The sequence below is a fragment of the Diadema antillarum genome, unplaced genomic scaffold (assembly GCF_040938485.1).
Source record: "Diadema antillarum isolate AM-2024a unplaced genomic scaffold, OU_Dant_1.0 seq00002068_RagTag, whole genome shotgun sequence".
NCBI classification, from domain to species: Eukaryota; Metazoa; Echinodermata; class Echinoidea; order Diadematoida; family Diadematidae; genus Diadema; species Diadema antillarum.
Window position 1 is genome coordinate 229 of NW_027272715.1, and position 72,089 is coordinate 72,317.

Sequence of the window (72,089 nt, forward strand, 5' to 3'; positions counted from 1 at the left end):
CTTTCACTGTCAGATTTGTGGATTCATACCCTCTCAATCATATCGACTTGTAAATTGTGTGTAGATGCTCTTCTTTACCAAGTAGATGGCGAAAATTTCAATAATAAATTTTTCCATAATTCCTTTTTTTTTTTTTTTTTTTTGTTATAGAGCTTTATGAGAGCTTTGCACATCCATCTACATTATAGGTACAAACCTGAGAAAGCCAGCTGCATAGTAAGCAGCATGTGCCATTCTACACAACCTTGCCAAAGACATGAGGATTCCACTCATTGCCGAGGACATCCAGGGATATGATCAACCCGATCAGGAACTACATCAAGGAATGAATCACAACGTTCCACGGGCCTACAGACGTCACATAGTAGAATCCCACTTTTAGTTAGAATGCACACAATTATGGAATAATTATGTGGATGGATACATCTATGTGGCTGGATAATTTCGTAAAAAGATATATCCTTTTGCAGGCTCTAAATTAATGTTGATCACGCCTCCTCGTGAAGTATGTAATTATCACTCACAATCTAATACCATGATGAACGTATTGTACAATCCTTGTTACCTAGGCAACTGTTAAACTATTACTTGCAGCTGAAAAGTATAAGAATACAAGTGAAATAGACACAACAGTTAGCTCATTTGTACCGAAAAGATCACTGTATCGCCAATGGTATGCTGTACTGTTATGTCTAAAATTTTGAGGGGCAGAGTTTTGAATTTTCTTTTGTTTAGTCACATTGCAAGTTGATAGCATGTTATATATTTGAATGATTTTACTGGTACAGTTGTTACACTGTTATCAGAACGAGCTAAGGAAATATTCATCATTTGACATCATGAAGGAAAGCTCCCCATCAAAACCCAAAGCCATGATTATTTCACCCATTTTCTATATTGGTACTTGCATCTCAAAAACAAGGAGTATTCTGTGTTCTTACTAAGATAATTTGCAAGTACAATTATAGAATATGCTGTTGTAATTATCAGCAGGCATTGTATATAATATTGTATACCAAATTGTAATACAGTTTATCATTACAAGCATGCATAAATACCTGCTGACAAGACGCAAATATACAGAATTGTGAAAGATTGCGAGCGGCACAAGCAAATTTATAAAATTTTAAAGTTTTTAAACTACCAAAGAGGAAAATTTTTCGATAATTTTCTTGGTTACTTTTAATACTATTTCGTCCTTACATTGGCTCTATATGTCGGTTCGCATGTAACAATAAAACACAGAAAAAAACATTATGGGGGGGGGGGAGGTAAGGGTTAATTTTCCTTTTGGCCCCCCTTTGGCTACCCTCTTTATATCATGTAGTCAATAGATATATTCAACAATATTAATACTTATGAAATCGTATACCAGTTTTAAATTCTTTCCAAAGAGAAGGATAAAAATGCGACTATTTCTTCTGCTCATGAACAATCCCTGAAATTTATCAAAGAATCTGAAAAAAATTACTTTGTGTGTCTGTGATAAATTGACATGGGTTGCCATTATGCGTCATTTACCACAGGTAAACCCCATTACATCAAGGTCATTGGGACTGCCAATTTTTCCTTGTTACAACCTGTACCTCGTTATAAACATTATATGCATCTTTTTTAACATTTCAATATGTCCAATTGAAAATTGGACTGGTAAAATATCCTCGTTAAAGACGGTATCTCGTTATATCGCACCTCATTATTACGGGGTTTTCCTGTACATGTAATTATTGCTAAATTCCATTTCATTGGAAACTCGTTATAGGGAGGTCATTGGAACCTAAAATTTTTACGCGCTATTTTCCATTGTATCTCGTAAAAAATAACAATTATTAATAAACAAGACAATGCAAAGCAAATATTGTCAGTGGGACCTGAACAATTACGTTGTTACAGAAGACTCATATTATCACGAAGTCCTTCGGGACCGGCACTTTTATTGTTAAAAATAATTTTTGTTATAACTGGGAATATTTGCTTTTCTCTTATCTGTTGGGATGGGAATGGCTACGTTTGAACTGAAATCTGGTTATACACGTACCTGTGTTTGTTATAACGCGAGTCCCCTGTATATGGGTATTCATTCATATTAGATCTCCTTATATCGAGTTTCCAATGTATTTTCATTACTATTGTTATTATCATTATTACATATACTATTGTCACTGTAATCATTATCATTATTATTGTCATCATTATTATTACCTTCATTATTATCATTATTATCATCCCCATCACTGAAGGTTAGATTTCACTTTAAGGGGAAACTTAATTAAACCGAACAATGGACTTTAATCCATCAACCTAGAAATCTGTTTAAGGGGAAAATGCCCTACAATATGCTGAAAGTTGTGCTCCCATGGACAATGATAGAAGACAGAAACTTTCCCCTTAACACTGGAAATAGAGTTGTTGTTGTTGTTATACAGGGCGTGTTTCAATAAATTATCTTCCCTAACAAGTCATAACCAACATATTTCAAAAATTTTCTTGCAAACGATGTAAGTTCTCACTTTAGGGAAGTATCACAGCTGCTACTTGATTTAACATGCAGTCCTGGCAACAAATAATTTCATTAGAATAATGGAACCTTTCAGAATATTCCTGAATATACTCAAATATTAGGGAATGTGCATTTGGAAAATGGTATGCTGAATCGATGTTATTTCATGATCTGTATTATACGTAATTGATTGAATAGAATATGAACATAAAAGGTGAAATAAGGTTATTTTTGTTGACTCCATCTGACATGATCATTTCTTGTAGCCTGCGACAAATTTAGAAAAAATTACTTTTGGGAGATGCTCTTACATTTTACAAAACACATGCATGCTCTCACTATGCATACAGAAGAATGTAAGCTAATACAGTGGAAACTCAATATAACGAGATGGTCGGGACCGAGTCATTTTCCTCGTTACAGCCGATATCTCGTTATATCAGTAGGCATAAAAGAAAGCATAACATAAAGACATTAATTTGCACATGTGGGACTACCCATCATATTTCAATCAATACTAATAACTTGATATTGTTTGTGAGGGAATTACTCACCTTTATGGGTAAGAAGATGTTTTTTGCCAAGGAAATCCAATATCAATAATGTGTTTCTTAATTATAGATGTTTGAATTTGTAAATTTGTATAGCTTGCGATTGTATCATGCAAGATCGTCTGTGGATTGGTATGTGGTTATAGTATGGGTGTGTGTTGTATGGAAAGCTTGAATATGGTCTAAACAATGCTGTGTGTTTGTGTGACACATTCTGTATACGTACATTATGACTGCGTGTGTGTGAAGATGGGGAATTCCCCACGTAGAAAGCCAATCACAGCATCAGATTTCCTCACACCTGCTAAACGTCATGATGATGTGATGTATACATATGGCTGTCCCACCACATTTTTTGCATGCATCAGTGTGCGCGCACACACACACTTACACGTACAACATGCAGTGCTAGCTGGAGTGCACTGAAGGAAAATAATGATGTGTGTACAAGACAGTTTTCGGCACATCAAGCTTTACAATCTCGGAAGATGATAGCACAGGCGAAGTAAAGCTTTACTGAAGACATTTTGCTTTAACTCGCTATAGCAGGTTTGATTGGCTTTGTTTTTCTTTGTTTGGAAGTCAGAAATTTATCTCATTATAGCAGTTATTTCGTTATAGCCGATCTCGCTATAAGAGTAGCATTTTACATAGACTTGTGTGGAGGAAATTTGGGATCGGGAAAATTTCTTCATTATAACCGATATCTCGTTATAGCAGTGTTCGTTATACCGAGTTTCCCCTGTAGCTACCTACTCCAGGATCAAAAATGAGAGGCACATTTGCCATAAAATTCAATCCAAAAAGGAGTTGGTTTCAATCACATTCTTAAATACATTCTAGTTACATTCAATTACATTTTCAATGACATTCCAGGATTAGCCAGAGCAATTCTTAAAGGTACATGCAGGGGATCCCATTTGCAACTTGCAAGCCACTGAAAATCTTTCCCAAATTTCTTCTACAGATGGCTTCTGACCCCAGAACAACATCTGTGAAGTTTAAACTAACAATATTTCATAGAACAGGAATAGGAAGCAAAAATATATCCTAGATTTTCCTTAATTGTCCCCGCCGAACGAGTTCGAGCAGGGCTCCGTACGTGTGTGTGTCCGTCCGTCCGTCTGTCCGTCCGTCCGTCCGTCTGTGCGTCCGTGTGTGATCAAACTGTTCAATTTGCTACTTCTCTGTCATTTATGAGCCAATTTTGATTCTGTTTGCTTTATGTGATAGCACTACATGGGAGCTTTGAAACTTCTACACAAAATTTCAGTTGTGACCTTTGACCTTGACCATTGACCTATATTGTACATTTTGCTTCAAAATGCTACTCCTTCGCCATTTCTAACCCGATTTTGATTCCGTTTGCTTTATGTGATGGCACTAGGTGAGGGCTTCAAAACTTCTACATAGAATTTTGACCTTTGACTTCTTTGACGTTTGACCTTGGTTTTTTACCTATATTGTACATTGAATACAAAATGCTACTCCTTCGCCATTTCTAACCCGATTTCGATTCCGTTTGCTTGGTGATGGCACTAGGTGAGGGCTTCAAAACTTCTACACAGAATTTTGACCTTTGACTTCTTTGACCTTGATTTTTTACCTATATTGTACATTTTGCCACTAAATGCTACTTCCGGCGGGGACATATGTTACGCATCGCGTAATTTCTACTTTTCCTTGTTTTGAATTCGGAGTTAACCCCACATGAAATTAAATATCAATCAATTATCATAAATTACATTATTATTACAATAACTTACATTAAATGTATGATGGTTCTCTATCGATATTTACTTTAAAATGGCACTAAGTTTGCAAATTATCAGGCTTTAAACCTGCAAATGGGATCCTCTACCATTAACAGGACAATAGGTTACAATGTAGCTTTGCTTTGGCAGGATATTGTAATGACTATTAGTCTTTTAAGTCCTTGAATCATCTCTGGAATGTAATCAGAAATGTAACTTGAATGTAATTGAGCCCACCCATGATCCCAAAGGATATAAATCAACAATTTTGAAACATGCCCAGGTGTGGTGGAAGAGGGAGCATACTTACATACACATCTTTCAACATGAGAGTACATATGCAAAACCATAAATGAGACTGGGCTCATACATTCTAGATTTCAATAGTGACACCCCTGCCAGGCCAAGGTACAGAGGTCATTTATTTAATGATGACCAAATGAACAAGATATATCAATTGGCAGTAGGTGATACACATTTCAAGCGTCTACGCAAAAGGCCACCCCCCAAAAAAATATGTTTGCTTGACCTTATTAAAAAGTACAAATTACCAAAATCCAAGAGGGTAGGTATTTTGTTGTTTTCTTTCATCTGTTTTTCTTTAGGTATTTATGTTTTTAAACACATTTTTCATTTTGCGTTAAAAATAGATCACAAATTTGTAGAAGATGAAAACTGTGGGAAAAAAAATTGAAATAGTATAAAATAAATAAATAAAAAACCCGAGCCAAAATTTCCAGGATTTTCTGTTGGTCGCAAAGGGCATACAATTTTTTTTTTTTTTTTTTTTTTTTGGGGGGGGGGGGGGGGGGGGGGGGCCTAACCATAGACTGCCACACCCTTGGCATCCTTACTGTTCAGTAAGAGACCGGAGAAAGTGTTCTCCATCAATGTCCATCTTCACCTTTTTTATTTTCAAGGTGAGCAGCTCCTTCTCTAGCTCCAACTTCGCCTGCTCCGCTTGAAGTTTCTTGAATTTCTCCTGAGAGCACTTTATCTCCCATTCCAGGTATGTGTTGTAGAGTTGGCCCTCTGACTTACGCCTCTTGTTTGACTTCCCAGGCAGTGAGGCAACAGCTGCTGCCGGTTGCAAGGGGTCTCTAGCTGCTGATGGTTGTGGTGGGGCTCCAGCTGCTGCCAGTGGCAGGGGGGCTCTAGCTGCTGCCAGTTGTGGTGGGGCTCCAGCTGCTGCTGGTGGAAGGGGGGCTCTACCTGCTGCCCGTTGCAAGGAGGCACCAGGTACTGTAGGTGGCAGGGGGGCTCTAGCTGCTGATGGTTGTGGTGGGGCTCCAGCTGCTGCCGCCAGTGGCAGGGGGGCTCTTGCTGCTGCCGGTTGTGGTGGGGCTCCAGCTGCTGCTGGTGGCAGGGGGGCTCTTGCTGCTGCTCGTTGTAAGGAGGCTCCAGGTACTGTCGGTGGCAGGGGGGCTCTAGCTGTGAGAGGTTGCGTAGGGACTCCAGCTGCTGGTGGTGGCAAGGGGGCTCTAGCTGCAGCTGCCGGTTGCGGGGGGGCCCCAGCTGCTACCGGTGGCAGGGGGGCTCCAGCTTGTGGTAGTGGTGGTGGTGATGGTGGTGGGGCTCCAGCTGCTGGTGATGGGGCTCTCCTATGTGGTGGTGGGACTTCAGCTGATGATGCAGCTTGTCGGACTGGTATCAGTCCACGCCTGCAAGAAAAGTGAGAAATCACAAAATTGTTTTAATAATATTGCCATATTTCCACAAACAGTAAACTGTACAAGTTGTAGCTCTGAGAGCTTTTACAAGATTTGAATAATATAATGCCTATTTTGGGCGAATTGAGGGAAATTTAAAATGATTATTAATAAAAATACATAATTTTGAAAATTTACGTGGGGGGGGGGGAATGCCCCCCCCCCCTTCCCCTGCTGCATACAGCCATGCTTTAATAGCGTGTACCTGATTCATAACTACACATATCCCATTGTTTATGTCATACGTCCCATTCAAGTTGTATGATCAAGGGAGCGGTGGTTATTGTTTCGGTTCTACATTCATTTTATTAATCATTTGACACAATTTTCAGGATTTCCACTTAATAATAGTAGTATTGACTGGCCTTCAAACAGCCAGACTATATCTTTACCCTCTCTGAAATCAAATTTTGCCCACAAATATTGCTTGGGCAATATTTGATTTCAAATCGGGCAATATAGTCTCCTATCTCTTACAGGCCAGTCAATATTATCATTAAAAAGGTACCATTAACAAGTCATTTTTTAAAAAGAAATTTCCCTTTATACAATAGGCCAACTATGACAAAAATCAAATCAATAAACTAGTACGGATATTTTTTAATTTCACATTTCATTAAATTTTATTAAAATACAATGATAGTTTTATTAAATTGGATATAATTTTTAAAAAGAAAATTAGATATTTGATGATTATAAAGGCAATTCATCAAGGAGTCATGATTTGCTTTGATACTGCTATTTTGTATCTAAAATGATTTAATTTTTATTTTTTTATTGTTCAGTGGGCCTTCCCCCCAAAAATGAGCGTTATCTGCACTTTGCAAGTTCTAATTATTATCAATTTGTTACATTGTAATTCTTATTTGAGTTCCAAGCGTGAAAGTTGTTACAAATATTTATTTGAAAGAGCTTTATCAAATACTGAACAAGTTTTATTTTTTTGAAGTTAACTTACCAAAACCATTTCTGTGCTTTAACCCTTCCTTATGAATATTCGAATGAGTTGGTTATATCATAGCAACACAATTTGTAATACCATCATTACAATGTGTTAGCAGGAAATGCTCCCCCCAGAATGTGACATATTAAAATTTCATTTATAAATGTTTATTAAATTTTCATACATGTATTCCCCTAAAAAAAAAATTCTGTAGATCTTATACATCTTGTACATTAAATTTTGAATCACTTTGTACTGATACAGTGCAAATTCAATAGAAAGAGATTTGACATAACAAAATATCGGATAAAGAAATATATATACACCTATATTTCTGAGATAAAAATGAAATTATTATTTTTTTTTAATTATTTCTTGAATACTGATATAATGTAAAACATGATATATTCGCGGCATGAATTTTTCGCAAATTGGAGCCGACAGCCTTTTTCATGGCATTAAATATTCTCCAAGTGCCACAGGCATTCAATGCATATAGTGTAAACAAGGACTTTCGCGTGCATTTTAATTTCGCGAATCTTGGCGCTCGTGAAATTAAAGAGCACGCGAAAATTCCTCGTTTTACAGTACACTGTAACAGAATATTAATACAATAACCCAAATTTCCTTGTTAAGAGGTCCTTGTTATAAAGACTTTACACAATATCATACTCATTGATGATTGGATTTTATTTTTTACATAACAAAACAAGAAACTCAGGTTCACTCCAAGAGATTTGGTTGAAAAATAACTTACAAGGAATTTGCTCCATTGAGGATGCCAATCAAGGCTGCTGAGTTGGCTCCAATGGCATTCTCAACTCTCTCGTCAATGTCAGTCATTACACAGACCGGTCCTCCACCACCTCAAATCAACATGAGAAAAACAGAAGACACAGGTGACGATAACTTTGTAAACATATAGTCTACGTCCTGCCGATTTCAGATGAGAATCACTTCATAACAAGCTCTTGAGCTAAGTTTGCATGTGCGTGTGTGTGTGTGTGTGTGTTTGTGCGTGTGACATTACTTTTTAGACAAGGCAGATACCTCCTCTCATTATTGCATTGGCCCCCAGGTTATAAGGAAATTTTAAAATGTCTAGTAAAATAAGCCAGTTCAGAGCTCCAGTTTGAGCATGAGCAGAAAAAGGTCATTTGTACCGAGAGACAAGCTGGTTTTTTATTTCACTGAGATAAGCAAATGTAATGTTATGATTATTCGTGGAATCCTTATAAATAGTGCCTGACAGTACATCCACCTGACAGCAAGCCTGGTATTTGGCAATGTTAACAGAAAAAGATTGTTAATGTATTCAAAACAGCACAATGAAATAGATGCTTCCCAAAGTGTTGATTGACAAACCATCCTGGTCACTTCATCTACACAGGTTCATTCTTTGTTAGAATACGAGTTCCATAAATTGCTACGTTGGGCAAGCTGCTGCATTATGTCACTTTGAATTTAGTTAAGTGCCTAACCAACTGCGAAAAATGAAAGGTCATTTGTACCCATGTGCACATGAGCTTTCTCCGAACTGGCTTATTAATTTAATGTCCTCAAATATATGTTGATCAGCTATAAATTTGACTGGCTGGAGTCTGGGCCATTATATATTATGCATGAAGATCTTTTTCCTTAACACCATACACTTGTTATTTGCAAATATTCAAATTTTTGGCCCAAGCCTATATCCAAATACTTTAAACTGACATTCTAGCTTGCGAAACAATTCATTGACGATCACATGAACCGACGAATCCATCAAAAATGGTCAACATATTGGATTTTCACTTTTTCCCATTTTTACATAGTTCAGATAAAATTGCAAGTACAATTTGGCCCTGACCGTGAATCGAAACATGTGTATGTACTATGTGCGCGTGCCTCCAAACCTGCATCATAAACATAATATACACACACATGCTCGCCCACACACACACACACGCACACACATGCATATACATTGTACGTATATTACTATATACAAACACAAACACACACTAATACACGCACAAAAACATACACATACACATACACATTCACACAACCACACATATACACACACTCAGACACACTCATACACATATATACACATACATGTATATGCACACACACATACAAACACTCGAACACACACACAAACTAAACACTAACACACACACATGTAGAACTCACCATACACACAGACACACATGTACACATACACACTGTATACGCACACGTACACATGCATAAATGCACACGCATCAGACACAAATGCACACACATACACACATGGACACAAACACACACGTATCATATACACTTGTAAGCACACTAACAGACACATACACACATACACATACTGACACACACACACACAAACACACACACACATACACTGAAACACATACACATACACACATATGCATATAAACACACAAATGTATACACTCACACGTAAACATTCACACAAACACAGAAACGCTCATAAGTATGTTAGACGAGCGATTTCACCTTTGTGACGGCACGCACTAAACTGCGATCGGGCGTCTGACGATGAGCAAGACTAAAGACTGGAAAGTAGGTTAGGGTTAATGTTACGGTTACGGTTAGGGTATAGGGTAGGGTTAGGGCACGTGTACACTGTTGGCTATTATGTACAACCATGGACCTACTATACATGGACTAGAAACGAAGGTCTTTTTTTGATCCCATCATCACCGCTGCCACCTGATTATGTGCATCTTAATGCGTACATTCAGGTGCTGGGATAATGACGCTTGTGCAATCGTGCATGGTCATTGACAAAAGAACCATTTCCCTCATTGCAGTCTTATTTTGCTGAGGTACCTTTTCTGACTCAACTGCCTTTGAATAAATACCGATGAAAGGGAGCAGCAAACCCGAAAACATGACAGTTTTCCTGCCACAAAATTGAAAATTACTGAAGTGGACACTTGTGGACAAGCATGAAACATGGCTTAATGACAAGACATACATGTCATCTACGGTTACTGTCCATGTTTACTCTGGAACAATGTGCGAAAAATGAGGGAAATTAGATTACAAATCACAATCAACCTGTCAAAATAATTGCTTTCTCTTGTAAAGTACGCGCATTTCACAAATGAAATTACTTGAGCGATAATTCCCCAATGTACACTACAACTGCACATGCATTTTTCTTGATTTAAGAGAATTACTATCTTCTGCGCATCAGTTTTTAGATTTATCAAAGCGTCGTCTTGTTTTTATCCAGGCTGGTTGTCGGCGGTGATGGTAAGATCAAAGCAGGAAAGCACGCTTAAAATGTTTTTGTGACGCTTTTGACAGAAACAGGTGCATGAATTACTTAACGAGTGATGAATGTCCATTTGTAGTAGGTCCATGGTACAACTGTGTGGTACACAGCACAGGTGGGACTGAGAAAAATGGAAAAAAACAAATCTGTGAATTCTCTCCAAGTGAAAATGCCATTGATATTTGATTTTACCAAATGAAGTTGATGTCCGAGGTACACCCAAACACTGTTATTTCTGTTCCTGCTTTTCTACTTTTATTTGACTAAAAACATACCAGTTACAAAAAATATCTGACAATACAGTCCAAAACCTTTTACAAACCAAATCATTCTTGACTTATACTGCTTCACATTTATCTTAAGTTTTATTGAAATTGAAACATTGAATATGTCAATGACTGCTTTTTTAAGGAAAAAGCAGAATTTCTTTTTCTTTTTTCATTCAGTATTAGTTCACTACAGAACTTAATGCCAAGCAGCCATAGGTGTAATGCAATTATACCTATGCCTGCAGAGGTGGGGTTAGGGATAGGGTTAGGGCTAGCATTTGCCACTTTTACATGTAGTCTCTAGTCTCGCTCATCATTTGCTATCCAATGCAATCTTAGTGATTCGACGGTTCGAAGATCATGCACATTAACTTCCCGGTCTGTAAACCATTGAATCATTACATTTACCACAGTGCATGTAACGAGGTTCACTTTACATTGCTGAAGTAATCAAATTTTTGACTGTATAAGGTTTATACTACCATCATAGTAAGCAGCAGAATTCAGGCTTTCTTACAAGGGATATTCTTTATAGCATACAGTTCATTTTATATGTACAAAACAAATACGAAACCCGCCCAAACTTTATCCTCCTTTTCCTCGAAATTGTGTTTGCGCCCAACAGGGACCAATTTGTTGGTTCGTGTGATTGTCAATGAATTAATGGTGATAAATACATACACCATTCCATGTCTATATGATGCACATCACAACACAATGTATATGTGATCCTGTCATCACTGCCACTTGAGTCTTGACCAGGGGGGTCAAGCCCTGCCATTTTGTAAAAATAAATTGAACGCACAAATAGAGGGTCACTGAATAATTCATTTTGTTAGATGATACGCGCAATAACTGTTTTAATTACTGCGACGCAATTTGAAAAACTGTTGGGTCAGCGAACTGCGAATGCTCACGTGATCACAGGTAAAGAAAATAGGTCACAGGTTTATATCGAATTTGTAAACAAATTATCATTCATGATTACAAATTACACACACACAAAACTAACCAATGTCATTACTGAATGCCTGAGCCTCGTTCTTGATACGTGCTGGTCTTATTGTTGTGCGCCACACACAACGCAGCTACATGTATGCCCGTGACGTCACCACCGTCCACTAACAATGAATTATTCAGCTATTCAGTGACCCTGTGCGTTCAATTGATTCCAGTGGGCCGGTCCGAGAACAATGCTTAACATGCTGACGTATCACAAAGCTTTCCGTCTAGTAATTTTAATTGATATGTCTATGGGCTTGACCAATAAATATGTCAGATTCGATTAGTCAGGGAACTTCACTTTTTTCATTGACATTTGTTGGTCAGGAGGGGAATTGTGAACGAGGGCTGTGGATATTTACAATCTGTATCAGTACAATTTACAAACTACAATTGTACATTGCCTCACAACGTGGAATTGGGACCTAAAGAAATGCTTCAGGGCCCTGCTGTGGTAGGAAATGAAGAACTATTGTCAATACCGGAAAAAAAAAGTGAAATTCCTCGACCAATTCGACATATTTATCGGTCAACACTGCCACGCCACTAACTTCAGGCTATACCGGCTAACCCTAAATCTAACTTAGACAGTATATTATTAAACTCTTACAAATACCGTACATCTACATGTCCCAGTTTCCGTTCAGCAGTTTGTAGTTGTAAAGTGATACATACCGAAGAAAACGTGCATAATTTAATTTGCATAATATGTGCAGTATGCGGTCAATGTGCACATACAAAAATATTTAGAAGTTCATCAATCACACATCCAAAATACTCTGTGAATCTTAAGATTGAGATCTAACGGTCACTAGTTCTAGACCTAATTCTAACTTGTTAAACTGTGATTCCTCAATTACACTGTAGAAAATACAAAAATCACATTTGTTTGAAAATGGAATCGAACAAGCTGCATTGATCATTTAGAAAGTATTCCTGAAACAGATATTCAAAAATGAATGGAAGCACCACACATTACTTCATTACCGATTACCCTTGACTTGTATTTGGCCATTTTGTGCATGCATAGGCTAACAATACTAGATCTATAGCCCGTTACATATTCAATGTTGAAAAAAAAAATCAAATGTAGAATGAAAACTTAGCTTTATTTCTTTGCTGAACGAGATCCGAAGAACCCTCAAACTAGTATCACTCAGAACAGGAGACTAGAGTCTACTAGTATGTGGGTTACATGTACTGTAGTTTAATCACAGCATGCAGCTGCACAGGAGCAACTGATGATGCATGATGCAGAGGCTTTCACCGAACACCCTATGAACCCAACTGGGGCAGCGCTGCCAGTGGCCCGCGTGCAGGATGACTGACAGAGTGATGGTTGAATTGCGCCTTGAGCCCGAGCTGTACTGACAAATCCAACAATCGAAAGATAAGCTGATACAAATCGTCCTCGCTTGCTGGAAGTTTTGACGGAGTAGTCTAGACCTAACTTGTCTTTAAAAGTAAAATTGATACTGTATGCAGCCGACAAAAACCGTGATTTGTGAGCAGTTTCACAGACAGCGCAGAGCTTCAGGTCGATCGTGAAAAGGGCTAAAATTGCTGTGCGCAAGCGCAAGATTTGACCCAATTTTGACCTTTTCTTGTTATTCTTACTGCGCCATCTACGATTTGTTCCATATGTTCCTCTCTACATTCACGTAACATATTACTTATATATCACCTCATTATTCCAATAAATCAAATAAATCAACATACCTGTCTTTGACATCTCCTGTCTTTCCTGGTAACGGTGCTCTTTCATAGTGCTGGAAAGGTTGTTCCATTTTTTTTTAATCTCGGGCACCGACCTCCTCACCCTTGATACAGCATTCACCCTGCTGGTGATTGCCGCCCAGGCCCGTTCTTTATCTTTATGTGTCACGGTCTGGCCAAGTTTAGGTTTTAGGACGGCCTCGAACTCCCTATACCCCTCCACCAGCTCATATTTCTCCACTTCACTGAAATTCTTTTTTCTTCTCTCGTCGCCTTCCATCATCTTCGATAGCTATGATCTCCGAGTAGGAATACATACGTTAGACAAGGTTTGTGCGAAAAACAATTAACACGTAATTTCCCATAGGAAATCGTCGCACAGCGCAGCGGTGATCGTCTGCCCATTTTGGCCAAGACATCGCGCAAAAATTGTGACGTCATAAGTAAAAAACTTATCTTCGGGCGATGTCATCGATCTTCGCTAAGTTTAAGCCAAATCTTTGCTCAGCATTTGAATACGACTTAAGTAAACTACTTAGCCAAGTAAAATCCTAAGCTCAATAACAGACTTAACTTAAGTATGGATTTGAATACCGGCCCAGGACCGAATGTGCATAAAAAAGGGAGCTTTACGCGCGGACGCGACGCGCGCGGATTTTCAAATGGAAACGAACAAGATGACGCACGGTTCTACGCACCGGCTCAGAACATGCCTACTGTTTTTTCCCCTCATTGAACATCCGCGCGTCGATCTAAAATCTAGTAAAGGCGCTAATTCCTGTAAACAGGTAAAGAGCTTAATTATAAGGAGTTCGTCCAACCCACCCCGCAGAAGAGGTTTAACCCGACAGGGTGGTAAATGGGACCTCCATAAACATCCCCAGGTAGTATGTGATTCCAAATTGTGGTATCAGTAGAATATTACAGGCCACTTTTCAGGATTACTGATGGAACAAACGTGAAAGAGCCTGCGCACGTCAAGACTATCACACGTACCACTAGCACTGCAACAGGCAACAGTACCACTGGTGCGTATAGTAATCTTAGCGCACGCAGACTTTTTCTTCGACAAACAAGGGTTTTGCCTGCAAACTAACTTTTCACGCCTAGCTGGAGTGGGTGTAGTGCATACTTTCTAGCCGTTATTATTTCGTCTTTATTTCTCCGACAGGAAGCAAGCCGAGTGAGAGCGCATATACCCAGTGATTGCGAGCCCCAAACCGTTTTTCTTTTTTCTGTCGCAATCACTGAGTATGTGCCCTCACTCGGCTTAGCGCAATGCAGTGGGCTTCTCCACATTACACAATCTGCAACTCAGAGACATAAAGAGGAAATAAAAACGACTAAAAATTAGACAAGGGTCAGTGACGCCTGTCGCTATTGGGGCACTAAAAATGACAAAATTATCACAGTTTTTGCAATCATTTCATGAAGACTTCATCAAAACTCCATCAAACTATGTTGCTAGAGATGTCAGAAATGCAGTGGAATATATTCTAAAGTATGATATTGTGCATGGTTACCATGGTAACCGGATGCCCACACGTGAATGGCAACCCCCAAGATGCCTCCTACTGCTGCAAACTCTGATATTTTAGATGCAATAAAACACATTCTTTTTGATTATCGTTAAAAAAAGTTTTCTCCTGCTGCCATGGCAACAAGTATTATCCAATCAGAATTCAGCTGCCAATAACCTAACAACTATTGAAAGTAACCTTGACAGATTTGACCAGATTACGTGTTATCTCTATGGGAGTGCAGTTTTTCTCCAAATGAAAATTGACATGACAATCTTTATCCAAGACTAGCTCACTTAATGCTTCGGTGAATTTCTTCCATATTTTAGTATGTTCTAGCTGAGACTTTGGGCTATCGTAAGTGTGCCCTTCGTTTTTTGATACCATGTCGGGATCACGTCAATAAACTTGGTTGAAATTAAAGATTATCTTCGATGTATTTTCATATTCGTTTCTTTTTGCAACTTTCTTTGCAATAACTCAAGAAAAACAAGCTTTATCAGCCCAATATTTTGCACATGTTTAATACATGTCACGTACATTATTTCATAAAATAACAACTACTTGATCGGACACCATCTTGGGTATGTAAATTAGGGTCAAAGGTCATAAAAGTTTTATCCTCTATCTTGGTGAATACATGTCTTATCTTTCCCATATTTTGCTCACGTAAAGACCATGTTACCAGAATTGTTTCACAAAATAACTACTTTTTGCTCAGATGCCATCTTGTCGTTGCAAAGTGGGGTGAAAGGTCATATGCACTTTTTTCTCTATCTTCGTTATGACGTGTTATCTCAATGGGAGGAAATTTTTCCAGATGAAAATTGACATGATTGTCTTTATCGAGCACTACCTCACTTACTGTTCGGTGAATTTCTCTCAGATTTTAATATATTGTAGCTGAGACTTTGGTCTATCGTTATGCGTCCTTCGTTTTTTCATAAAACGTCGAATTCATGTCGAAAAACTTCACTAAGTGCAAAGCTGAGCTTCCATGTATTGTCATATTTCTTTCTTTTGGTAACTTTCTTTGCTTTAACTCAAAAGAGACGTTCCCTATCACCCCCATATCTTGCAAATGTTTAGTTGATGCCACGTACATTATTTCATAAAATAACAACTACTTTATCGGACACCATCTTGGTTATGTAAATTAGGGTCAAAGGCGAAAAATGTTTCATCCGGTATCTTGGTGAATACATGTCCTATCTTTTCCACATTTTGCACAAGCAAAGACCATGTTACAAGAATCATTTCACAAAATAACCACTTTTTGCTCAGATGTCATCTTGGGTGTGCAGAGTGGAGTCAAAGGTCATATTATATACTTCATTATGTATCTTCATTACTGTATACGAAATTCGGTACCACAGATGGCAGACCTGACTCCCTTTTCTAAATGAGAATCCAAACGTCACACGGCCAATGTCCCCTCAACACCGATGAAACCTGTATGGTCATGCCTATTTGGATCAGGACTCAGATCATTGATTTCCAAACAGATCGGATCACCTAATTTGTCAGTGTTGACAAATTCTAAGTCTAGTTTCTCTTATTACTGAACGATTGTCTTTAATTGTAACAAATTGTCTTCTATTTCCTAAATAACTCCTGAACCACTCCAAGGCCTTCCCACGTATTCCGTAATGTGATAACTTGTGAAGTAGAATATCATGATCAACTGTGTCGAAGGCCTTGGAGAAGTCCAATAAAATAGTAATTAGGTGATCCGAGTATCCTCTCGGATCACCTATTGTATCTGTACGGATTCTTTCTTCTTCTTCTTCTTTCTTTATTTCTCCCCAAAAGTTGTGCAGAGGTTAGCTCAGAAAGTACTCTGCCTATCAATTTCAAACTTATACCATGTATGTATCGTGTCCCAAAGACGGCAATCGAACTAAAATCAAAGTGATCAGTCGACCGTGACGTCACTATGACGTCATTATATGAAAACACATTTTCAGTCATATCTCATTAATGGAATGAAGTTTTTCAATGAAATTTACGTCACATATATTTCAAGTTATGCACATTCTACTCATATTCTCAAAATTTACATTTTCTCTTAGTACGTGCGCGTACGCGCGCGTTGAAATATTTGTATGCTCAAATCGAGCTCAAATTTTTTTTTGCACACGTTTCAGACCATTTGGAGCATTTTTTGAAAAATTGAAAAAATCGGACGGACGCGTACGCGCGCGCGCATATACGCACGCACAGCTTATATGCAATAGAAATTTCCCGTTTTTTCACACGTATCGGCTGCCTGAAATGTCAAGGAATATTTCTACCAAGTTTCAAGTCAATCCGACTCAATATGACGTCATACGGGCCCGTCAAAGTTGAAATTCCGCGCGCGCGTCAATGGCGATATACAGTACAACTATGCCAAAAAACTGCCAATTTTGAATCCGATTTTACTCGTCAGGATGGACGGTGACCCCCCATTTTCTATACATATTTTGAAAACTGATGAGTTGTACATGTCATTTCATGGGTTGGCAACGCTGACAAAATGATTAAAAGATATCAAATTTCTTAATAAAGTAAAAAAAGTAAATTTTCAAAATGACGTCATCAAATTTCAAGTTCATTCGAGCGTATCTCACTAGTCCTTTGTCAATTTTCACCCAGATTTCAGTATGATGTAGCTTATTTAATGTTCTTTCAAACATAAAATTACAGTGTTCTGATTGGATAACAGTATCACCTCGTAAAAATGGATTAAAAGTAATCTTGTCAAATTTGACCAGTTTACGTGTTATCTCTATGGGAGTGCAGTTTTTCTGGAAATGAAAATTGACATGACTATCTTTATCGAGCACTAGCTCACTTAAGCTTCGGTAAATTTCTCCCAGACTTTAATATGTTGTAGCTGAGACTTTACGCTACCGTAAGTGTGCCCTTTGTTTTTTCATACGATGTCAAAATCACGTCAAAAAATTGGGTTGAAATTCAGGCTTATCTTCGATGTATTGAGATATTTCTTTCTTTCTGCAACTTTCTTTGCAATAACTCAAGAAAAACGGCCTCTATCACTTCTATATTTTGCACATGTTTAGTTCATGTCACGTGAATTATTTCATAAAATAACAGCTACTTGATCGGACACCATCTTGGGTATGTAAATTAGGGTCAAAGGTCATAGGTGTTTCACCCTGTATCTTAGTGAATACATGTCTTATCTTTCCCATATTTTGCACACGCAAAGACCATGTTACAAGGATCATTTCACAAAATAATCACTATTTACTCAGATGCCATCTTGTCTGTGCAAATTGAGGTCAAAGGTCATATGTACTTCTTTTTGTATCTTCGTTATGACGTGTTATCTCTATGGGAGGGAATTTTCTTTAATGTGAAAATTGACATGATTGTCTCTATCGAGCACTAGCTCACTTACCCTTCGGTGAATTTCTCCCAGATTTTAATATATTGTAGCTGAGACTTTGCGCTATCGTTTTATTTAATTCGTTTTTTCATACGATGTCGGAATTACGATAAAAAATTGGTTGAAATTAAAGCTTATCTTCTATGTATTGAGATATTTCTTTCTTTCTGCAACTTTCTTTGCAATAACTCAAGAAAAACACGCCCTATCACCCCCATATTTTGCACATGTTTAGTTCATGTCTCGTACATTATTTCATAAAATAACAACTACTAGATCGGACAACATCTTGGGTATGTAAATTAGGGTCAAAGGTCATAAATGTTTCATCTTGTATCTTAGTGAATACCTGTCCTATCTTTCCCATATTTTTCACACGTATAGACGATGTCGCGAGAATCATTTCACAAAATAACCACTATTTCATCAGATGTAATCTTGGGAGTGCAAAGGTGGGTCAAAGGTCATATGTATTCATTGCTGTATCTTCGTTATTCAGTGTATACAGAATTTGGTACCAAAGATGGCAGATATGACTCCCTTTTCTAAATGAGAATGCAAACATCACACGGCCAATGTCTCTAAACACAGATGAAACTTGTATGGTCATGCCTATTGCGATCAGGACTCGAATCATTGATAAAAAAAAATCGGATCACCTTAATTTGTCAGTGATGACAAATTACAATCTCTAGTTAAATGAGAGTGATTATCAATTGAGTGAGCCACTTGATCAACAAAATAAAGAGCATGAGTTGTATTATGCTTCTCTCGAAAACCAAATTGAGAATTAGTCAAAATATTATGCAACTTCAAAAAATTAATAGTTCTCTTATAAATGAGTTTCTCTAAAACTTTGGACAACGATGATAATAGTGAAATTGGACGATAATTACTGACCTCAGACTTGTCACCCTTCTTAAATAATGGAATTACTTTGGCCAGTTTCATCTTATCAGGAAACACACCATTAGAAATTGATAAATTAAAAATCTGAACAAGTGGATCAGCAACTGAAGATATAACACCTTTAAGAATACAATCATCTATATCATCATAACCAGAACTCCTCTTGTTCTTAAAGGAAGATACAATATCCATAATTTCATGCCTATTAGTTGGAGTAAAATAAACAGAATTGGGATTACACTGACCTAGATATTCAGTAAAATGATGCTCTGACCCAGGGGTATTTTAAGCGTAATTTTCACCTATCTTTGAAAAATAAGAATTGAAAACATTTGCAATGTGAACAGGGTCACTGATGATTTCATCATTCAACTTGATATTATCAATAGCTGAATGTTTACTCGAAACATTCATAGCTTGCTTTAAAACATTCCAAGTGGTTTTCATATCAAACTTATATCTTTGCAATTGCTTAAAGTAATATTTTTTTTCTTTTCGGAACGTAAAACCATAGTTAGGGTACTTTTATATGAAGTGTATTTATGTTTTGATCGCTCATTTTTTCCAATTTGTATCTATAATATAATCGATTTTTCCTGTTAATCGACCTAAGAATTGATTTTGAAATCCACGGTAACCTAGATGTCTTTTTATAATCTGGTTTCTTTTTTTGCTTTGGAATTACATTATCCAAATGAAAATTGAATGTTTCCATGAAATAATCAAAAGACAAATTGATGTCATCACTTTCAAATACTTTGGACCAGTCAGCATTTTCGAGAACCGCATCAAGACTAGCTAACTTTTCAGACAAAACTTTACGACTTAATAAAGGAGATCTAAAAAAAAATAATCATAATTGGATAATGACCAGTCATATCTGAAAGAATTATATAAGAATCAGTAAGGGGTAGGGTGTTACAAAACAAATTATCAATAAGGGTGGCGAGTGATCTGTGACACGAGTGGATTTCGAAATAAGCGGAAGAAAAGAGGACAAGAATGTCTGAAGAAACTCGTGTGCGACAGTATCATTTCCCGACTTAAGTAAGTCAATATTAAAATCGCCGAGAAAGAAATAATCCTTGTTTTTAAAAACAGGGGATTTTACCAAATCAGAAAGGTAAGTTAAAAAATCCTTGATATTGGAGTTGGGAGGTCTGTACATAATGCCTACCACAATATTTCTAATTCCTGGTATGTAAAAAAAAAAAAGGATTCAACAATATTATCCATTCTCGAAATATCATCATGAACAATGCATTCAAAAGTATGCGATATATAAAATGCAACACCTCCACCACTCTTATCGGGCCTATTATTGACAAACATTTTATAGCCGTCAATCGAAAAAAAGATTTCAGAGTTGGAATTTAACCAGGTTTCACTTAAACCAATAACAGAGAATGACTGATCAGCATCAGTCTCCAAAAATAATTTGAGCTCATCAAAATGTTTGTTCAAACTCCGAATATTTAAATGCAACAAAGAAAATGCATCATTAGAAAAGCTATTACACATATCTTTACATTGATTCCCCGTAATATAATTACACGACATATTTTCAGTTAACTCTTTACTGAAATCAGAGGGCAATTCATTTACGGAAGAATTTAAGTTCTCAGCGACAGAATTGTCATAAAACGTTGATCGTGAATAAGATACTCCACCAACTGAATCTGATTCTAACCTTATTTATTTATGGCTGCATAAATACAGAAAAGGCAGTCGGCTGGCAGTACATCTGATTTGATTCAACAAGGAAACAGGAGACCGTCAGCATAAGCATGGCTTGACAGGGCTCATGTCCTCATTAGGAATGTAGCTTTAATAGGTTTGCCTCTCACGAAAGGTTTTTTTTTTTTAACCACATTCACTGCAAAGGATCATAATAATAGCAAAGACATTTATCACACTGCATCTGGGAGTGAATGTACATGGAGGATACTACACTACTAAAAAGGTACACCTTGCTCTGTTTTTTTTAATGGAATAGTACAAGATTTCTATCGATTTGGTCAGGAGCACGCCATAATGCACAGTGTAGTCTCAGCTGTCCGTCGTATATGTGAAGCATTCTAACGTTTTTTCAAGACATTATACTTATGTTAATGAGGCAAACTCGGTTCAAAGCTTAACGCGTTAGTAGATAACTGAAGTTGATAAATTCTACAAACATCGCCTCCGCTGAAGGAGCAAATGGCACGCTTCTCATCATTAAAGGTCATTAATTACCTCGGCACTTATCCAGAACCATCCTGTGAAACGAACAGCCACTTCTAAGCTGTTTACTTATTGTAGATGTTATCGTTTTTTTTTTCTTTCGGATAAGCCATTGCTAAATCCGATGATTTATTATTTTCTTTCGTTCCTTTTCTTTTTCTTCTCCTTACAGAATCGCTTGAGAGAAAATGGCGAAAACAAAAATTTGCATGACGCGTAAGTGTACATGATACGGGTATTTTTGCCATTATCATAATCCATTATCTCATCTCTCTCCATCTCTCTCCCTCCCTCCCTCCTACTGTAAACTTTAATATTTCCCACTTAACTTCAAACGTGAAGTAAGGAATATTGGTAACCAGTCTTCGAGTCATTGCTCATTCATTGCTCACTCCAACACCTATCAAGAAGCACGTAGGAATTTGAGTTGAAATGCAAGGATGGACCTCGTCTTGAAGACTCTGGTTCTGTTACTCCTCGGATCTTTTTCATCATCAGCCCCTGTCAACGGTCGTGATTATGACGGGTAGGACTTTACTCTTCTCTGTTTTTGAATCCGTTTTGATTTAACGAAAAAACAAATACCTAAAACAGGGCTCCACACTAACGGTGGCCCGGTGGCCCGGGGCCACCAAAAATGAAAGTCGGGCCACCAAATTTAAAAAAAAGGGCAAATTTGGTGGCCCGCCTCGGGCCACCAAAATTTTTTGAAAAGTATGTCAATAAATTCGTATCTTTTTGCGCCGGAAATTAGCAGTTAAATTTGTTTAAAGGATGGAAGAAAAGGACTGAATGAGGGCCTGAGAGTGAGTGTTGGAAGTTTGTTGAAGTTTATTTATGAGAAGATAATTATGTCCAACTTCTAATTCTTACTATCATAAAACTTAAGTATTTGACTCATTAAGAAAAAAAAAAGATCTTTAATGTGTTTTATCGTTGTTTTTTCGGGACACCAAATTTTTCTCTCGGGCCACCAAAAATTTGAAATTTAGGATTTTGGTGGCCCCATCGGGCCACCAAACAAAAAAGTTAGTGTCGAGCCATGCCTAAAACCATCATGTAGGTCCTACTGTATATAAAATGTGCACCTGACTTTGAGATAGATGGAATGAATGGAGATACCATGTTTGCACGCGAATTTGTTTGCTTGGGGTATCATGTTTATGGCGTTTGAGGGATATCCTGCGTTGTTATTGTTTTGTTTTGTTTGTTTGTGTGTTTGTTTGTTGTTGTTGTTTGTTGTTTGTTTGTTTGTTTGTTTGTTGTTGCTTTTTTTTTTTACATCGGTGACATTCTGAGGTCTACCGCCCTGAGGTAAAGTGATATGGGGGAATTATTTCTATTTAAGCAAAACACCTTGTCCACAACGTTCCTACTGCCCTTTTAATCGATACAGGCCAGACGGGGAGATAATATGCTGTACGTTGTCTTTATGTTATACCTAAATCATCATATTTTATCAACCTTAATTATAAACATTATTTTCGTCATCACTACAAATATCGTTATAATTTATATCTCACATCACTGATATTCAGTAACTGCTCACAAGATCCGCATTCAGCAGTCGTACTTCTTTTCTTTTGATCTCTACATTGTGGTTTTATACCTTTCACTAAATTGTACGGAAATGAAAGCAAACAAACAACATCACACATGAACTTATAACAAGGTAAGTACAATGTAATATCTTACAAAGTGAGGTCATTTACTGTATTCTTTTTTGTTTGTTTGTTTCTTTCTTTATTTATTTATTTTTCTTCAGATACCAGGTGTGGAGAGTCATCCCATCGACGATCTACCAAGTCAAAAGTTTAATGAAGTTCGATCATGGTTTAGATGGACTGGATCTGGTGAGCTCATGTCCTAATAGAAAAAAGTACTTTAGTATGCTGACTCTATGAAAAGAAATAGTATCAAAGAAACAATATGGTTACAAAGAGCATTATTTTGTCGTGACTCTGGATATTCGTACCCGGCGGACGATCAATTATGAGTATCCGCCCCTGACTGCATCAGTTTGGCCCCTATCATCTGATACGGGCAAGGCATTATGGACTCGTTGCCGATAGTCCTGGGCAGGGAACTCATTCCGGTCGGTGACTGCCTCCAAGCACCTCTTGTTTCATTAGTTGCCAAGTAAAATGAAGCGCGAGGCAAAAAAAAAAACAAAACCAACAACTAAGTTTAATAGAAATCGGTATAAAGAAATTATGAAATCGCAATGTTTCATTTTCTTTTAAAGAAAAGTGATGTTGGTTCAGTTTGTATTATGACTTTACAAGAGGACGTGATGTCTTCACCTCAAAACCCCCCTAATTTCCATCCCAACACAATTAAACAGAAGTTCAAATCATACTAAGAATTTTAAACTCACTATTTACGACTTTGCAATTTATAGAATGATATGACGTGCAGGATATAATTGGTTCTCTTATGTAACAGAAATGAAATGTGAATTTTGTCCTTGGGCGAAATTGTCCTGTCATTAAACTTCCATATTATGAATACAATGTTAATAACTGCTTTCTGAGGAGAAAGGATACAACTTTTATTTACAACAATCATTATTTTCCTTTACTCTTTTCAAGATTTTGATTGAATTCAGCCCATGAAGTTTTATCTTGATTTACATTTTCACCTTTGGTTGCGTGTCCGTGTCCATAACATCACACATTCCTTTATCAATGATTATATAAGTTTGGATATACGACATTATTGCGTCCTCGATTTGAGGGCATGAGCAAAGTGGGATTTCTTGATCAAACGTAGAGTACCGCTATGATGGTTACAGTTCGTTATTCCAAAGGTACGTTAATTCAAAAAATGAAAGAATCGTTGAACCAAAGGTTCATTAGTACGAAAATGAGATATGGTTCATTATTCCGAAGGTTTGTTAAGCCTTATGGGTAGAATGCAGAGCATTTTTGCAGTTTTAAAGTCACATGATACAAAGGGACAACGTACACAGTATCGACACGTAAAGGTTAGCACGTTTTGAATTGTGGGGCTTATACTTGTGACAAAAGATAAAGATTTCTGCCTGGAAGTCACATTTTCAGACGACCACAACCTATTGTTAATTGCCAACAAAACAAGTTTGTATACTTCTCTGGAATATTGGAGACAAGCTCTGATTATTCACGGACAGTTATTTTTTTTTTTCTCTTTTACGATAAATTGACCCTTATCCGCACATCAGAATCTAATGCTTTCCATTTTGATATATGAAGTTACTCCCGACACACTTCCATTGCCGAGGGTTAATTCTATCTTTATCACACTCATCCACAAATAGAATTGCTCCTGTTTACCATTGAATTTCAACCTCAATGCAACATCTGTTCGTGTTTTTCGTGTGGGCTTGATCTCTCCGTGCCTTAAATGTGGCATGTTCATTGCGAACAGATACCAATATACTTCCTTTTTCCTGTGAAGAACGTACATCGTAGATAGAATTGCTTTCGTTTCAGATACTCTTCTGCCATGGTTTGTGTAAATAAAGTGTATGATCATCCTATTTCTTTTTTTACCTTTAAGACGGACAGAAATATGAAGCCTATGAACATATCGATTTTTTTTTCCATGAAAACCTGCCAAGATCGACTTTTGGCGGAAAGCAACTCCTTCGTCGGTGAACCGGCCAGTCGACATCATGGTGCCTCCTATGCTTTTCAATCACGTGCGGGATACGCTGACGTCACTCAACCTCGACATCGACGTCATAATTTCTGATGTGGGTGGTCTGATTGCCAGTCAGATGGCGGAGAATCTGGAGAGGCGCAAAGCACGCAAAGTGTCCCCGGGAGTCAGTTCGCTTGAGGACTTTGACTACACGAATTACCACACATACGATGAGGTGAGAATACAAAATATCGTCAAAGTAATATCGATATCATTATGTTTCGTTATGAAATGTTTATAATCATGAAACCGATCATGTGGTTACTGGTGTTAGATTTGATGACTGCCCTCTTTTGTCTTAATATGCCGCAAATGTATCTGGCCACGTTGCAGCTTATCTTATTGCCATGACTGATGTTCAAATCTGACAAAGTCTAAACCCGTCAATGTGCTTTGTTTCCTTTATACATCCTTGCAAAGTTTGGCAATACATGTATCTTTTTTTTCTGTAGTCCATGCCATGAAGAATGGTGATGCACGCGTCAAACCGGTCAAACTAATTATACATTATATTAGTATCTCAGATCCCATAGTATATATTCTTCCACGAGACATCGAATTTGTTTGTTTGTTTGTTTGTTTTTTATCGTTCCATATTCCACATTTCAACAAATACATAAAACATAAACATCACAATACAAAAGCCTGGATAAATTGTCACGTACAGCTTATAAGACAATAAAACATGTGAAATATGAGGAATCTACATAGAAGCATTGCTTGTAGGGTGTAGATTCCCAGATGCGGATGTGAGATTATTTCTTACTTGGGTATGTAATTAAAGGAATGACAATTTCTGAATTGGAGAAATATAAACGCCAAAAAGTAAAAAGAAAAAGAAAAAAGAAAACAATGAAAACAATGTCCGCGGCACAGACTTCTTGAGTGTTGCGTGATCACCCGAGCGAGGTACAAGTCAGATGCAGTGTACAATAGCAGAGATACCAAATGTGTACAAAGGAAGTTCAGGAGATAATACAGAAATCACGAGCGAGGCACATGTTACATAATCGATAATGTCAGTAATGTGAAGTATGAACAGAGAATATCAAGGAGGATTGAAGAATAGCTATAGATATGAATTCAGAAAAACTAGTTTAAGTTTATGTTTAAATGAATAAAGAGACTGAGATTGGATTATTTCTCTATCCAACTCATTCCAAAATTTAGGTCCTGTAGTGGTTATTGTTTTTAAAGCAGATACGGTTCGTACAGGAGAAAGATGAAAAGAATCTTTTTGTCTAGTATAGGGTAAGAATGAACTTCATTATTTTTGACAAACATCGAATTAGTGCAGTTCTTGAATTAGTGCAGTTCTTGAATTAGTGCAGTTCTTGAAATACTTGAATCTCATACAAATTCTCATAAAATGTTCTTATTTGTCTTTGCCATGCAGCTATTCGTATGCGTTGTTTCCCTTGACGCAACTTCGTCCGAGTAATGCATTTTAATGTAATCACAATACCTTCGATTATTATGTCTCTCAAATTGCTGTTATTAAATCTCAAATGCCGAATAATTGGTTTTAATGATACAGTTGTACTGATAATTATGTTTGTTTTATCGCTTACAACGGCACAGATCCAGCAATGGGTTGCCGACATCGTAGCAAAATACAGTGACATTACATCTCCTTTCGTCGTGACCCGCACCTACGAGGGCCGTGAAGTCAACAGCTTCCGGGTAAATACTATGCAAGTAACTTTGTGTATAATGATAGTGTTCATGATAGTGAAATAACGCTTCTGTGGTAGACTGTGTGAGTGAGTTTAGTTTTTCTGGGGTTTTTTATGACGATTTAGTCATCATCTTCTTCTGCTATTGTTAGTAAGTTAGTTAATTTGGTTGCTTTTTTTTTTGCTTGTTTGTTTGTTTGCTATATGTTGTTGTCACTAATGAAACGATTCTGTATCTCCACCGTAAATGCTGAGGTATTAGTTATGTTCAGACGGCAGGCCCTAACCTCGAGGTTTAGCTCTTGCCCCCTAACTACGACGTGTGTCCACACGACGAATCTTAACCTCGAGGTTACGAAACCTCGAGGTTAAGCTTCTGCCCCCCCCCCCGTAACTACGAGTGGGTCCCACTCGATGTTAAAACCACAAAACCGGAAGTTTCAGCCCACACTGCTAACAAGGCGTCTATTTATTCTATAGTCCAACCATGGTAGCTCCATGGTCCATAGCTCCATGGTCCAACCCTGTCGGACTCGCTTACACTGCAGAGATAGCACTGCACTGATGACTTTATGCCTTTATGAAGATATTCGTCGAAAACATTTTTTAGCGTCGGAGAAGAATATAGAATACAGTAGCGAGTTGTGAGACTGTGTCTATCTGGTAACTCTACCTGCTGTGATTGTTTTGATTTCCACCAGATACGAGGGAGGAACAGCCAGCCTGGCGCAACCCCGCCTCCAGCGGTCTGGTTCCAAGGCGGGATTCACGCTCGGGAATGGATTTCACCAGCTACCGTCATGTGGTTTACTGCGAAGGTAAACTACCTCATTTCGTCACTTGGGCGCCACAAGTATGACTATTACAAACAATATATTTACTGAGTGCGCAGGCGGATAGGGTCTTTTGATATTTTAAAGAGACCTTTTGTATTTTGCCAACATGGTAAATTCACGCTTGTTATCCTCTTCAAACTGTTACAGAATATAAACCAAGATCTTTAACAGACCTTAGATCTTACAGCACTGGAATGACATTTCATAACCTTTATAAAGAAGGTTGCTTCTCCGTTCTATAAAATTAGTAAACATTGACGTAATGTTCAAAACATGAATCCCAACTTCAACCAGGACTGTACAGTCCCTTTAAGCACTTGAATAGACCCTGCACTTCAGGGCATCTTTTCTTAGTTCACACTTTTCCAGAGTGTGTGCTTTCTTTCCAGCATTTAGTTAGGTTCGGGGAGTCCATTTGAATTGAGATATAGGCCTACGTCATTTTAAAGCTTAAAGTCTGATCTTTCAGAATCTGCCCTGAACTAAAAATTCATGTCTGCCGACTATTTGTTGGTTTTGTAAAGCAGGGTCACACATATTTATTTAGAGATAGAGAGAGAGAGAGAGACATAAATAATTATACGCTCATCTATTCATTCATTTCCCTTTCATTCCACATCGCAGTTACTTGAAGACTACGAAAATGGAGATGATTTGGCTGTGCAAATGTTCGATAACATGGACTGGTATATCACTCCTTCCCTAAACGCTGACGGCTACATTTACACTTGGACTCAGGCAAGTACATGATTTGTGAAGCAACATGAATAACTTATCATATTTTATGTTATTGTACTATCATGCTGTGTAATAAAGTAAACAGAATGACGTGCACTGGATAATGAGCCAGAACAGTCGACGTTTTGCTCCTTTATACTAACTTAAAGTTATTGGAGATGCGGTAATATTGCTCAACTAGTGGCAAAGGTTTTGTGACTCACACGGTTGTATATGACAACAAAGCACAAAAAGTGAAAGCATAAATAAATTATGTATTAAGGTATTATTTTGATATCAGTGTGGTTAGTTGCTTGTCTATAAACGATTTGATTAAGAGTACCTATACGAAGCCTTGTTCTGTAGATCAACATTCTTCACATAACTGAATTTTTATTACAATTCTCTCTGCTTTTCTTTGATACTACTTTTTGTTACAGGATCGTCTGTGGCGCAAGACAAGGTCTGATAATTTTGGCGACACAAACAGTGGTTGTAAGGGAGCTGATCCGAATCGCAACTGGCCGTTTGGCTTCGGTGGTAAGATTTGATCGATTTCTTTCTATTCAATTCATTTCAAATCAAATTTTATTTTCATTTTCGAAAAGAACATAGAATTTCACTTCCTTTGGTAACAGAGAATAAGGTTGCATAAGCAAAATAAAGTCGAAATTTTACCATGGTCTTATTGGAAGAAAATGCAGAAAACATTACTTCTGCTCATAACTTTCCAGCCAAACTTTGGCTGCAGCTGCAACCTTCCAACGGTTATGCAAAAGGAGAAGCGGTCAATGAACATCCGCAGAATTCGCGGCTGCTGGATGATATGAAAGGCTTTACTATTAAAGCCAAAGTTACGCCAGAGGAGCAAGGTTAAAGGGGTCCATCTTTGCACGTTCCATTACCATGCATGATCGGGCGTGGCATTTTTAAGTCGGCTTCATTCTATGTTTGTCTCAATCGCCAACGAAAAGGTAATGGCACAAGTCCGTTCCCCTGCTCCAACATCTATCATGGACCGGAAGCTCTCTCCGAAGTGGAGGTGGCAGGAGTGGTGGACTACCTTCGCAATCTGAAAGCCGGGGGACAGGATTTTCATTTATTCTTAGACTGGCACAGCTACGGCCAGTTCTTCCTCTCGCCGTGGTCCTACTCCGCCTGGGCGCCAAACCCGCCGGATTACGATGATATGGTAACAACTATTAGACAGTTAAATTTGCTTTATTTTGTTGTTGATGCTGTTCTTGTTATTGTTATTGTTGTTGTTGTTGTTGTTGTGTATGTGTGTGTGTGCGTGTGTGTGTGTGTGCGTGCGCGTGTGTCTGTGTGTATGTACATGTTCATGTAATCGTCAGTTTTATTGCAATTATTGTTGATTGTTTGCTTTAAGAGATGTAGGTAATACTAGTACATGTATGTTTATTTTTTCGTTGTCGTAGATGATCATGGCCAACGCAGCCGCTCAAGCGATATTTGACGTTCATGGAACTGTATTTCAAAGTGGGTCTTCCATTGAGCTTCTGAGTAAGTGTGACATAAGAACAATTAATGTTGATCTTCGCGCCTCCATCAATGTACAACGCAGGGGCTCTTAGAATTAAACAAGGTCTTGTAATAGGCCCTATGTATCTTTATATTACTGTCAAAAATACCAACAATAGCATTATTGTAAGCACTAGCTGTGCCTTCAATCGAAATCGAGTGTTGAATCGGACAAATCCGAAAAATGTTGATGTAGTGCAAGGGTGTAGAGACGTCACGTGGTGTCGTGGATTGCGCACTGCGCTTTCAACAATAATGTTTATGATTTTGAACGTCTTTCCTGATTAAAAAATGGTTATGTATGGAGACTGGACATATCGTTAACGAGACTACATGGATCTGGGATATATAGTTTATAGCTTGTAAACTTTTCTTGGAGTATACTGGGGACAGGCTGTAACCTCAGTAAACGGGATGACAATTTCTTGCCCATGTCTTTGACCATTTAACAAAGTGATAAGAAACGATTATCATTATGCCATAATCTTCTATCCTCATTATTATTATTGTTAAAAACACTCGTCATTCTTATCATCATTATCATCATCACTGTCATCTTTATGAGATTACAGTAGTAATCTAAATAATCTGGTAACATCTTTCAATTATCAGATGAAGCCGCAGGGTCCAGCAAGGACTGGGGCTACGTGCCTTACGACCCTTCGAACAGGTTGAGTGGCGGTCTCGGAGCAAAGTACTCCTACACCGTCGAGCTCCGCGACAGGGGCCAGTATGGATTCCTCCTCCCTGCCTCTCAGATTCAGGGGACCGGGGAAGAAATGTACGCCGGTGTGCGTGCGATGGGTGACCACATCCTCCGTGAGCTTGGGTTCATTGCCTGAGACGAGTTTGGTTTTACAATACAAGAAATAGTTTTCACAAACCTGACTGTCTCTGTTTGCATACACGTAAACGGTACTTTTCATTTCATAAATCATTTGGTTGCAAATATAGGAGAAAGAATAAGTTGTTGCCTTCAAACATATGTCCATTGCGGGATATAAGGGTCTTGAATTTGAAATAATTTTGTTTTATTTTCGTGCATGTTTGTCGGTTTTGCACACTTTCTTGTTCTAAAGTACACATTATGGATTTTGAAAAACTCAGTCAATTCAATGGATGAAGACTTACATACTGCATGTATTTCTAATTAATATAAAGCCAGCAAAAGCCTTTCCAGAAAATATAAACAAGGCATTTTGGTTTGCTCCAACATGTTTTGTTTTTTTTGTTCTCTTGATTCATTGCGACGTAATATGTCACGTTTGATTTTTCACCAAAGGAGCTGAATAACATCTAGAGTGTAAAGCAGCATTTACAAACCATTTTCCTGAATGTAGATTTGAGTGTGTATTTTGCTTGATAAGTTACCGTGTACAGCCAAATGAAATAGCCGATTTTTTCTTTTTTTTTTCTTTGCTTGCTTGATGGTGTGTCAAGGAGATTTTCAGACTCACAAACTTACAAAATGATTAGTAAATCTGTCTCAGGTGATTCAGAAAAACAAACAAACTTTCAATCGTCCATTCAAGAAGAAAACACCTCGAAAAAAAATAGCCCCTAGCAAAGCCAATCACTAGACCAGTTAAACGTATATAAAAAAAAGAGATATTTCGAAAAATAGCTATGGACTAGAAATAAAATCGAGTGTTCACAAGATGAAGTGTTCTATAAACTCGTCAAGTTGATCAAAATACAAATAGACATTGGAAATTCCTTCAGGAGGTTGTCAAGAACTCGACTTTTCTTATTTCATACATTTAAATCACTCTCTTGTGTGTGACTTCATTAGGTAACGTAGTGACGCGTCATGTATGATATATATGCATATAATATATATGAACATATCAAAATAAATACTGTGTGTATTCATATACATTTATATATATATATATATATATATATATATATATACATATATAGATACACACTTACATACATACATTTATACATATTTTTAGGGCTAGACATTAGTGGTGGCCCGAGACAATATATATATATATATATATATATATATATCGGACAATCAAATGTCCAAAAAAAAGTTAGCTCTTGGTGGCAAATTCGGGTAGCTAGAATTCAAAATGATTTTCTTTTCTTTCATTTCGGGCCACTTCATTTCTTTTTGGGGCAACCAAAATTTCAAATTCAAAGATATTAGTGCCCCAAACGGGCCACCACAGATTTGTGTGTGAGCGTGTGCGTGTATATGTGTTGAGTCCGGTGTAATATATATATATATATATATATATATATATATATATATATATTGATATTGATATTGATATAGGCACTACATGTATATGGAAAATAAAAGAGTGTACGTGTGTACGTGTTGATTGTTCTTGGGGAGGGATTACTTTCAAATATTGACTATACAAACCACGAATACCATGAATTGATTTGATGACATTTATCGAGAAAGAAACACCTGTCTTCAGGGATATGTTATATAGGTACCAATCTTGAGTTCTCTAATTGATTCAAAAATTATCCCAAGGGATCTTACGAGAAAGAAGCAAGGTCTCCATAGAATGTAGTTATATAGTTCATGTGGTTTCCTACAACACAGCTCGGATTGGGTCGTGGCCTAGCTTTGCCCTGTTAACGGATGAAGGATGATGAGTTTGACTCGAAGGCGCATTTATCTCATTCCATCATTCAGACTGCAAATACTAACAATGTTAAATCCTTCCCAGCTGCTACATAAGAGGTTCAAACTTAAATGTACAAACGAGCATTATTCACACACCAATACGATGACTACATGATTACAGCTCAGACAGGTAAAGTAGTCTTATCTATCGGTTTGCCTGTAAATGAAGAAAAAAGACAAGGAAATTGTCCTTTCATAGACCTAATGACGCATTCGGAAAGAAAATGCCCACAAGGAGGATATTGCAGCACCAAAATGTCAAGTGAAAAAAGGATTGCCTCCTGGTAAAGAGAACTAAAACTGTGTCCATGATTAACAACATGTTAGCAAAGCATTGCTCCAACTTTACTAGATTGCGGTTTTATTCAGCATTCTGCCCACGATTATTCGAGTGGAGAATGCTCTCAAAATGTCACACTTGTCTTTTAAAGCATTTACCTCTCATTTTCGAACGCTTTATACCGTATGTCCCCCCCCCCCCAAAAAAAAAAAAAATACAACTGGACCCTCTGCAACGATAACTTTAAAAAGAGTGAATCAATCCAATACAATTTCAGGATATGAAAATAGAACTTATTTCCCACATCTTGATACAGAAAACCCCACCCGATTTGCTTCAGTGGTCAAAGAGAATAAGGATCTTTGTAGAGCATGTCAGGAATCCCTTCTCTTCAAGTTTTGTTCATTATGTTCATAGTTCCAAGAGCATCCAAGTGCTGAACTTGGAAGAAACAGGCAAATGACATGCTTAACAACAATCTCCATTAACTTTCTATGTGACCGCTTAACCAAACTGAATAGGGTTTTCTGTAAAATATACGTAAGAAGTTATAGTTTTATTCCCCGAAATAGCATTTAGATTGTTCAATCATTTTGAAAACTATCAATGCGAAAATCGATTGTAATCTTTTTAGGGGACATACTGTACATATATATCTCATACACACACACACACACACACACACACATACACTCACACACTCATATATATATATATATATATATATATATATATGAGTGTGTGTGTGTGTATGTATGTGGGTGATACATACATAATTATGTTGAAATAAAAATCCTTTGTAATTGCACACAAATCGACTTGGATTTTGGATACCTAAATGCAAGGATTTATAATGTATGCCTTTTTAGTTTGTTTGTTTTTTGGGGGGCAAAATGTAGAGATTCATCTTTTTAGATTGGCCTGATTGCAAATTACATAAATAATTATGCTCCATAGAAAAAGTTTCTTGAAAGAATCTGAAACAAATTCGCTAATTCTGAAATACATAACAGTGAAATGCATAAAGACGTAAACTATGCAGATGAACAACACGGGTGGGAAGTGTCATTCCGTGCGACTTTCGCATATAAATTATGATAAGATAACCGGAATGTGAATTTGTTCATATTCTGAATCAACCCAGCGGCAGCTTTCAGACATCACTTCGTACGACACTATTTGTTTCCTTCATGTCCCCATAAATATCTCATCAAAACATGTTACACAAACAATCGTGTTTGTTGTACAAGTATAGATAAGAAATCCAATGGAGCTCAGAAAAAACCAAAAACAAACATGAAACTCCACAGCCATAAACAGATTTACAATCACGCTTAGAAACACACGTGCAGGCGCAATAAAAGTGCGAATTTAGTCGGTATTTCACGTAATCATTGGGAAATTTTAAGGTTGACTCTATCTGACGAATCATTTCCCGACATTTTGCTTTCACGAGGCCGACAATTATCGGGGCTCTTGATTACGGACCATGTATGGGAAGGATGACAAAACATACCAATTAAAATGATTATAATACTCAATTATCACAATACTCAAAGAAAGTGCGATGAAAAAACATTTATACCCGAAATATTCCAGTCAGTCTAAGCGATTGCACTCGTTATATTGTAGCATTTTCATCTTTACCTGTTTACCAGATCAAGGTTGCCAGAGGTTCGTAATCATGATCGTGGAAATTGTGGCCGTGAGTCCCGTGGTTGCTTACTTTCTAATAACAATAATAATGATAATAAATATCATCTATAAAGCGCTTATTACAATGTTTCTAAGCGCTGAGCCTCTCAAAGAAACAATTAGAATAATGCCTTCGGCACCACTTCGTGGCGGAGGCATAAAAAAGAAATTCAGTCAGGAAGTAGAAACAAACTGTAGTACGATGAAACGCAATACAAAATACATAGAATACACATTGTAAATTATAACTTATAGAACGAACGTAACATAAATACATGTAAAATAAATCCATACAAATTACATGACATGAGAGAACAGATGAATTTTCAGTAATGTTTTGAAGGAGTCTACTGCTGGAGCTTCACGGACGTGGATGGGTAAGTTGTTCCAGAGTGTAGGTGCAATTACACTGCTTCGCTTCCTTTCACCAGTCATGAACAATTAACAAATCAGTTCAAATCAAATCGAATCAAATCGATGGACTTTATAAGGCAAACTGTGCAACCGTAAGCGATGGTTCATTTCCTCATGGTACAGTTTAGAAACCTGGGATGGAACGGCTGTCTGTCGATCAGGTAGGATCATGAGTAATCCGGGATGGTTCCGCGCATGGTCCTAACCCTAGTCTCCCAGCGACGTTGTAGAACCGTTGTTTGACGTATTCGTAGAACATGTAATCATACTTCATTCGTTTCTTTAGTACAGCGTACGTTGACGGTTTCGATGTCTTTTTATAACTGGTTTTTGATCTTGCCAAGAAGCGGGCTGTGGAGAGAAGAAGCACCGCATCCGTTCAGGTAAAGCTATTGTAATAGTATACACTAAGCGAAACACCGTGAGTTACACTAACTTGAGCGTTTACTTATATTTTTCCCCCAATACGGTGTGTTCTTGTCATTATTCCATGGAAATCGAAAATATCGAGAAAAAAAAATCAAGAACAAAAGGGAAAATTATGAAATGCATGAAGATAAAGAGGGACAACGAGGAATAACAGATAAAATTATCTTATATAAGTTAAACCAATTTAGGAGTGAACGCACATTGACAGAAAAATAGATGAACAATCATTTATTGGGTAGCAGTGCTAAAACAAGTGCCTGGATCGGACAGCTCTGTAAATCAGTCGACTACACATTATCGTATAAACAAACGTACGTCAGAGTATAACTTTCTCACAGATGGCCTCTCACTTTTTCTATTTTTTTTTTCTATTTTTTTTTTAGCAGTGACCTACGTTTTAACAGTATAAGAGCATAACTTCGAATTGATCTGTACCTTTAGCGTCCGAATAAATGTTCGCTGCTTCCCCGAATGTGGCTGGCAGAAGTTTTTCGAACACTCGAAGGGTCAAGTCGTAGTCTTCTACGAGTCCTACCACAAGGAATTTTTCTATGTTGCGCTTTGCTCGCTTAAAAGCGTACTTTGGATCTTGGCTGTGGATGTAAGAAAAATGGAACAATTCGAGAAAAAAAAAAGTTGAACACGCCTATATTCTTCATTGCATAATTACGTAATCATAATGCTGACGCTAAGTAAATCTGGATCACATCCCATATAGGTTCTTGAAGGAAAATGTCCATTTTTTCTCACTCTACTGAGTAAAACCCTTAATTCAAGCTTAACCCAATCAATTAACTCGATGAATTGACTCATTGTCCAAATTCGTTAAGCTCTAAGTTTCCATCAGCAGTGAGATCCTCAATATCCGGCCTCTTCTTTAAAAAAAAAAGGAAAAAAAGAAACTTGACAAAAATTGTTTTCACATCTATAGATTTGTTTCAAATTTCAGTTTTCTTTGGAAACAGATGGAAAGAGTAGATTGTAAGAGGCTCACTAGGCAGGAGGAACTTCGTCATAACCTCTTTCCTGTTAATTCAATTCAATTCAATTCAAGTTAAATCAAATCAATTCATTTTTTTCATTTTAATAGTCCAATAAAGATATTACAGGAAATGCAATACTAGATCTTCACATATATTACTGATGGATGTCTCTTTACTGGATCTCGGTTAAGGAAAGTGTCACTATATAAGATACTGCTGCAGGTTTTGTTAAAGCCTTTCACACCTACCTAATCACACACCGAGATACTTTAACAATTTTGTCGCATATTCCTCTTTAACAGAAGAAATCTAATGCTTGTCCAGGAACGCGTTACATAGTTTCACGTAGCAAGAATCGAACACCTTTATCAAATACAGGTTCAGTTGAAAACTTTACCCTTTGGCCTTAGTTGTAACGATTTCATATTTCTTGTTTGTTTTGTGCATGTCTCTATTGTATTGTGCTAAGACAAAGTTGTACTATGTGTACCGTATCTAAATGCCTATGATTATAATAATAATAATTACAATAACAATTGTTATTGTTATCAATATTTTTACTACAACTACACTACCGCTTTTAATCATGTATATGCAACATTGCATTATGATAATGATTTATACATATATTGCAAAACATGTACATCAGTAAGAAACTCATTGGTTATACATCAAATCACCTACGCGTTAAAAAGTGGAATTCACGGGAGTAAAATAATAATAATTATTATTATAATAATAATACTGACAAAGCAATCATGATGCCTATGTATACACTATATATCCATTTAGTCATTACACTCCACGGAATTTTCTTTGAGAGATTACCTGCATTTCAGACGATATCCACAAAATGACGTCACATAGATATTCATATTCAAGAAATCGGAACAGTCGCTCCTGTTCTTCTCGACGCAATCATCCAAAGTCTGCAAAGGAAATTGAATTGAATTGAATTGAATTGAATTGAATTGAATTGAAAGTGAAAGGGGTTGGGGAATTGATGGAAGTAAGCCGATATACTTGAGAATATAATTGAGAATACAGATAGTGAGGCTATTTTATGAAAAGTTTGGCATAGAAAACTGCATTTGTTATTGTATTTCTAATTGTTATGATCATAAGATTAACAATGATTTTTCTCTTTAAGCAAAGTAAATTCTTTCGTTGGGTAATCATTTTCTCACCTACGACAACATAATGTAACTGCCATTTGTACCGCTCCTTTTCAATATTCGGTACAAAATGCTTACAATCACTACTTGTACTATCATTATCATGACTATCATTGTCATTGTTATTTTAATCATCATCATTATCATCATCATCTTTACATCTCATCATTTTGATTTCTGCGAGCATTATTCGTGTTTCGTCTTCGTCTATCGTTCTGTGAAATCATATGTAGATACGCATCATGTTTATATACCTTACCTCGTCAGGACCCGCTCTGTGTTTGCCGAGGCTGGCCAGGACTTGTTCTCGGCTCATGTCCTGGTCCCCGTGACGCATGAAGTAAAAGAAGGATTCGAAACGCCCCACGGGATCCCTGATCATGCTCATGTAAACAGGTTTCCTCTCCGGCCTGAGCAGAAAGGAATTACCACACAATGCACAAACACATTATACCCACCGTTAAATCAAGGCATAAAAAGATACCAACAAAAACAACAACAAACAAACAAGCAAACAGTAGGCCTATAGAATAACCAAGCCGGATTTTAACGACACGTATATCATCATGGTCATCCAGCATGAGTTAATTTTCACTAAACGTTCAGCTTGCATATACCCAAATCAACAACACCTGGCATCTGGCATTATAATTTGATCACCTCAAAAGATATCATTTTAAGAGAGCAGGAATATAACCTTAAAGAGGTGGTATACCAGTATTGGTTGAAGTGAGGATTCGGCATATAAATTTTTGCAAGATACTTGTTGATATATGTTAAAGGGTACACAATTATATGAGGAATTCAAAGTTCATTTGAGGAAAATCCATTTTGAAATACATGTAGTTGAGATAACCAAAAACAAAATAAATCAAAGTGAACTTTGAAAAGAAAACTTAGAAAAGGTGGGTTCCACCTTTTTTAACGATTGCTTTGTTTGGATAGCTCAGCCATTTCAAAACCAAGTTTTATAAATGAAATTTGAATTCCTCTTTTCATGCTCATAATGTTCTTGCATATTCCATGAGAGGTTTCTCGTTATCTCAAGAACAATCTTAAAAAAAAAAACGTTATAAACCTGTAGCCCCATCTCAACCAAAAGTGTAATACTACTACTACTACTAATGATAATCATTTATTCATAATGATAATGCCTTATTTATGCAGGGAAGCCTCTTTAGTGTTGCCACTGCTCTACCCGAGGACCCTGCCATTATCATCATACCATAGCGTTGTCAGGTACCCATTTATACACCTGGGTCGAGAGGGACATTGTGGCTAAAAACATCTTGTCCAAGGACGTATAAAAGCGCTGAGCGGGAGTCGAACTCGGGTTCTCCGATCGGGAGTCGGAAGTCTTATCTACTATGCCACAGCGCTCCCTTACTGTACCATCCCTTTAATCATGATTCTTAATTTTGGACCAAAGTCGATAGTTGTTGTTGATTTCAGGGTCTATTTTCATTGTCTTTGTTATCATCACTATAGCTTTCAATTTGATATCTTATGTATTGCACTGACCAATATACAGGGAAAAAACCAACCCGGCTTCCGTCATTCATAAACGTCAATGAACGTATGCAGTGTACAGCAGAGCTATGATTCTCGGCGTCATTTTTTGCTGGCGTGACTGTGATTAGCACTTACTTCCTTCTTCTTTACAAGATTAGCCAAAAACGGAGACAAAATTGTCTGAGAGACGGATTACTGGCCAACTTACCTGTAAAAAGGAATGTAGCGATAGTGTCCGTGTACAATGGCTCCGGGTGATGCCCCACGCATATAAGACAACAGCTGATTTTTCTGCAACAACAAACACAAAAACGTCAGATATTCCCCCGGGATATAGCATCTGGTAAATTCTTTTAATAACCAAAGCCAAAAGGGAAATGTAACAAGACCAATTAGTCTCAAATCAAAGAAATTAGATCGAAATAAGACAATTCCTAAGTCTGTAAACGATGTTCTTGCCTTATGCCAATTGCCATACTTGTCCCATTCATATGCCATACATTGACGCTATACAAGGTGAAAAAGAGAAACATCTGCATTACGTGGATTTTGATTTGGTTTTCTAAGAGGAAAAAAAATACACATTGAAATGAAACGTTATATTTATGTAGGTATATCTTGTCACATCGTGAAAAAAACATACTTATGCTTCATCGCAATTGTGCGCAAATATGTTGTCTCACGTGGCATCTAGGTTCAAACCCCTTATGTTTGCAATGCTTTCAAGCTGTATGAAGGTAAAGGTCAAAATGTTCAACCCCTCAAGTAGGTCACTTGCAGAAAGGGAACCCGAACCCAAAGAGAAATGTGGATTGAGTGAAAACAGCAACATTGGTAGAACACATTAGTAAAAGTTAGAGGAAAATCACACAGTCGATACAAAATATTACGAATTTTTAAGTTTTGGTGCTGGAATCGCTAGTGGATTGGGAGACTACTGGAGATTATGGCGTATGTGATGTCGACAACAATATAAAGAAAATGTAAGGGGAATTCCACTGAAATGTATTTTTCATGAAAATTACACATCCCATCAACTTAATACTGATATATGTTAAGGGTAGCAATCATTCCCCTTGCTTTCTGACAGCGGTTAGTCAACTACTCTTTCATTATGCTAGAAAAGTGAAATCTTGATGAATTCCTTTTGCTGCTTTCACTCAATCCACATTTCTCTTTGGGTTTGGGCTTCCTTTAAACTAACTCGGTTGTCTCCTGAAACGTTCACTTGCCAACGAGTGGCTGTTTCAAGAGGCTAAGGTCATACTAATCCCCCTATCGTGTACTATAGAGTGAAAAATATACAGCTGAAGCGAAGAGTGAGGAGCTTTGTTTGATTGCACTTACCATTTTATCCTCTTTATTGTTACCTAGCATGTAGTCTACATTGACCGGTGGACCGAAATAACGGATTTGGTGCAGACTAAATACCGTCCAAACGAACGTTCGGGTGCCGCACTTTGGCATGCTTAAAAATAGCACCGTTTTATTCTGCAGAAGAGACACAAATGCAAAGGAGAAAAACATGACTTGTCTAATTCTGATTCCGTCCTATAATTGTAGTCTGTTTCTTCGAATCTAATTGAATGTGATGTGCAAGTACACTACGAAAAACAGGAAAGTAGTATCTTTATCACGGTGATAGAATGCTAGAACGCCCGATGAATATGAAGAAGATGATCCTCAGTATTTGATGTCCTATCAATTCATCATCAATTTTACCATTCGAGGCAGCGAATGATAAGAAATTTATCAGGAGACTACGCTATGGCTTTCTGGATCTCCAGACACTGACCAAAAAACAAAAACAAAAAAAAACAATGATTTCTTCATTTTTCTTACTCATTATCACATCTATTTTCTTAACCTACGTTTTCGGAATTATTACATCATGCTTATACATTGTATATAATTTTCTCTGTTTATTTGATGCAAATGAAAATGAATTTGAACTTTGAACTTTGAACTTGTGAAAAACAATGTTCGCAAGGCACTCACCTTTTCGTAGACTGGCTTTCCATTCAGTGAAGTGTCGCTATTTGAGTGGTCGTTCTCATTACGACACATGATGTCGTCTTTCATCAGGTTCTCGTCTTCACATAGGCAGGCAGATCGATTGTCGCTCGAATTTGAGGGGTCTGGCGCAATTCCGCACAAGATACGACAATCATCGTGTGGAATCGCGCTACCCTTTGCCAAGCTGCTGTTCCGGTCTACTATACGAAAGGATGTGAGTGTTAATATCGAAGTTTGTAAACATCTTCTTGGGTGAAATAAGATGGTCGTTTGGTAATAGGAATCGAGAATTCTTTATTGCAATAGTCGTAATTTGATAGGACGCTAGATTAAGTGGATCAATGCACATAAACTCGACTACATGATGTTGATATCACAAACCTTTTAGCTTTTGTTTGAAATTTCAGAATTACGAAAACGAAACAAGATCGATATGAATCAGTCCATATATGCCTTTACAAAATAAGAGACCTTGGCACACTAAAAATGAAATATTCGTGACGGGTTTTTTGTTTTGTTTTGTTTGTTTGTTTCTTACCTATTAAAGGGTGTTTTTCAAATAAGCCATGGTAATCCCTGCTTGAAAAACTCTTGAAATTTCCATCAAATTAAATCAAACTGCATTCTTTTTAATCTATATAATTTTAACCTATATTAATTACTTTATTTTCTCTGTGATTTCTCAGCATTATTAAGCCTTATATTCCAGTTCAAGAGTTTACATCGCTTTTATTTTGAAGCAGTAATCTTAAATTCTTTTCAAGTTATTGCGTCGTTCGCGAAGTTATGAAATTCAACTATGAGAATGCAATATATCAAATCTATTAAAAACAGTTTGACTAAGAAAAAAAACCTAGACCTTTACGAATTAGACTACAATATGACATGAAATTAAAGTTCAGTTCATACTACAAATACATACAAAGAGAGAGGTGAAAATACGTCGAAAAGAGAAAATATTTTACAAGAGGTTATTAAATGGATCTTATAGTTTTGGTTGAAACCTGATTTTTTAGAGGAGATATTCAGAAACGTCTCATGAAATATCAAAGAGCATGTAATTCCAAGTGGGAGTCAACATTTGCTAAAAATGAGTTTTGGAATGGCTTAGATCTCAAAACCTAATAAAAGGTGGGACCCACATTTTATTAGGATTGCTTTGTGTTACATGTACTTTGATTTTTTTTTTCGATGTCACAGCCATTCTAAAACCGATTTTTCATCTCATGAACTTTGAATTCTTCTTAGAATTGTATGCGCTGTATAATACTTCAAAAGTGGTTTCTTAGTATATCGCAGAAAGTTAAAAGCCAAATCCTCATCTCTACTAATACTATAACATCCCTTTAACATTTTTTTTTTACCTTCATTCCGCTGCTCCAGTGTGGGATAATCATGATGATAACTCACTATGTAGATAAGCAAAGTCAGTGCGGACATGACAAGTAGGAGTGTGCGAACTTTGCACTGTTTCTGCACCATGGTGAGCTGAGGGGATGCGTCGCAGAACTAAAAAGTCCTTCAAAGATGCATCAGTCATAACAACGATAGTTCCGTCAGCTGTTATATTTTGTTACTGTATCGGCACAACTCCGTTCGTCAACGGTAATGCAGGAATAACAGAAGTTGAGAAATACATCTCGCTATAGAGTAGACTGATCACCATGTCAATTGCGTTGGTTTCTTGTGGCTGAGAACCTGAATCTCACAGTTTTTGCGCAGTCACGAAATTGCACCGCTATCGTGTCTGCTCCTGGGCCCAGGGGCTACATTTGACGCTGAAAGGTTTCGATGCATGGATCGCTGCACGAATCCATATTACGAAAGGTGTCACGTGTTGTATCTCCGTAGCCTTTCAGCGGGTTCACTAAATAGTCCATTGCATTGTCTCTTTTCACAAAAACAAAAGAAAAAGACAAGCAAAAGAAACTGTAAGCTATGTGCTGACATTTAAGGACAAGTTAATCACCTTCAGAGACCTGTGGACTGAGTGAATACAGCAATATCAATAGAACACATCAGCAATAGCTTGAGAAAAATCGGACCATCAATTCAAACGTTATGAATTTTTGAAGTTTCTGCTTAGTCGCTGATGGATGAGACGACTAAACACCTTGTGATGTCAAATGTGTTCAAAGACATAAAGAAAGTATTAGGAAAATTCAAGATATTTTCACTTTTCTTGCACAATAAAAGAACGCATAACTTCCCTCCTTCAGAAGGCATATCCAAATAAGGTGGTCTTGTCCTTTAAAGAAAGGTCACTTTTACGCAACTTGATAAAGAGACATGACTCAAATATTTCAATATCGATGGTCTAGGGAATGGCAGACACAAAATTACTCTTGAAGACTTGAGAAAGACACGACATACTTTTGAGATGGACGCATGGTGATGTTCTCCCTTTACGAAATGGTAGTTATGAAAGCACCACACTTGTCAGTAAAGTCTTATTGGCTTCACTAACTTTACAATAGAAACAGAATAGTCTTCTTGAAAAGCAGATCAGCCAAACTCGTCCAGATTGTGGACTGCAAGCATCTATTTAAAAAAAGGGGGGGAAGAGAAAGAGATAACCAATGGAATGAACGATACTCACTTTAACGCGACTCCGTACCTTCTGTTGAATTCGCAACTGTCCCAAACATGGCGAGAAGTTCAAAATGTGTACCACTGGTCCAAAATCCCTATCCGTACACTGACCCTGCATTTGCTTTTACGCAGTGGGAACAGCGATCATCTTGACCAGTTTGGCAAGCAGACATAAAAGGGAGTGACTCCAGGATTTTTTTTTCTTTCCTTCTCACGAATTACCGCACAATGGGAATGTTTGCAGAAGCCACCACTTAGGCACGAGTAAATCCTAACAACTGCTCCGAAGACTTGCAATGCAATGCTATAGATCGGCAAACATGGGCTTTTGAGCATAGTGTATACAGGGAGGTGGAAGAAAGAGTACGACTTCCACCTCCCTGGTGTATATCTACAGGTCGGACTAGACTGGCCTTGCTAAAGGCTCTCTTACATCCGGTCGTGCGTGCTCCTGCGAGTGGTTTGCGTGCCAAAAATGGGCCAAGTAGTGAGATGCACGCAAGTGGAAAATACTTTTTTTGGCGGTCGCAAACACGACGCATAGCACGCAGCCTGAAAACTGGCCGTCCAGTTTTTCGCTACGACCTGGCTGCGACAATTAGCACGCGTGGGGCACGCTCGGAGTACGCAAGACAAAAGTACTGAGTAAGTTCGATAGGTGTGCGTGTAACGCAGACAAAACATGCAACAATTTCGGGGGGTATCTTCCCAAGAAGGCGTACTTACCATGCAAGAGACTCTTGATTTGATTTGATTTGATTTGATTTATTCACAAAATGCATATACATACATTATTCACAAATATGCACATAGTTTGTACATGAAACATATTACACATTTTGTCTGGATCGTCATAAGCTATGAAAAGCTTGACTGGGACGCCCAGTATGGATAACGTACACATATTATGTACTTAAACATCATCAAAAAAAATGTATTATGCGCGTTCAATTTGTTCATAGATAGGAAGATGAAAGAAAGAGAGAAAAAGAAAGAAAATTGAGAGGAAAAGATGAGGAGAGGGATACTCTACATCGTGGTAGTTAAAAGTATACAAGACTGACAATTCTGGTAACAACTAACATAGAAAGACTCGCTGCTATTATGTACGTAGTGTACGTATGACAAAATAAACCTGTGAACCTGGGGTAAGACAGCAGGCAAGAACCATGCAAATAGTATTGTTTAAACATAGTTGCAAAGAAGGGTATTCTTGACTAGTCTTCTAAAAGTATGCTTTGATTGGCACCGTCGCACTTCATGAGAAAGAGAATTCCAGATGTCAGGACCGGCATGTCGTATGGATCGATGGGCAAGGGCAGTTTTTGGATTTTCTAGGTGCACGTTTGTCGAGGTTCTGGTTGAATAACTATGAATAGCCGAATTAAAACGAAACATGTTTAACAGGTTGGTGGGAAGTTCTTGCGAATGGAATCTATACATAAAACACAGCACTTTGGAGGTAATGAATGTCGTAAATGGAAAGTGTACGCAATTGAAAAAACAATGGGTTTGCATGAGACCTGTAATCCGAGTTCGTGCAAATACGAACAGCTTTTTTTCTGAAGGAGAAACAGTGAGTTGAGTTTAGTCTTCTGACAAGCCCAAACGATATTGCAGTAAGAAATATAAGACAGGATAATGGAATTAAAGGACAAGTTCACCTTCCTAAACATAAGGATTGAGAAAATGCAACAATATTAGTAGAACACATCAGTGAAAGTTTGAGGAAAATTGGACAATCGATGCAAAAGTTATGAATTTTTTAAATTTTTGTGTTGGAACCGCTGGATGAGGAGACTACTACAGCTTGTGAGTTATATGCGTACAACAGTATAAAGAAAATGTAAAAGAAAATTCAACATATTTTCACTTTTTTCGCATAATAAAAGAGCACTTGACTTGCCTCTTTCTAAAGGCAGGGGGAATGATATTACCCATAACATTTGTCGGTAACGAGTCAGGGGAATGTGTACTTTTTTCAAAAGATGAAATTTTGTGAAATTCTCTTTATATTTTCCTTATATTGTTGTACGCATGTGACATCTAAGTTATTCATACACTGCAGTAGTCTTCTCATCCAGCGGGTACTGCACAAAAACTTTAAAAATTCATAACTTTTGAACGGATTGTCTGATTTTCCTCAAACTTTCAATGATGTGTTCTACTAATATTACTACATTCTCTCAATCCCTATGTTTATGAAGGTGAACTTGTCCTTTAATGGTGAACAACGTAGAGCTTGATATGTATGGTCTGAGTTTGTACAATATTCCAACTCCGCGTGCTACAGAAGTCACAACATTGGCAATATGCAGATTCCAGTTCAACTTGTCATCTATAGTAATGTCTAAAAACTTCGTACTTTCTTTCTGTTCAATTTTCATGTCATCTATAATAATATCAAAATGAATGCCACAGTTTAGTGATCGTTGACTTTTGAACTTTATATAATTTGTCTTTTCTACATTTAATGATAACTTATTGCTTCTGAACCATTCGGAGACTTTGGGTAATTCTGTATTCATAGTGTCAATAAGACGCTCAAGATTATGATCAGAAAGAAATACATTGGTATCATCTGCAAATAGAATGAAATGAAGTAAAGAGGATGAATTACAGATATCATTGATGTATATAAGAAATAACAAAGGCCCCAGGATTGAACCTTGCGGAACCCCACATTTTACTGGTAATACATCAGAGTGAAAGTTATTATAGATGGTATATTGTTTTCGGTCACAAAGATAGTTCTTGAACCACATAAGAGGAGTTCCTCGTATACCATAAACATTCATCTTTTCTAACAATATACTATGATCAATGGTATCAAAAGCTTTACTAAGGTCCATAAATACTCCAAGTACATGTTCTTTCTTAGACAATGAAATGGAAATCTTATCACAGAGTTCAATAAGAGCTTTGTCTGTTGAGTTGTGTTTCCTAAAACCATATTGACAAGACGTGAGTAAGTTATTTTGTATCAGAAAACCGTAGAGTCTGTTATAAACAATTCTTTCAAGAACTTTTGACAAGCTAGAGAGAATAGATATAGGACGGAAATTGCTTATAAAGGAAGCATCTTCTTTCTTGTGAATGGGTATAACTTTGGCAAGTTTCATTTTACTTGGGATAACACCAGTACTTAATGATAAATTGACAATATGAGTAAGTGGAGTAACAACATTCAAAACTACTTTCTTTAAAAGATTATTACTTATATCATCATGACTCACTGAATCACTACATTTGAGCGAATTAACAACTTGAATGATTTCATTATGTGTTGCTGGAACAAAAAATATAGAAAACTCACATGGGGTTTCCAAATAATACCTAAAATCTACCTTTGTGCTTGGCACCTTTGAAGCTTGATTACGTCCAATGTTTACAAAATATGAATTAAAAACATTTGCTATATCTATTGATTTATGATATGCATGATCTCCATGTCTGAAACTATTTTGGGTTGTTGATTCTTTTGAACGACCAAGTACATCATTTATAATTTTCCATGTACCTGAAATGTTACCATTTACCTTCTCAAATTTAGAAGCGAAATATGATTTCTTAGACAAACGAATAACAGATGTTAATTTATTCCGATAAGCCTTATATCTGTTTATATTACTCACTGTGGGATTTCTAATACTCATTTTATAATACATATTCCTCTTTCTTATTGACTTCAATATTCCTTTAGTTATCCAAGGCTTAATTCTACGATTACGTTTACATTGCCTTTTAACTATGGGTATATTTTTGTCTAAATAATACTGAAAACATGTCATAAAAACATTAAAAGCTTCATCAACATTTTCTTCCATCAATACACTGTCCCAACGTTCATAGCTGAGATCAATATTCAAATCTGCTATTTTCTCAGAGGTAAATTTACGAGTCAATTGGGTTTCTGTAGTGTTGGCTTTGCTTTGCTGCTTCATCTCTGAAAAGACTGTAAATATAGGAAGGTGGTCTGATATATCAGAGTAGAGAATACCTGACGAGGAGAAAGTGCAGCGCACGTTGGTAAATATATCATCAAGAAGAGTAGATGTTTGTTGTGTAATTCTAGTCGGATTATCTATAAGTGGTTCAAAAGAATTGGAATATAAATTGTTAACTAATTGAATAGATACTCGATCATTTGATAATAAATCAATATTAAAATCACCAACAACGTGAACATTTTTATTCTCTCTACAAACACATGATAATATCGAATCAAAATCTTGTAGAAAGTTATCATTATTACTGATAGGAGGTTTATAAACTACTCCAATAATACAATTTTTACTGCTTACATGTTCAACCTCAATAAATAAAGACTCTGCATTACCCTGGGAAAAATAAATATCAGATCTCAGCTTAAATGACAGGGAATTGCGAACATATAATAAAACACCACCTCCTTTACCATGCTTTCTATCGTTACGGAGAAGTTTATAATCACTGATATCAAATAATGGAGATGAGTGTTTATGAAGCCACGTTTCAGTAATGGCAATAATTGAAAAAGAGTGTGATAAGGTGGTAAGTAACATATTCAACATTTCAAAGTTTTTCGAAAGACTACGTATGTTCAAATGTAATATACTGAAATTACAATTATTTCTGAAACATTCAGAAAATTCATTAGGTAAATAGTATTTACAGGTGTTTGCATGGTTAGCACCTTCGTTTAGATTGTCATCCATAGCCATTTGTGTTCATACACAAGGTAGGCAAGTACATATAAGCAGCGAGTCTATGGAGTACAAAAGGGTGAATTGTGTCATGATACATTGTTTTAGGTAAGTGATGTAGAGTAAATAAGATAAAAAAACCGTACAAATTACTGGTAACTTTAAAGAACCGACTACGAACTCAATAGAGTAGTCAGGTGTATGACAGAGGTTGATTACAAGGCAAGATAAACATCGACTCTCCGTGGATTGATTAGAACAGAGACAAATGAATCCCATTGGATTTCACAATAGTGGTATACACAGTTATGTACTACATAATAACACATAGCAGGCGAGAGGATTTGATGATAGTGATGCAAGAGGAGAATGAGGAGAGAGAGGGAGGGAGAGAGAGAGAAAGGAGCAAGGCATTTAAAGGCAGTTTCAAATAATTGACATAAATCGCAGAACTTTCATAACAATCGGTCATCGTTATATACTTGTACATACATTTCAATGCTCTTTAGTTTGATGACTGGAAGGTGTAGGGGACTCCAGTAGGGCTTCGCCATTTACCTGCGAAGAAGCGGAGCTTAACGTTGTTCCTGTACAGATCCTGCACAGCTTTGGACCACTTCCTCTTCTCGATGAGGTCGTCCAGTGTCAGATCGTCCGTCATATAGTACGGCTCGTCTGCTAACTTTTCACGCTGGTTCTTCATCAGGTGGGTCTTGTGACGGTACGACAGGGTCTTGAATAAGATATGCCTGGGTTTACCTTGTGTCGACTTTCCGTCGCGATGAGCTCTTTCAACTTTGACGTCGCATGCGAATTTCTCCTTGAGAATGCCTTCCAGTCTTCATCGCTGGATTCTGGTATTCCCACGATCCGGATGTTGTTGCGGCGAGAGAATCTCTCACTTTTGTTGGTGGCCGAGTTGTGCTTGGCGACTTCATACCGGAGATCTTTTACTTCCTTCTCAAGCTCTCCTACTCGCTTCTCCAGGTGTGAATTTTTCTCCTCCATCTCTGTGACTCTCCTGCTTTCAAACTCAATGGCTGATCCGAGCTTTGATTCCACCAGCTGTATGCTTTCAATAAGAGATTCCACGGCTTTTCTGATCATTGACTCAAAGTTCTTTGTCGCTTCCTGAAAGTAGCGAGCAATCCCTTCATGTGTGACCTCAATCTCTTTGTACTCTGTGCTGGCTGGAATGTCAGGGATGGGTATTGGTGTTGGATCGGTCTTCGGTCTTCGGGCGAAGACTCTTACTTTCCACTTGCTTTCAATTATGTACGTATTAGCAAAAGAAAGGTGAGGGGGGGGGGGGAAAAGCTTGCCCCCCCCCCCCACACACACACACTTTACAGGGATCAAATGTCCCACTCTTTTCCATGCAAAGTGGGAGGGAAGTGGCAGCAAAAATATGACGACTTTTTGTTCTTGTTTTTGTTTGTTTTGTTTTTTGTTGTCAGCCGACTTTCGGCGGAAAATCAGACCTTAAAAGTATGAAGACTTTTTTGTTGTTGTTTCTCTTGTCTTTTGATGTTCTTTCTTCTTGACTGACAGGTGATTTTGCCCCCCCCCCTTTCAAAAACGTACCGCAGCCCTGAATAATGCCCAAATAAATTCAATAAAATGCTAATAAGGATATCCATTTCTTGAATAACGTAGTAGATATTTTCCTGTAGCTATCAATTGAATTCTTCAATTTTCTTGATTTAAGTCAGTGAAGCAATCATCATACGGGCATCTTTCCGTTTTAATGATGGGAGGGGGGTAGGGGAGGGACTTTGAGTTTGAATATCTGTGCGAGGAAGCGGAGCGGCCTGGGGAGGGTGTAATATCCCCCTCCCACAGGAGGAAAATTTTGCATTTTCAGACCTCAAATTTAGCGATCAGGTGCACACTTTGGGTAAAATTTGGGATTTTTTTCCTATAAAAAAACAAGTAAGAAAAAGAAATATTTATAGATAATTGAATGACTACATCGTGGTATTTCAGCTCTTGCTCCGCCTGAGCAACATCACTGTGAAGGCCTACTGAATAGTGGGGCCTATCACCGGCGTAGCCAGGATTTGATCTTAGGGGGAGCGGTTAGATGCGAGGGAGAGATGTGAGCAAGGGGGCAGGGGGGGGGGGGTTCCCCTTCCCACAGTGAGAACTTTTTGCATATTGATGTTGTAAATGGTGCAATTTGAGTCATTTTTTTTTGCGTGTTCTATCGACTTGAAACAGTCCAACATGATTAAGGTAGCAGTACATTTTATGTAGATTATTATTGAACAATTTTGCCTATAAAATGGTATCATTTAGAGAAACTTCTTGTCTTAATTCTTACACTGAAGATCATGAACGCGATCATGAATTTTGACATTGTACATTCCAGAAGGGGTCATTTGTAGCTATATTTTTTTTTCGCTTTGGAAATTAAGGGGGCGCACCGGGCGCATTTGCTGGCAATTTGATACTGGCAGCAACATTAGGAGAATGACATAACGATTAAATGAGAGCGAGCGAAGCGAGCGAGCTTGAAAATTTTGACATTTTACAGTCCCAAAACTGCGTTTTGAAGCTACATTTTTTTCGCTTTGAAAATTAAGGGGTGGGGGCGCACCGGGCGCAACTGCTGGCAATTACCCGGCAGCAACATCAGGAGAATGACATAACGATTAAATGCGAGCAGGGAGGTGTTTCTCTTCCCACCTCCCTGATGCGAGCGAGCTTGAAATGTTGACATTTTACAGTCCAAAAACTGCCGTTTGTAGCTGTACTTTTTTGGCTTTGGAAATTAAGGGATGGGGGCGTACCGGGCGCAACTGCTGGCAATTACTGGCAGCAACAAATATCTCGTAAACACATTTATGATGTAATCTGGGGAAATTTCAATCCCAGAAGTGTATACCATTTTTTTAGAGGGGGATCCTCCGTTAATTGAAAGTATCTAGATATATGTTCTTCCACCGAAGGAACATTTGCATTTCTTTAAACTGAAGTAACAGACCTGGTGCACACTTTGGATGAAACATTTTGAAATCTGTTTATCTAAAGTGTATTAAGTAGAAATGATTGAACGGGGAGGGTATGGGAGGGGTTAGGCCTATCCCCCTCTTACGCGAGGGAGATTTGTATTTTCAGAATTGAAATTCAGCCATCTTTGGGTGAAATATTTAGACAGTCTTCTATCAAAAAAAAGTAAGAACATTTCCACATCTCGGGAGTTACAAGGAGGAGCAAAATGATCTGTTTGTCCCCAATACTTCTATGGGGAAACCATCCCCCTCCCCCTCCATCGACGCCTCTGCATATGAGGGAGCTTTTGTATGTGAAAGATCTGCTGCACACTCTTTGATAAATATAAGGAAATAAAACGTCAATCTCAAAAGTGCACAAAGGCTATCGAAAGGGACTCAGTAGCTTTTGCATATTATGATTGCAATTCAGCGATTCGGTGCATAATTCTGGCGGTAGTTGTCCAGTTTTCCATAAAGAAAGTTCGAGATTTGACCTCATCTCGGGAATTGCTTGGGGGACAAAATGATTTGTCTCCCCCAACTTCATCCACTGCACACGATTGAACTTTTAAAGCGCTCGGTTTCGCGCGCTTGCGCTTTTTTTTTCGGGGGGGGGGGGGATATAATGGTACTTGGCGGTTTCCACAGAAGTCGAGTTGTAGTGGCAAGGTATAGTTGACAGCTAGCTCTTCATGTAACCCGGGATAACTTGAGACATGCGACAACTAACACACTAGTTTTCCTCTGATCAAAACACTATTGAGAACAAATTGTTGGATAAAGGTGAATATAGTTTTATTCACTTGAATGAATTTATTCCGCGAGATCAGTTGTGTACATTATGTGTTAAAACCCTTAAAGGACAAGTTCACCTTCATGAACATAAGGATTGAGAGAATGTAGCAATATTAGTAGAACACATCATTGAAAGTTTGAGGAAAATCGGACAATCCGTTCAAAAGTTATGAATTTTTGAAGTTTTTGTGCAGTACCCGCTGGATGAGAAGACTACTGCAGTGTGTGAAAAACTTAGATGTCACATGCGTACAACAATATAAGGAAAATATAAAGAGAATTTCACAAAATTTCATATTATGAAAAAAGTACACATTCCCCCGACTCGTTACCGACAAATGTTATGGGTAATATTATTCCCCCTGCCTTTAGAAAGAGGCAAGTCAAGTGCTCTTTTATTATGCGAAAAAAAGTGAAAATATGTTGAATTTTCTTTATATTTTCTTTATACTGTTGTACGCATATGACTCACAAGCTGTAGTAGTCTCCTCATCCAGCGGTTCCAAAACAGAAATTTTAAAAATTCATAACTTTTGCATCGATTGTCCAATTTTCCTCAAACTTTCACTGATGTGTTCTACTAATATTGTTGCATTCTCTCAATCCTTATGTTTATGAAGGTGAACTTGTCCTTTAACATAAAATAGTAACAAAGCAAACAAGGTTAAACAAACAAGCACAGTCAATCTATTGATGTATGTTTGTTAACAGGTGAACTTTCTTGTGTTTTTTGCACATCTCCCATGAAAACAAAAAGAAATCTGGTTAATAGGTCTGAACCATTAATCTAAAGCAATGTTCATTAGATTGAAGGAGGTACTTGCAAATGGTAAAATATGGGAATCGACACCCGCTCCTTTTGTTTTTTTCTGGAGGCAAACGAATTATACTAACTGAGCAAAATCACTGCCAATATGGAGAGGGTAAATGTGTTGCAATTCCTATGACTGAAACTCGTACAAGGCTCGTTTGTTATATAGATCTTTGGGTAACTCATGCGGAGCTCGACGTGAGTCGTATCGCGCTCGGCATGGTGCACTCGTTCACGCCTACGTCCATGGCCCTACAGACTGTGTTGCATCAAGGAGGTGGAAAGAGCACCTCCCTGGTTGCATGCAGCTGGTTGCCATCTGGTTGTGTGGCTACTATAGTAGTTCAACATCCGAAGCATGCATTACGGTCGATATTGCTCTGCATGCATTGGCGTGCGAGAGAAGTACGCGAGCGCTGCTAGCACCGTTCACGCTCTCGTCACGAGGCGGGCGTGCGAACGTCATGGCTCATGCATTACAGTATGTAGCCTATAACCTAGGTGGGAATGCAGCTGGTCTGATGCGACGAGACTACGAACAGTGGATGCGCGCGAATACACCGCCCATGATCCAGTTGTTTGTCGTTGTTTTCTTTTGTTTTTTCAATCGGTGGCAGTCTTCTTACACGAAAAAAAAAAACTGCCACCGATCGTGGCGCCTAGCGGACGCAGTAGATGCGTCCACTGTTCGTAGTCTCGCCGCATCAGATGTTTCGCTTGGCAAAGACAATTACCTCGCTGCATCATACGTTTAAAATATTTCTCCGCCTAGATTATAGGCTATGCAATAATCCATCATGCTGAAATCAATATCGCCACATTTCTTTTTGTTTGTTTTTTGTTCCTACATCTTTTTCTTGGGAGAATTTCAGGGGGGATATTTGTACAGGCCATCCCCCCCCCCTCCTTCAAAAGTGGGGGGAATATATCCTCCCATCCCCCCCCCCCCGGATTTACGCCCATGTCCAAAATGCATGGCGAGTACTACTACCGTACTTGTGAAGTACGTCATACTCAGACGACGATAGACGACACTCAGCACGATAAAAAGTGCGTCAGAAGTACTATGTTGAGACATACTCAGGTGCATCGTGCTCCTATAATAATAGAAACTGATACGGACAGCATGCTTTCAGTTCCGCGTCGACATTTTCTGCAGCGAGTCCAAATGAATGATGAAAAGACTCAGTGCCCCCTTTTTTTATTGTGATAATCCGTGCGTTCTTCCAATTTGACGCACGATTGTCTTGCTTAACACTTCCGGGCTCCTTACGTTTCTCTTACGTTTCTCTTACTTCGTAAGTACGCTTCACTTGCAATTCACGTACACGTGGGTATTATCCCACTCATTGTGTGCGACAGAAGTAGAGATCTTACGTGCTCCTTACTTCTTCCTACTTCCAAAGAGGCGTACAGACCACTTGCTGGCCTCACTTTTTGAGCAAGACACACCCACTCATTTAAGTACCTACTACATACTTCCTCTCCGATTTAATTTTCACCCTGCGACAACTCCACGTTTGACAGGAACTCCGAGACCGCACGATCTCTTAACACGCACGACGGGATGTAAGAGAGGCTTTACTCTTCGTCTCGTGGTGATGGAGGATGAGAATGAGAGTGGGAGCGTTTAGAGGAGACTGGGAAGACAGAATAAGGTAGATTTCTAGCGAGGCCTTTCCTAACAGGAGAGACATGAGAAATGAAGACTTTGACTTACAAGGTTAACGTTAAAGAGGACCTGAATACACAGTTCAAGAGGGCAGTGAAAATGTCACTGATGATTGAATCTAACTAATCGTTCTTTCTTATTTTATATTGTATGATTCGTAGACGTATTTCTCTCCAATGCATTATCATATTGGATTGCTTATAATGTAATCTTTTGCGAAATGCAGGAATAAAAGCAAATCATTAAGTGGAAGAGACGTTAAGAAAGTCAACACATTTCAGTGTGTCGCTATCATGTCAAAATCACAATTACATTGAAATATAATTTTGATGACATTCCCAACAAGCCTCCAGTTTGCTTGTTTACGTAATAATTCCTAAATTATACAAGTAATAAGAAGTATAATTAGAATTCTATTAGTAATAATGAAGTATAAGTCGAAGAGGTTAGCATTTCCCAGGTGTTTAAGGCAGTGAAGTCACATAATGAAATTCAAAGTAGGTAAAAATTCCAGGCAGTCCCAGTTGGCTATAAATACCCGTATCAGTGAGCAGTAAGCATCTTTTCAAAGAGAATACGGCTTTAAATAGACAGACCAGCAACACCATGCAGTATTGGGTGCAATGCAGACAATTAGCTCACTGGTCCTTCTCATCATACAGACAAGCAATAAATAAAGCACAATCATTGCTGTTCCAAAGGCACGGAGCATTATACGTATGGACATCTCATGTCAAGCATGCAATTAAGCAGAACATCAGCATAAAGTAGGGCCCACCAGTTTTGACTTCTGTACAGTGTTGGAAAGGGAGGGTTCAGAACTGAAGAGTATCGATTAAATGAGATGCTGGGTGGGAACCTCTTCGACTTATACTTCATTATTACTAATAGAATTCTAATTATACTTCTTATTACTTGTATAATTTAGGAATTCTATTACGTAATACTCGTATAAGTCTTCAGAGGTTAGCATGTTCAAAGTTCCGTACAGAAGTCAGTCTGGTGGCATGAGTGAGGGCAAGAGGACGAGAAGGATGATGCACAGTTTTCACAACAAGGTTGAAACTTTGGTCATGACTCCTCATGCATAGAGAGTGTCTATCGATGGCGACACACATTGTCGCAAACAGGAGAAGAACTCGAGCAAAGTTTGCTTGAGAACCTACTAGTATAGGGTGCAAGGCATAGGTTTTGAGTATGATATCATTTTGATACCTTGCGTGCTTTAACTGGAGCAGGATTAAGCATGATAGCGCACATACAAATCAAATACAATGGACCTCTTGTGCCGATTTTCCAATCAAGACATAATCATAATCATGTTCCTTAATTCATGTACATTTGAAGGAAGAATTAGACATTAACCAGTTCATACTCGGCATAGTAATATTGCAGCAATAATTAGAGGCAAGTCCATTGCATTTTGGGTTGATATTAGAGTTTAAATTCATCAGTTTGGTGGACCGAATCTCCTAAACGAGTGGCCGAATAATGTGTTGCCATTTTCCAATGCACAACGTAACGTGATTTATGGTCTTGTGTCTTATCTGACTCGTATTAGGACGTTGTTCTTAATTGAGATATTAATATACAGGTATACACATACTATCACAATTTACATGTATCTTTCTAACTCAGCAGAACTGAGAATTGTTGAACTAATGTGGAATCAATTGTTAGAAGGTAGAAGGTTCAAAATGTACCAGCGTTCGTCCAGTCGGTTGTGGACAGGATTTCGTTAAGACCTTTATACTCCATGCGCGAAAGTTTAGAAGTTGCGGCGCTTCTGTAGCTATGAGCTGAGAATGTGATACCCCTTTCATATTGGCATCCTTGGATGTCTTACCAGACCAGAGTCTGGGATGAACGCGGGATGACTGTGCTCCCAAATCTTTATGTATGTGAACACGAGGTACGTCCTGTGGTACCCTTTCATACTGATCTCGAAGACAGAACAAATTCGGTACATGTTCCCATAGCAACAATACATTCATACCTAATTGTATGCAGCAGTCAGTACAGTGTACAGGGATGTAAACGTATAGCTATTGACAGTATATTAGTTATATTTTAAGTGTTTATACAAGCAGCTGCGAGGGACTGGCTTTCAGCATCCGCTCCAAGATGCTTGTCGTCACCAATTTGTTGGGATGTTTCGGAGAAATTATGAGTTTGCTTTCTGAACTTGCTCGTTGGAGATGTTCTGTGCATTTAATATACTCGTGAAGAGTTGATCGGAACACAGAGTTTAGGGTTGGAGGTAAAAGAAGGCACTTTAATTACCTGGTTAGAGATATACCTTTCATATCTCTAATGTGCAAACGTGGCCTCATCTTCCGGTAATGTCATAAGAACTGTTAGAGATGTCTCTGCATTTGTGTACGTTTTGCCGAAACAAGCTAGGAAAATTGTTTTTGGCCCAAGGCACTGAAGGAATCTATAGTTCATAGGTATCTTGAAACGATAAAAAGGCATCAAAATTCAGGGCAATAAAACTTGGCTTCCATTTGACATGAGGATCGTTGCTAATCTATATGTGGAGTTTGTGGATTATGTGGTGAAAAACATGTAAAATAGTAATTAGTTGCTCATGTCTCTGCGAGACAAGCAGAAAACTTCAGAATTATCTACATCTGTTGAGTGTGAAGCTGATATCCAATTGCTAGACACCAATTCCAATGTTGGCCGTGAATTCGTTCGGGTCAGGTATGTTACTAGCTGTAGAAATGTCTGACCGAATTATGAATAAGCACATTTTTTGTACACGATCCACAAAGGGCTTCAAGACCGTTCTGAATTGCAAGAGGTTTACACACATTGCTATGCGGGGAATTCTGTTTGGCACTCCAGACTCTCTGAGCAAAGGAATTGTCATTGTTCAGAATTAACTACTCTCCATACTGAGATGCAAGCATCGCTTGAAATCATCATGCTAATGAAGGTGGAAAATAATTCTTTGTCTTGCGAGACAGCCACCACTAAAGAATGTTTTGTATCGCATGACTAGATAACGAAACCAAACTTTGTGTCGAAGTCATCTCCTGCTTTACGCAGAGCATTAGTTGATTTATTTTTTCTAGTCCCAAGTGACGAGAATGTAAATTTCTTTGTGGAAGGCATTAAAATCCCGAAATTTGGTTTCGTTGCCAAACAAGATTGAATTTCCAAGGACAGTAACCTTGTCAATCTTGTTCTGAGGAAAAAACAGAAAATCATTTGCTGGGAATTAATATGAGACCCAAGGAAGGTCTCGACGTGCTTTGGGTTGAAACTGGATTTGTCGAAATCCTTACTGAAACTCTTTAAGGGTGACAAGTTGATCATAAAATTGGCTTTGTCAAGACACTCTTCTCTGGTGTGAGACGGAATATGGATATCATCGAAATAGGTGATTGTTCTAATGCCACTACTCCTCACCGAGGCAAAGACAGGTTTCGTAACTTTAAGGAAATTCTGTGGGGTCAAATTAAGTCCAGATGGAAGGCACTGAAGGAATGTAGTAAAAATACTATTTCCATTCGAAAGACTATGCTTGATGAACAAGGTGTACGGATACCGATAAATATGCACCCTTTGGAGGGGCAAAATTAAGGCCGTAATCAAGCGAAACTGTTCCACTCTGAAGTGTTCGTATCTTACAAATTTGTTCAAGTTTTTCAAATTTATGATTGGACTTAGACCGCCAGTCTTTGGTAGAGCTAGAATAGAGTTGATACTCCATGTGAGGAATCTCTCTAATAGCTTGCTTTGCGAGAATCTTCGGAGACAATTCTTCATGGGTTGCCTTTTCCTCCTCGGTAGAATGTACACTTTGTAGAGGAAAAATTTATTGGTATGGGGTTGAAATGAAATTATTGGTTTCATAGCCAAATATTGTGGCCAATATCCAAGGCTCGAGAATTATTTTGACCAGTCATCTTTGGAAAGCTTGAGATTTCCAGCACTGAACGGTTTTGGACAGTACTCATCCTTTTTTTTTTTTTTTTGCTGGCTTGCGTAGAGACATTCATGACACACGATGTATGCTTACGTGACACTTGTCAATTTTTCTCCGATGTCTTTCTGAACAACTTTCTACCAAATGGAATCGACTTGCTGCGCAAGTGTTGTTGAGAAGGGTTGAGAAGGGGTTTCAAGATACCTCGATGGTGCATGCTTAGATCATACGATAAGCAAACCCTTACGAAAAAGTCCTGTGGTACTCCTGTGGTAATTACCACAGGACGGTACCACAGGACAGTACCACAGGAAAGTACCACAGGACAGTACCACAGGAATTGTCCTGTGGTATTTTGGGACATACCACAGGACAGTACCACAGGAATTCCTGTGGTATTTTGGGACGTACCACAGGGCAGTACCACAGGAAAGTACCACAGGACCGGTACCACAGAGCAGTACCACAGGACAGTACCACAGGAATTCCTGTGGTATTTTGGGACGTACCACAGGGCAGTACCACAGGACTAGTACCACAGAACAGTACCACAGGAACTGTCCTGTGGTATTTTGGGACAGTACCACAGGACAGTACCACAGGTCGATCATTACCACACAGCATTACCACAGGGCAGTACCACACAGCATTTCCATGGTACCACAGGAGAGTACCACACAGGATAGATCGAAAAAAAAAAAATCTGGGAGAATTTTAGCCACATGTCAAGGAATATTCCTGATAGGTGAGTGATGGATTTTAGGACAAACATGGCCCTACTTAATAACCTGTCCTACTCCTAACATATAACCTCAAACGAGAGTCTAATGGCCAAGTGCCATTCTAGTCCTATAATATAGATCTATATGTAGTCATATTCTATTCCTAGGTAGCCATCGACTGTATCAGTACATATATATATGGCCGTCTATCCGCAAAGCATTAAGGCATGGTTACTAACTCGATTATACTTTATTATCAAGATATGAAATTACACTTTCATAACAATATCTATGATATTGGGAATAACATAACATAATTAGACAATCTTTCATAAAGTTCAAAGTAAGTCCCATCATTAATACTTTGACTTTTTAAGTCATATATGTATTTTCTAAAATCTGCTTTTTATGAATATTCATGAGCTATGTAAAAATTTGTACCACAGGAGTACCACAGGAGTACCACAGGAGTACCACAGAAGTCCTTATGAAATTTCTCATGCTTTACATCAGCACTTTCACTAAATAGGTAATACTGTAGAAGTATAGGACAGGATAAGTAATGGCAAATCAATTGCTATAATTTACAGCATAACTCATCTATCAATTAATTGAGGAATATTAATATGTGCTTTTTTGTTTATATTTTTTTTATAAATTTCAGTTGATTCTCCCTTACAATTTTCCTGTGTGGTACTCCTGTGTGGTACTGCTGTTTGATATTCTCCTGATGTGATAGTCCTCTGGTATAAAATGTTAAGAAAAAAAAGGAATATCCTGTAGCATTTTTCTGTGGTACTTACGCATTTAATTTGTTGTGTGGTCTGTGGTACTCTCCTGTGGTATACATCGAAAATTACCACAGGAATTCCTGTCATACTGTCCTGTGGTACGTCCCAAAATACCACAGGACAAGTCGTATGGTATTGTCCTGTGGTACTATCCTGTGGTACTTTCCTGTGGTACTGTCCTGTGGTACTGCCCTGTGGTACTGTCCTGTGGTACGTCCCAAAATACCAAAGGACAATTCCTGTGGTACTGTCCTGTAGTACTGTCCTGTGGTACGTCCCAAAATACCACAGGACAAGTCGTGTGGTACTGTCCTGTGGTTCTATCCTGTGGTACTTTCCTGTGGTACTGTTATGTGGTACTGCCCTGTGGTATTGTCCTCTCGTACTGCCCTGTGGTACTGTCCTGTGGTACTGTCCTGTGGTACTATCCTGTGGTACTGTCCTGTGGTACTGCCCTGTGGTACTGTCCTGTGGTACGTCCCAAAATACCACAGGACAATTCCTGTGGTACTGTCCTGTAGTACTGCCCTGTGGTACTGTCCTGTGGTACGTCCCAAAATACCACAGGACAAATCCTGTGGTACTACCCTGTGGTACTGTCCTGTGGTATGTCCCAAAATACCACAGGACAAGTCGTGAGGTACTGTCCTTTGGTACTATCCTGTGGTACTGCCCTGTGGTACTGTCCTGTGGTACGTCCCAAAATACCACAGGACAAGCCGTGTGGTACTGTCCTGTGGTACTGTCCTGTGGTACTTTCCTGTGGTACTGTCCTGTGGTACTACCCTGTGGTACGTCCCAAAATACCACAGGACAAGTCGTGTGGTACTGTCCTGTGGTACTATCCTGTGGTACTGCTCTGTGGTACTGTCCTGTGATACTGCCCTGTGGTACTGTCCTGTGGTACGTCCCAAAATACCACAGGACAAGTCGTGAGGTACTGTCCTGTGGTACTATCCTGTGGTACTGTCCTGTGGTACGTCCCAAAATACCACAGGACAATTCCTGTGGTACTGTCCTGTGGTACTATCCTGTGGTACTTTCCTGTGGTACTGTCCTGTGGTACTACCCTGTGGTACTGTCCTGTGGTACGTCCCAAAATACCACAGAACAAGTCGTGTGGTACTGTCCTGTGGTACTATCCTGTGGTACTTTCCTGTTGTACTCTCCTGTGGTACGTCCCAAAATACCACAGGACAATTCATGTGGTGGTACTGTCCTGTGGTACTGTCGTGTGGTATACATCCTAAAATACCACAGGACAATTTGTGTGTATACTGTCTTGTGGTACTGTCCTGTGGTACTTTCCTGTGGTAATGTCCTGTGGTACTGCCCTGTGGTACATCCCAGAGTACCACACGAGCCTGTGACACAGTACCACACAGTTCCTGTGTTAACATATATTTGTGTGGTACATTGTGTGGTACCAACCAGTACTACAGGGAGTACCACATGAGCCTGTAAAACAGTACCACACAGTTCCTGTGGTAACATTTATTTATGTGGTACATTGTGTGGTACTGACAGTACTACAGGGAGTACCCTACAAGCCTGTGGTACAGTACCACACAGTTCCTGTGGTAACGTTACAAGTGTGTGGTACATTGTGTGGTACCGACAAGTACCACAGGGAGTACCACAGGACTTTTTTGTTAGGGAAGCCCGGGAGTGTCAGGCCATCGATGGTGACATGAGTTGTTAAAATTCTCATTGTGTCAATTGCATGGATGATTATCCGTGCATGATCTGTGAATTTCAGAAAGGATTTATCTATGTGGTAGAAGTCCCTTCATTACATTTTGTTGTAGAAGTTGGGAGCTCACAAGACCCAAGGCCTCGTGAAGGAGGATCGCCCAAATTGTGCTCTCGAATTTTGGTGTGAGAACTGCTTGGGCATTCGATGGCAATTGAGCATTTGCTTCGCGATTTTATAGAGACTTACCTTCTGATGTGGCAGTGTGACTGCCTTCATTAGCAAATCAGCTAATTTTTAAATTTGGCCCAAATGAGATCAGAATTTAAGTTAAAATCAAATTTGGTACCAGGCTTTGAAAGAGTTTGGCTGTAAGGGCATGGCATCCGGATCAATTCGGTTGTCAAAATGACCATAACCACAAGGGCAGAGTCAAGGCCACCCATACAAGGCAACGCAATCAGTTTTGCCGGGAAGGAGGCTGACATGAGAATATCGTCGTCTGATGAGCTGCCGATGGGGATGGCTAGCTCGCTGAAGTCTTCGATGGGCGGGGCAGCGCCCCTGTCCCCGCGGACATGGCTCGCATGTCCGGACTAATCGCCGGGAAGAGAAGCTCTCCTGCACCAGCTGGCATGGCTCACATGCCGTTTGTCATTACCACGGTGTGCCGCCGCCCTATCCATGAAGTGGGAGAGTATCTCAGTCTCTCTAGTTGAGCTTCAAGGCGGCCTTCCATGCCCTGATCTCCCCGCGGGGATGGGGGCTGAGAGGTAGCGTCGTCTTCCCGATCACTAGACATTGGAGTTTGAGATGTATGATCAGGGAGGTGTCTCACCTCCCTGGTACAATTCACTGCCGTCACACTTGAAAAAGATGCTTACTGCTCACTGACACGGGTATTTATAGCCAACTGGGACTGCCTGGAATTTTTACTTACTTTGAATTTCATTATGTGACTTCACTGCCTTAAACACCTGGGAAATGCTAACCTCTGAAGACTTATACGAGTATTACGTAATAGAATCTAAGCTTTAGCTCAGCAAATCATTATGGAGGTGCTAATTAAATAATATAACAATGTTCCATCAAGTTTCAGTGGTGTGTGAAAATTAATTTCCTGAATATTCATTTAAAAAGGATAAAAGATATGATGTCGAGCTCTTCTAATTTCGCCTGTAAAATGTCTAATTATTTCACTCCTTACCTTTTAGTTTTTCTTACCTGACTCATTTATGTTTTGTTTTCTTTTGTTTGTATTTTTTAGTAAAATCCTGGGATCCCACATTTAAGATATTCCGCAAACAATATCAAACAATATCAAACGAATAGATGCACAAGTTTAATCAAATCGAACATGATATTGGTCTTAGTCATACATAATTATATATGAATATATATACAGAGTGTATATATATATATATATATATATATATATATACATATTCTACAAAAATGAGCGTGTTTGTGTATGTGTGTACAATCTGAAGGGATTTTCTTTACTCGAAAATTTTCAAGTACATCTCGATCCCTTCAAAATAATGATAATCATTGCTGGGTTATTGCATCAGCAGAACCGACAAGTTTCTGTTAATATTTGTTGAAGCCGAAGATCGCTGTCTCTTTTGTGTGTTATTGTCTGCTACATTTTCTTTCTTTTCGTTAGTGCTGTCCCATTCTTTTTTTGGTCTCCTATTATTTCTAATCTCTTCGCCACTATCATTCCTTCAGTAGTTATATTGCTGTCTAGTCTCGTTTCATGTTCATTCCCATCTGTGTAAGAATGTCTATCTGTTACTCTTTTTTTTCAGTGGGCTTCCAGATTTCTTTTTTCTTATCCAGACTTCTTCTTTTTTTACGGTGCTTCAATTTATCTTTCCACTGATGTTCTTCACCAGAGAACCCACATTCTACAAGCTCTGCCTTTTTAGTGGGTCACTCCATTTTGCACACTTCACGCATGGTTATTCTTTATTTCAATCACTTCAGTTTTCATGACAATGTATAATTTCTGTAAGGTTAATCAATCATTGTATAAATAGTCTTTTCATTCCACAGTGTTTTACTTGTTATGTTCTCTGAAAGAAAGTGGAATATATATGTTTTTGTCGAAAATGAAATAAACTTTAAATTGAATTGAATTGAAGTTAAGTGAAGTGAAAAAGAAAATACATCAGGAAACACATGTTTACATCTTCGTGGCGGTGTGAATTGATATCTTCATCGTATCACATTATTTGCATATTATGTATCATTATGTTGTTTATATCTCTGTTCTCGGAAAATGATGAGAAACTCTAATGCCCCATCAATGACTTTTAGAATTATATTGAACTTCCGGATTAGCATAACAAATGGTACAGGTCAAACTTTAATAATCTACGAATCTTTCCATTGTCCAGCTCAGGAGGGACGAATTGTAAATTAATGTATTATATAAGAGATCACGTGATTTTCAGAAATGCATTATATCTGTCATAACTTACATCTTCGCCAGAAAACGATTGAAGAAAGAGACGCAAAATATTAAGAATTTAATTACCCGCAGTTTTCATTTTTGGCTTTGAAATTAATGCCAACGTGAAGAGTACGCAGTGATTATAAGGGCAGAGAGTAGTCAAAGTTTAGAATCGCAACACGAATTAAGTACATGTATGATGTAGATCTGTTTAGTGTAGATCGTTGTTTCCCCAGATTTTTTGAACAACTCAAATTAACACATTCGATAGATCTGGATTGCGACACATTAATGGTGTTCATATCATTTCTATTCGGAAGGTATGTTGCATTACGAGTCCACGCAACCAATTCTGTATTTCGGCATGATTCCAAAATATGAATAACGGCGCAATTTCTATGCTTGTTTAAGAAGAACGGCAGTCCCAGAGATTCTTATAGAGACGGGGTACAGACTTGCAGAAATTAGGCAAAACAGGCAAAATATTCCATTCACAGCACTATCATGTCGGTGTATTTTATTTGACTTATGATCCATCACAATAAAGTCCATAAATGTTGCCCAATATCGACTTTTTTGTCTGAGTTTGCTTGCAGTAATGTCTAAGGAACTCCTAGGTCCTCAACAGTATAATTCATATTAGGATTTATATCTTATTGGCTTTCAACTTAAGATACAGTCAAGATCGAGCAATTGTACAAGACATATTAAATTGGAACACCGAGATAATTAGCTTTGAAAAGTGGGGGGGGGGGGGTTCAGAACACCCTCAGTCTTTGAAATTTGAGCACCAGGTTGCTACTGTATTGGAATTTTTATTTCACATTCAAATTCCTCTAGTTTCTACCATATCGGTTACTTTGCAGATCTGTTATACTGTCAGCGACTTAACGAGCTTGTGCAATGTTATACGTGGTTATCGTGGTAAAGTGTATACAAATTATATAGCAGAATCCAAGTACAGAAATGGGTTAATCTAACCTTTGCGTAACTAATCATTTAGAGAAATTAAAATGACAACGCTTGATTCTTGCATTTTATTACTTCTTTAAGAATAGTCTCCATTGTTTCTATACGGCGATAAGAATGAGAAAATGATTCAGAATGTAATTAACAGATTGAATCTTTTGTTTTTAAATCTTGCGGCACAAAATGTAACTATTTCAAAATAGGATTCATTGCGCGCTCATTGTAATCCTTTGCCAAACTTCGAAAAGAGAAATATCATTATCACAGCGAGTTATTTCCAAAAAAACAAGCAACTTCGAAGTTCCGCGGGTCTCTTATTGTCGAAATTATGGCACAAGCGTGCATGTGAGCAATCACTTATGTTCTCAAGGCAGAGACTTCTGCAACTTTTTCTGGGAGATTTTCGAAATTTTCAGTGAAATAATCTATATATAACAGTCTCCAAAATACCATACAATTCTAGGCTTACTATATTGTTATACTAACATACTACCCCTACACAGCAGTAAGAATACTAATGAAGAAAAGTCCAATATGTTTACCTGTCTCATACCAAAAACCAGGAACAATGTCAGGTGAACCTTAAATGCTTATCCAAACATCCACTCCTTCGATTTTGGAGATACAAAGACTCTACGAAAGCATTCCATCATGAGTAGTCCCCAAAATGAAAATCACAAGACTGATTGTTTGGCCAAGGAGGCTCGGTTTGGCTGTGCCTCCGAACTTTTCTCGAGTAAAGTGCATGGTCCAAAGTGACATGGTGACGTGAAAGTCAGGCTGTGCTAGCACATCAGCGCCACTTGCAAATTTATTTTGCAAATGAAGCCCTTGAAACCGGCGATAAAGCAAAAACGAACAAATTTGCAATTGTGCTTGGTAAACTGCTTAACATTGCCATGGCATGTTAGCTTATGTTTAAAAATATGTTTAGAAAAGAAATGTCGTTATGGCGACTGGTATGCCTCCGTCATATCTCATTGTTCTCCCAGTGAGGTCTGAAGTATATCTTCACAAGCTTGGCAAAAAAAGGGTCATGTTTGAGAGTTTTTGCTGCACAACCGCTAATGTTTTTGAGTGTTTACATGTACCTTCCTTGAAGCAAGATTCATTTGAATAGCCAAATTCTTTCAGAGAGCAAGCATTGGGGAATTTGAGCATTTCTCTTGATCTTTATGCTCCTTGAGCCCATGGCTCATAACTTTCTACAAATAATCACTCAAGTGGTAATAAGATTTTTTTTTTTTTTTAACTTCGATGTAAACCTAGTTGACCTTTGACCTCACATTCCCAAGAGAATCATTGCTAGGCAAAACATAATTCTTCATGAAGAAACCCAAAACATTTCCGAGACATGGAGAAAGAAAGCAACATTCAGTGATTTCACTTGACATTTGACCTTTTATCCCATTTCTCGAAACTTTCCCGAGACAATCTTTATTATGTAATACATGCACAGAGTAAGTTTAGGATATTGCCTAAGGGCATTGCCGAAATATGGAGGAAATCATAGCGCAATTTTCACAATTTAAGGTTTACCCTTAAACTTAGACCCTGAGCGTGCATGTGCAGTCAAAAGTCTACAGCCACAGCTTCGTCCATTCACACATGCATACTCATTCTAAATTTCACTTGGATACTCAAATTGATTTCAGTGAATACGCCGCGTTCACAAAATGAATTACGGACGGAGGTGAGGAAGGACGAACAGACAATTCACCTAAAACACTCTCAATGCCCGCAGTTACACTTTTTGGCGTAAGAAAACAATAGCAAACAAATACGACTACAGTCAACATTATCATATAAACAGATACCCCACAAAAACTCCTTTCGATCGATATCGATGGAACGTTTAAAAGTTTGGATCCGCACTTATGATTTTTGGGTCATTTTGACAATGATAAAGTCAATTAGCCTTGGTTTTTAGATTGTTTTTATTCTTCTCCTACAAAGCAATATATTGGTTTCCTGTAACAAGCATGACAAAAATGGATCACATTACTACAATATATTATATAAATAAAAATCATTACTGATTACTTTTTGCAATGTGTAAGAAGGGCACGGCGTCAGGATTTAATCATGCCACTCTTTTGTTAGATTTACACTTTCTGATAGTGATGTTCAATACTGGCATGACGATACAAAAACGTTCACGGTTAACTGCAAAACTCAATCTGACTGAAGCCAGTCGTTCCAAATGCAGCTTAGGCAACGAATTATATCGTATGATTATCCACGGTGATGCTTGACGAAATGGGTTAGTCTTGTTTTTGTATTTGTTTGCTTTTTTGTTTTTTGTTTGTTTGTCTGTTTTTGTTTGTTTGTTTGTTTTTTTGGTGTGCTTGCAATAGTCAATTCTGTTGGTTTTGATTTGGTTTCAATTATCAAAATTGAATAGTTATTATTCTTATCAAGATTGAATAGTTATTGTTCTTATCACTCAAACCGCTATCATGTCAGCTTGAAATGGGATGCTTACAGTACTTCGTGGTTATGCGTAGAAATTGCGTAGCCCATATCAAACTGACAGCGCATGCATGTTATTACTGTGATTGCTTAATCTTCCCCAACTTCTTATCTTAAAGAGTTTTTACCACTTCTAATATCCCAGCTGCAAAACTCTGCTTCCTTATCTTAAAAAGTTTTTGAGTTTATGAACCACACCACCAAAAAATAATCAATATATCGATAGACATGAATTAATTTTCTTGATAACATATGGCGAAATCATTTCGTTAATAGTGGTCGACTGTTCTACTTTTTCTTAATTGTCAAAACTAGTGTTGAATTTTACTTTATCTACCATATTTAACAACAAATAAAGTAATTACAGAATTAGCGACAATCTATTACACTTGATTGAAAATTATGATACAATGGTCATATTTTATACTTGTATTTTGTCTATAACATATATAATGAATCTTACACTCATCGGAAAAGGATACAACACGTACAATATATTACAAAACATTCCCAATGCGGGACTGCCTTTTTTTCAGCTCAAGCATAATCAAATATTTTATAGTGTATAATCAATTTTTCATCTTTTTTAAATAACCTTAAACATCTTTTAGAATAATTTGTATAGTATATACACTACATCGCGTAAATGCAAAGTTCAGACTGAAAAGATTTGTTTCTTGTAGCAGACAAACAAGATAATGAAAAATGAGTTCACCTTATAGAATTTAACATTCTCACGGTCTATATTATACATGCAAGTCACAAATCTATATGATACAGATATAAGAGCGGCAGATACGCATGGCCAATTTGTCTTGTTAGGTCTTATTTTCCATTAGCAGTGATAAGCAGTTCAATCAAATACTGTCAACGATGTCATCTTATTTTACTTAACAAGGTGTAAGTTTTTTCACGCCTTGTTACGCATACAAATCATACATCGACATGATAGTGTATGAAAGGTAAATCTGTAACACTGAGTGCACCTGTCAGGGATATGGGTTAGAGAAGTCCGCGGACTACAGTTAACTTTGCCCAATGCTTGGCAACCTTGTCAAGTGCATCCATTGTTAAGGTATTTTCGTGTTATTGAATGACAAATTATTTTCAGTTTTGTTGTTGATTTTTTTACTATATGTCTTCTACCAAATACAATAATGATAATAATGATACAGATATCATACAGATACTGATATAAAAAGAAAGTTTCCTTGTATGATCTTCTTTACCAATGACAGTGGCAGCATTCAAACACTTCTTTTTCCATCTTTACCAGGAGCAGGAGCCAGTGAGACTACAATTGCAGCTGGTGAGCACATACAAAGCTTAATGTTAAAATAAAATTGTTGATATTGATAAAATGGCATAGATGAATTTGTATAATCAAATAAAAATGAATTTCTAATTAGTTCTGCAAGAATTTAGACTTGGAGGCAAAATGGGCAGTTGCCCAGCAACATGAAAATCTTTGAGGGGGGCAAAATGATATATTTGCCCCCAAATAATCCCCTAGATACCAAAAATTCTCTTGCTCTTTTGAAAGAAAATTGTCCAATTATTCCACTAAAAGTTTAGTTTGGACCAGATAATTAAGTGTCAATTCTCAAAATGCAAAATAACTCTCGGGGACGCATAGCAGGGGGATATCCTGTTGTTTTAGGTTGTTAGGTTAATTCCCTTCCATGTACTTAGTGCACAATTATGATTAACATGCATATTCCTGAATAATTCTCCAAAACTGTGTACCAGATCTGTCACTTTCTACTGAAGTAAGACAAGGTACAAAGGTAACACTGATTGTAAGTTTAGTGTGTTTAGATAGTCACGAGTGATTATCAAAATGTCACTTGATTAAATCTTAATCATAAACTTTCTTTATCTTTTGTTGTCATCAAATCAACCTGTTCAGGCTATTCCTAAATAACAAAATAATAGCTGAAAAGTGACTAATCAAAAGGGAAAAAAAAGACACTGTCAGATCAGCTTTAAAGAAATCCTCGTGTAACATCGTCCCTGTTTGACAGAAAATACTAAATTGCCGTTTATAGTTGACAGACCTCTGCATGGTGTCATGAATATGCATTTGTGCTAAGTGGGTGTGGCCTGTTGGGCGAGAGAAGGATAAAGTTCTCTTGTTACTTTAAATCTGATATCATTGGTGGTGATGATTTGCCTTGTTGTCAGAATGTGTGACATGTTGTTGTGCCACCAATATTTCCCTCATTTTTGTAGTAATGGAATGGAACTAGACGCCTGATTCTGCTGTGTTATGAGTGGTCCGAGCATTTCCTTCTCCTTGACCAGACAATCTACGGGTCTCTTCTTTTGCTTTACCGATTTTCTCCCTCCAGAGGGCGATGTTTCGCTTGCTGAAACCGAACACGAGAAGCAGCATAACTCCTGCAAAGAGTTGACAGCCGTGAACACGTACCAAAGCTCTCGAACCTTACCGTAGTCACAGACGAAGGCGAGTGCCCAGGTGAAGCCCATGATGCAAGATAGCTGAGTAAGTGAAATAAGTGAGTAATAAAGAAGTGCAAACAGGGGAAAACTTACCCAAAATACATTTTTATAGGCCTGCTCATGTATATGCACATGCATTCCCAAACAATGATGAAGAGAATGCACAAGTATCATTTACACTATAGCGAAAGAAAACAAACACACTCGCAAACACACACACACACACACACACACACACACAAACACACATTTGACCAGTGCTTATGACTGTCACTTGAATATTCATTAGTTCTTTACTTTATTTGTTTATTTCTTCTCTTTTGTAGGGGCCCGATGTCTTATCCTTGAGACATGATATAGGTGGTATAGTAGACTATTTGCAGAAAAGACTACCATTATGCAGTGAGATGAGAAAGAATCGACTGCATTCACAATTAGTAGGAGCTAAGTTGGAAATATTTCAAAACTTTCCAATTGACCGTGAAATCAGAAAATTGTTGAAAGCAAAGAGTTCACAAGCTGGCATTCATTTTTTTTTTTTTGGGGGGGGGGGGTGCCATGGATACTGGTTAGTCATTTAGGTCTATAACCCTTATCCATCAAAACGTCAATAACCGACTGCAGTTTATCTCATAAATGCAATATCGATACCTTTATGTAAAGAAACAGATCTTCTTTCGCCTGGGTGATCACTGGTCTATCCTTCCGCACCATCTCCGAAGATTTCTTAGTTATTCGGATTCCTCGGATTGTGTCTGCAAACAAGATGATGTTGATGAACAGGAGACAAGCCAAAGGAACCCCGAAGCCATACAAACTGGCATTACCTCTAGTTAACCAGCAGATCCCGTTCTTACCATATCCAAACGTAAAGGCAGTACATTGGCACAAGTCGATGGTCAGGCAGATGCCAACAATGACAGCTGGAGCTCCCCAGGCGTACAGGGAATACCAGACAAAGTGGCCTGTTGAAGGGAGGTTCACACGGATCTTTGCTCGAGAGCCAAACGTACGGCAAAGGTCGATGGCGAGAACGTTCATCCAGAAGAAAGAAGAAAGCCAAAAATAGTGTGACGTAGCGGCTATGGTCTTGCAGAAAGTATTTCCTTGGACAGTTATCGCGTTTAAATGAGTCAGTATAAACACGACTAGTAATGAGAGTGAGAGCGAAAGAACGGACTTTCCAGATACGTTTCTTATCTTTGGGAACATGATGTAGGTAGCAATGAGAATGAGGAGGGAGAGTATTGACAGGGAAATGCCGACTTGGGAGATGATATTGAGACCCTCAGGGAGATCACTGACATGATTCACAGTAGTCAATCGACAGTATAACGCCGATCCGTCCCGCATGAGCGAGAACTCACCAGCTTGAAGTATGATATCCTCGTCAATCAGTCTCAGTATCAATTCTCCTCTATCCCCGGTGACCACTTCAAAGGACTCGGCATGTAGTCTGAATTGAGAGTCACAAGGCAAAGTGTCTAGAACGTGACACAATGACTTCGCGGTGTGGCGCCTTACGACAAAGCTTCCATTTGTACTCGTGGCATCAATTACGAAAGGTTGCAGAAAATCACCGGTTGTGTTTTCTGAATTCAAGGGATTGATATTTGAGCAGTTCCACCCTGCCGGAGCCTCG

The 72,089-nt window shown here is 38.1% G+C and overlaps 4 protein-coding genes across 4 annotated transcripts in view; 1 reads left to right on the forward strand and 3 right to left on the reverse strand.

Moving 5' to 3' along the window:
• Positions 1-5,621: 5,621 nt before the first annotated feature.
• LOC139713805 (uncharacterized) lies at positions 5,622-14,247 on the reverse strand. Its single transcript, XM_071625509.1, has 3 exons — positions 13,734-14,247; positions 8,215-8,323; positions 5,622-6,466 (listed from the first exon to the last, which is right to left on the reverse strand). The coding sequence occupies exons 1-3, from the start codon at positions 14,011-14,013 to the stop codon at positions 5,656-5,658; spliced, it is 1,200 nt and encodes a 399-aa protein (XP_071481610.1). The 5' UTR covers positions 14,014-14,247; the 3' UTR covers positions 5,622-5,655.
• A 7,969-nt stretch (positions 14,248-22,216) lies between these two features.
• On the forward strand, positions 22,217-31,073 carry LOC139713800 (carboxypeptidase B-like). Its single transcript, XM_071625503.1, has 10 exons — positions 22,217-22,302; positions 23,542-23,629; positions 25,378-25,635; positions 27,042-27,143; positions 27,838-27,954; positions 28,597-28,710; positions 29,130-29,229; positions 29,664-29,881; positions 30,129-30,213; positions 30,844-31,073. The coding sequence occupies exons 1-10, from the start codon at positions 22,217-22,219 to the stop codon at positions 31,071-31,073; spliced, it is 1,398 nt and encodes a 465-aa protein (XP_071481604.1).
• Positions 31,074-34,548: 3,475 nt separating this feature from the next.
• LOC139713802 (uronyl 2-sulfotransferase-like) lies at positions 34,549-40,862 on the reverse strand. The gene is made up of 6 exons (XM_071625506.1): positions 40,723-40,862; positions 39,584-39,666; positions 38,123-38,273; positions 37,517-37,617; positions 36,141-36,298; positions 34,549-35,627 (listed from the first exon to the last, which is right to left on the reverse strand). The coding sequence occupies exons 1-6, from the start codon at positions 40,840-40,842 to the stop codon at positions 35,434-35,436; spliced, it is 807 nt and encodes a 268-aa protein (XP_071481607.1). The 5' UTR covers positions 40,843-40,862; the 3' UTR covers positions 34,549-35,433.
• Positions 40,863-70,014: 29,152 nt separating this feature from the next.
• LOC139713803 (G-protein coupled receptor Mth-like) overlaps positions 70,015-72,089 on the reverse strand; it is a 7,495-nt gene continuing 5,420 nt past the window's right edge. Inside the window, exons 4-5 of the mRNA XM_071625507.1 lie at positions 71,099-72,039; positions 70,015-70,486 (exon numbers count right to left, since the gene is read on the reverse strand). Of these exons, the coding sequence (XP_071481608.1) occupies positions 70,205-70,486; positions 71,099-72,039 (1,223 nt within the window). The 3' untranslated portion in view covers positions 70,015-70,204. The remainder of the gene's footprint in view (positions 70,487-71,098; positions 72,040-72,089) is intronic.

Coding starts and splice junctions, on each gene's coding strand:
- LOC139713805 (XM_071625509.1), bottom strand. CDS start 14,013: ATGATGGAAGGCGACGAGAGAAGAAAAAAGAATTTCAGTGAAGTGGAG. Junction 8,324..13,733: donor ACAGGAGATGTCAAAGACAG/GTATGTTGATTT, acceptor TGTTGATTTGAG/GTGGTGGAGGACCGGTCTGT. Junction 6,467..8,214: donor CTCAATGGAGCAAATTCCTT/GTAAGTTATTTT, acceptor CTTTTCTTGCAG/GCGTGGACTGATACCAGTCC.
- LOC139713800 (XM_071625503.1), top strand. CDS start 22,217: ATGGACCTCGTCTTGAAGACTCTGGTTCTGTTACTCCTCGGATCTTTT. Junction 23,630..25,377: donor GTTTAGATGGACTGGATCTG/GTGAGCTCATGT, acceptor AAACCTGCCAAG/ATCGACTTTTGGCGGAAAGC. Junction 29,882..30,128: donor CGCCGGATTACGATGATATG/GTAACAACTATT, acceptor TCGTTGTCGTAG/ATGATCATGGCCAACGCAGC.
- LOC139713802 (XM_071625506.1), bottom strand. CDS start 40,842: ATGCCAAAGTGCGGCACCCGAACGTTCGTTTGGACGGTATTTAGTCTG. Junction 38,274..39,583: donor CGCTACATTCCTTTTTACAG/GTAAGTTGGCCA, acceptor CTTTCTGCTCAG/GCCGGAGAGGAAACCTGTTT. Junction 35,628..36,140: donor CATTTATTCGGACGCTAAAG/GTACAGATCAAT, acceptor TTCTCTCCACAG/CCCGCTTCTTGGCAAGATCA.